The sequence below is a fragment of the Eptesicus fuscus genome, chromosome 7 (genome assembly GCF_027574615.1).
Source record: "Eptesicus fuscus isolate TK198812 chromosome 7, DD_ASM_mEF_20220401, whole genome shotgun sequence".
Lineage (NCBI taxonomy): Eukaryota > Metazoa > Chordata > Mammalia > Chiroptera > Vespertilionidae > Eptesicus > Eptesicus fuscus.
In genome coordinates, this window is record NC_072479.1 from 101170412 (window position 1) to 101240144 (window position 69733).

Genomic DNA, 69733 nt, shown 5'->3' on the forward strand with positions numbered 1-69733 from the left:
CCCAAGGTTTCCTATTAGTGAACATCAGTTTCTCAGCCCTGATGCAGGACTCGTTTGCAAGCTGCCAGCTGGATCCAAGGTGGCCTGAGGCCAGAGGGCCGGGCTGTGCAGGCTGGAATGGTGTCTAGGGTGAGGGCAAGCCTGATTTATTGAGGGATCTGCTTGGTGCCATGTTGTTTCAGTGGCCCAGGCTCAGTGGAGGTGTGAGCAGGAGGAAGGGTGGCGAGGAAGGGGTGAGCGGCACAGGGCCAGCTCGAGTACCTGGGGGTGCTCTGGATGGCGGTGGTGCTGGGCATTGGGTGGACCTGCCAGGTCAACTCAGAGAGGTGGCATAGAGGAGGGGTCAAGGCGGACTTGGAGCCACACTGTCGGGTTGGAATCCTGGCTCCTGCACCTCCTGGCCCTGACCTCGCTGAGCCTCAGTGGCTGCAGCACTCAGCTCTCTGCCTGAGCGGGGCCCCATTGGAGGTTACAAGGGCTCCCCCAGGCAGATCCTGGTCTCCAGCTGAGGAGGCGTGACCCATCCACCTCTGACCCCCTGGATGTGTTGACTGGCAAGTACGTCTACAGCACCTGCATCCTCCCGGCTTCCCGAGGGGGAGAGTCCCCAGGCTGGCCCGGGCCGGTCATAGAGATGAGGGAACACTCCGGTCCCTGGTCTGGGCAGGATTTTTTTGCTTCCCTGAGCCCGTTTCCTCATCTGTAGCATGAGCTGCCACCTCTCCCTGCAGGCACTGAGGCCTGGGTGTCAGCTGGTGAGCCAGTACCAGGGGTTGGGGCTGGAATGCCCTTTGGGCCGCACAGCTGGTGGGGAGCAGGGTCTTTGTTGGGGTGACCCAGGCATCGGTCCAGCCTCCTGGCCTCCTCACTCTGGCATGGGCTCAGCATCTGAAGCAGTCTGGGGAGCAGGCAGCCCTGGGGGCTGGGGGGATAGGGACTTGCTCCGAGAGGGGCTTTTCCCAGAGCTCCTGGTGCCTGCTGGGTGAGGACACATCTGACCTCCGGTTGGAGTGACAGCCTGCCTCACCTGGTCTGTTACCTTCAGACCTCAGGACTTCTGTGGCCTGGTCCCACCTCCCTCTCTGACCAGCCAGTCACCTGCTTGGTCCCAAGCCAGCTCTCGACCACTTCGGAAGCAGCTACCAAAGATCAGCAAGGATGACTGCAGACTCAGCTCAGCCCATCGCCTCGGGCTGTCCTTTGTCCTCTCCCAGGGACCAGGGACATGCCTTGTCCACCAAGCACCCTGTACCCTGAGCTAAGTGAGGCAATGGCCAGACCCCCTGTACCTGAGGCTGCTCACGGAGACACACTCGCTCAGTAAGGCCTATGGATTCCTGCAGACTGGGTCCCAGGGGCATTAGAGATACTGGCACTGTGGGAACCTTGGCAGAGATTACGCTAGACCCGGGCTGGGCCCCACACACCGGCTATCTGACCTCAAGCAAATCCTTTCTCTGAGCCTCAGTTTTCTGCATCTGTAAATAGTGGGAGCAAGAATGTTGGCTACTCACATTTTACTGCAAACACTAAATCAAAGGGCTTGTATGAAGGGCTGGCCTGCACACAGTAGGAGCTCAACAAATGTGGCCCCCTCGGCTTTAGGACACTGCTTCAGAGAAGGCTTCATTTCCAGGCCTGGTGGGAACTGCAGGAAACTGCGGGGATCCAGGTTCCAGCCCGGCCGCCTGGTTGGGTCACCCTGACAAACCTGCACTTCGCCGCAAGGCCAGTTACCTCACAGATGGTTGTGAGAACCTGTGAATATTCTGCTCCAAGCACTTCCCATCATTGGCATGAGCCAGGTCAGGCAGACTGTGTTCACGTCTGTGTTCACGTCTGTGTTCCCACCTTGAACAGTGCCCAGTGCACCGCAAGTACTCAGTATCCTATATAATAAAAGCCTAATATACTAAGTCTCCAGTTGCCCAGTTGCCCATTCAACCAATCAAAGTGTAATATGCTAATGATATGCTAAGACCACTCAACTGCACACTATGACGTGCACTGACCACCAGGGGGCAGATGCTCCGACCGGTAGGTTAGCTTGCTGCTGGGGTTCGGCCAATTGGGACTGAACGAGATGGGCTGGACACGCCCTGGAGCCCTCCTGTGGTCCCTCCCTAGCCCCTATCTTGCACCAGTTGGGTCTCTTGGCCTGGCCTGTGCCCTCTTGCAATCCAGGACCCCTCGGGATGTCGGAGAGCCGGTTTCAGCCTGAAGATGGAACGACCAGTCGCTATGACATGCACTGACCATCAGGGGGCAGACACTCAATGCAGGAGCTGCCCCCTGGTGGTCAGTGTGCTCCCACAGGGGGAGTGCCACTCAGCCAGAAGCCGGGTTCAGGGCTGGCAAGCGCAGCAGTGGTGGCAGGAGCCTCTCCCGCCTTGGTGGCAGCGCTAAGGATGTCCAACTGACACCGGCAGCAGGCCTAAGCCATCAGTTGGACATCCCCAGAGGGCTCTCAGACTGCGAGAGGACACAGGCTGAGCTGAGAGACACCCCCCCCCCACCAAAGTGCACGAATTTCATGCACTGGGCCTTCAGTTTCTACTATGAACAAATGTGAGGTATAAAGCAAAGGACCCTTCCAGAAGTTGAAATCAACAACGATGGATTTCTTCTTGCTGCCCTCCCACCTCCCCCACAGACGCAGTTCCTGGAACAGCTGGTAACAGAACTAACTCCTGTGTGGGCGACCTCTGTGGAGTTCTCCCTCCTGCCCCCGCCAGCCCAGCCAGCTCAGGGCCCTCTGTGTTTTCTGACTCACTTCAGTGTCGGGGGCTGACACGAACTGGCTGGCTCTTACAGATTTGGGGGTGCAGGATAAATCTTGGCTGAAAATGGGGCGAGGCAGATCGTCTGGCTGCCTCCCTGTCTGGCCTGTAAGCCACCTTCACCTGTCAAGCCCTTTGTTCACTGTCTGTGTGGCCAGGGAGGGAGCGGACAATGACCCCTTCGCTTGCCCCAGCGGCCTGTTCTCATGGCTATTTGGCTACAGGGCAAGGGGTGGATGGGTGGGGCACCACCGGGGTGGAGGATGTCGATTTCCAGGTGGGGATGGTTTGGTTCAGCCAAGGGCTTGGGAGTGAGCCAGGGCTCCATGCCAGGCTGTCCTGGAGACACAGTCATCTCGGCAGCCTCGGTCTCGGCATGTCCCCCCTCCCCCCAGCGCTGCCAGTACAAAGCAGCCTGCCCTAGGGGATAACGGGCCCAGAAGGGCCAGCCAGTCCCCAGGACGTCCTTGGCAGGCCCCTCACCTATCTGCGCCCAAAGTCCCTAACCTTACCCTAGCCAGCTGCTCAGTGGTTAGAACATTGGCCTGAGGACTGAAGGACTGCGGGCTTGATTCAGATCAAGGGCACGTACTTCGGTTGCAGGCTTGATCACTAGCCCTGGTTGGAGTGTGTGCAGGAGGCAACCAATCCATGTGTCTCTCAGGTCAATGTTTCTCTTTCTCTGTCTCTCCCCGTCCCTTCCACTCTCTCTACAAAAATCCCCGGGTGAGGATTAACAAAAGCGTTCCTAACCTCTTCTGAGTGTGGATCATGCCGATAATGAAAGCTATGGGCCCTTTATCAGAAACACACGTGCACTCCACACAACATCTTGCATCGTGTCAGGGAGGTCGCACCTCCCGAAGGGCCCATTAATTGAACCCTTTGGACCCGAGGTTGAGAAATCTTGCTCAGCTCTCTCCAGGGTGATCGGGCCCTGGGGGTGAGGTGGGGCAAGGCCCAGAGAAGCAGGTCCCAAGAGGAGTACCCCTGTTTGAAGTCCTCCCTCCTGTCCTCCTCCACTGCCGGGGACTCTTCCCTGCCCAGCCCCACTGCTGGGCCTGGTCAAGGGAGGCCGTGTCCAGGCACAGGCCCCGCAGGTGCCTGTGGGAAGGGAAGCTCACCCGAGGCCCTTGTGCCCGAGTGGGGAGCTGATAACATGGACAGAAAGGGAGAAATCGGCCCCATCCTGCACCTCTCCTCCTCACTCCCCTCACTCACAGCAGCAGCATCTCCCTGCGTCCTCTGCCCCTCTCCCCCACTCCTGAGGTCACACTTCCCCTCCTCAACTTGCCCACCTGGTGGAGCTTTCGGCTTCCCCCACAGGGGCCTGGAGGCAGCCGGGGCTGGTATCTCGTACCTACAGAAACCCGTTTTCTTCAGGGTCTGGGAGCGCCTGGGTGCCAGGAGTTTAATTCAGATCTGAGGAAGCTGGGATTTGGGGAAGCTCCCCTCCTCTGAAAAGTAGCCAGAATCCCACTGTGGTGGGATGGCAAGTGGGGCAGAGCCAGAGTGGGCCTGACTGATGACCCAGGCAAACTGCCTTCATGCTGTCATCAGACGGCTCCTTGGAGGGCTGGCCAGGCAGTGCCTCCCCTTGGTCCCCAACAAGGGCATGTGCTCCGGCGGGGGCGGGGGGCGGGGAGTGGGTCCCTCCTTCCCAGGGAGTTCTGAGCCTTGTCTAGTATATTAGTTTCCTGCAACAAATTACCACAGACTTAGTGGCTTAAAACCACACACATTTATTCTCACGTTCGGATGGTAGAATTCTGAGAGTCTGACGGGGCTAAAGTCAAGGCGTCGGCAGGGCTAGTTCCTTCCGAGGAGAATCCATCCCTTCCTTTTCCGGCTTCTGGAGGCCGCCTGCACTCCTTGGCGTGACCCCTTCCTTGCATGAACAGCTTCTTGCTCCGTCACCGTACCCCCTACTTCCTCTCTGATCTGCTTCCCTCTCAGACGGTCCCTGTGACCACCTCAGGCCCACCTGGACAATCAGGGTAACCGCCTTGTCTGAAGATCCTAACTCGTGACATCGGCCAAGTCTTTTTGCCACGAGAGGCCACCGGTTCCTGGGCTGAGAACATGGACACCTTGGGGCCACTGTTCAGCCCCCTACAGCTAGGCTGCCATGCCCTCCCGGCGCTTCGTGACTGGGAGACCAAGGGTTGGGCTTTTCTGCTCTGGGTTTAGCAGGGCCCTTCCTAACCTGTATTTCTAGGGTGTAGGCTTTACCAACCCTCTCCTTCCACCCAGAGAAACTCACAGCAATGCGTCCTTGACAGTCAGGTGCCAAGTCTAAATCTAATGCTGGTGAGAGGCGCAGGGCCCTCCAAGAGCTCCGTGGGCCCGAGGGCACCTGCCTGAAGCCACGCCCTGCTGGCTGCAACAAGCCCATGACCGGGAAGAGACAGGGAGGGCCTGGGGCCTGCTGAGGGTGCCAGGGACCACGGAGTGGGTGACCCTGCCAGGACTGCGCCGGCCGGCCAGAGCTGAGGTGGCTGCAGTGCCGTGGGGGCCAGAGGAAGAAGCTGGGGCTGTGGTCCCAGCTCAGAGAGGACGGAGACCATGGCTGGGAGAGGCTCTGAGGTTGGTGAGAGCATCTCTGGCCCAGAGCATCCGGGGTGAGGACGATGGCCTTGCAGACAAGTGCAGCTCCCAGTCCCGGCGTCAGGCTTTCCTTGTAACGAGAGCAGGTGGGCAGGTGGGCAGGGGCGGGGCGGAAGGCAGGGAGCCCCTCCTGCTACCTCTTCTCCATGCTCTGCATCTGCAAGCTGAGGGAGGTGAAGCTGGCCAGGAGGTCGGTCACCTCATCCACCTGCGGGACAAAAGGGAGGCTCTGTCATGGGGGTTCCAAGACCAGCCTAGGTGCCAGGCCCCCAGGTCTTCTTCCCAATACCACAGGCCTGGAGGGCAGGCACTGTCTCTCCTCCCGAGGCGTGTGGTGGCTTCACTCTGACAGTGGACAGCTGTCCAAGGGTCAATCCTTGACAGCAGGTGGTCTCAGACCCAGAGAGAAGGGCCACCAGCAGCTTCAAAGGAAGTGGGCAGAGGCTTGAGGTCACAGTGGGCTGCAACCCACAGCCACGGCCTCTTTCTGCGATGAGGGTCTGGCTGCTCAGAGCAGGATGGACTGGCCCTGTGGTTCCTGCCAGACCGGGGCCTGGACCTGCGGCCACGGCTCACCTGCTCTCTGGTGCTCGTCATCTGGAGGCGGGTGCACAGGTCATCCAGCCGTTCCCGCTGCTCGTGCCGCCCCAGGCGCTCCAGGTACTCCCTCAGCATCTGGATGATCTGAAACGAGAGGGCGGGCTGGGCTGCGGGGTCCCAGCTAGGAGGCACAGAGAGGCCTAACGCTGCTGCCAAGAGGCACAGTGGAGCAGGTACCAACCGGGGTCAGAGTGAAGTGACCCGGGAGCCATGGTGCTGGAGGCGGGGTGTCTGTCCAGTGCTTGCTGGGTGCCACGGCTGAGCATGAGAGGGGCACTCACCTGCTTCACCTCCAGCCGCACGGCTTCCAGGCACTGGGAGTGGCCTTCCTGCAGGATGCTCAGTTTTGACTTGGCCAGGTGCAGGGGCGTGCGGCCAGCTCGGTCCAGGGCATCTACACGGGCCCCTGTGGGAGCAGGCCGAGGTGAGCACACCGGGGTGAGGGTGCGAGAGAGGAGGGAGGCGGGGAAGGTGCCACATACCTCCTCGCAGCAGGGTGGTGATGACAGGCACGTGGTTGGTGCAGGCCGCTGAGGAAGAACAGGGACTTGAGAGTGCAGGACCACCAGGGCTTGGCCCTGTGTGCCTGCTGGAGGGAGCAGGACTGTCTCCGAGTGTGCCTGTGCCAGGTCATGCCTCCTGGAAGGCATCACCAAAGCAGCAACTCGGTGGGACTCAGCAATCAAGTCCGGCTCCCTCCCTGTGCCAGTGGGGACACTGAGCTTGGAGCTGGTACCGGCCTCACTGTTAGCCATGGAGTGAAGCAGCCACAGGGCAGGAACCAGCTGCAGGTCTCACCTCCCCTAGCAGAGCTGCTGCTGAGCCAATTCAGGTGCCTCAATCAGCTACGCTCAGGGCACGGCCAGCTAGTGACTGCCCGGGAAGTCCATGGCACCCACACCGGGAGCTGAGGCTCTCCCGAGATGACAGGAGGTCCTGCTGGGAGCCTGAGGACCCCAGGCTCTTCATCAGAGGAGCCTGTCTGGGCCACAGAGAAGGTGTCCTGGCAGCTCTGCAGGCACTTACCCAGGTGCAGTGGCGTGTTCCCCAGCCCGTCTCGCTGGTTGGGATCGGCCCCATGGTCCAGGAGCAGCTGCACTGGAAATGGGAAAACCCAAGAGGAGCTGTCAGAGGCTCCCACGGACTGGACCCTAACCCCCACCCCTAACCTAGCTGCAGAGGCTCACTCAAAGTGTGGATACGGGAACTAAACATGGTCCCTTGTTTCATTCATTTGCTCACTCAGAGAGTTCATGTGCAGGACAGCGAGGGCCAGGAACTGAGCATTCCGGGAGGGCCTCCTGCCCTATGCAGTGTTAAAGGACTAAGATTTGGGGCGGGGGGGAGGTTCTTATTTATTGGGGTGACATTGGTTAATAAAATTATATAGGTTTCATGAGTACAGTTTTCTAATACAGAATCTGTATGTTGTATTGTGTGTGCTCTACCACAAGGCAAGTCTTCCATCACCATTTATCACCCCTTTACCCTCTCCTACCCGCCCCCCCTTTCCTTCTTGTAATCACCACACTGCTGTCTGTGTCTATGTGTGGCCTCTTTATATCCTTAGTTGTAGGACTTCTGTTCATCTAGATTTCGGGTGGTTCTGAACGACGGTGGTTCTGTGGTTGACTTGTGTTTTTGACGTGGTTGTGCGCGAATGTGAGACCACATTTACCTACGTTGTCATCTTGACCGGAAGCCATGCTTTCAATTTTTATTTCCCTAGTGATTAATGATGTTTAATATATTTTTTTATGTTTTTTGATGATTTATGTATCTTTGTGATGTGCCTGCTCAAATCTTAATCCGGGTGGTGATTACAACAGTGTAGACATATAGAGCGTTTGGTTTATACCTTATACCCCACCCAAAAAAGACTCCTAAATAAAAGGGCTGTCCCGCGGCTGGCCTGGGCACTGAGTAAACGAGGCCTGATGTCTTGAAGGACTGGCCCCAACCGCGGAGGCAATCATAGTCTTTCCCAGCTGAACCCCTTCCCTAGTCTCGCAGTGCCAGATCCACAGGCTCGGAGAGGAGCGGGCACCGCCCCGGCTGTGCAGACAGGTCTTCCCCAGCACCTCCGGAGAGAGGCAACTAGTATTTCCAGCCCGCTCACTGCCCCCCCTCTAGGACTCACCAATCTGGTCATTGCCATTGCAGGAGGCGAAGTGTAGAGCTGTGCGGCCCTTGTCATCCGCTGAACAGGGATCTGCACCATCTTCCAGCAGCTGCTGCACTGGGACCACCAAGACGGGGGCGGGGGGGGGGGGGGGGGCGAGTGACAGTGTTAGCTAAGCTGCAGTCCCAGGGGATGGAGGGATGCTCAGGGGCCCTTCCAGGCAAGGCACTGATCATGCATGGGAGAGCTAGTCCCACGGGGACTACCCTCAAGGGACTTGTTCTCCTGAGGGTACACGGATGGCCAGATTCTGGGTGCTCCAACTACTTGTCTAGGGAGAGGACATCGTAGAAGGATTCTGGCCCTCAGAGTCAGGAATTCTAGAGTCACAGAAATCCCCAGTCCCATGCCACTACCTGAATTTAGATGCACACCTACTCCAGCTGGACACGGCTGCCCAGCTGTTGTTCGAGGCTTACTTTGCTCCCAGGAGGCAGCCCTTTAGAGTGGACAGAGCAGAGGTTCTGGAGCCACACAGACTAATCCCAGGCTAAGCTAAGCTAAAAGGAAAGGAAGACACTGCCAATAGCCTGGGCAGTGGAAAGAGCTGGGCTGGGAGCGAGAAGGCTGTTTTGGGCTCTAATTCACCACCAAATGGGAGTAATCTCTGCCCTGCCAACTCCAGAGCTGCTGTGATGAGAATAATGGATGTGACATTCCTTCTTCGAAAAGTATGGAGCCATTTTAAAATGGGAGGCATTAGGTATTAGATGTACATGTCCAACTAAAATGGAGAAATTGCTGCCAGACATCATTTTAGGGCAGCATTTTCGTCTGCCTCAGCAAACCTCTCAAGGACTTGAGTCCTTCCCGACAACGCCCAGATATCTCCCCCTCCATGAATCCTTCTTGTCTCCTCAGCTGACTTAGCCAGTCCTTGTCCTGCTTCTCATGCCCTGTTCATCCTGCTGCTCTGACATTCACCTGCTCTTTCAGAGTAATTGCTGCTGTACACTGAGCCCCAGCCTGGGGCCAGGTATCTGACTGCCAAGCCCCTCGGCCCCCCAGCAAGGTCTCACGTCCATTTTACAGACCAGAGGACGCGTGTTCAGGAGGCCATGCTGGGATATAAAACCAGGCTTTTCTGCCTCCAGAACTAACACCTCTCCAACTGAATACATAACTTCGTTTTTTGGGGGAGTTTTGTCTTAGAAATGGTATTGCTTTAATATTCTTCTTCTCCAACTATGTTGTAGGGGTTTGGTTTTGTTTATCTTAATATTACTTACGTTGTTCAATGAATGTTGCTGGCTGAGTGAATAAGTGAATGAAGGAAAGGGTTAAGGAGAGTGGAGGAGACATAAGAGCTTCAGGCTATCTTAGTGTTCATCAGTGCAATCACCAAAAGATAGCCAGTATCATAGAGACAGAAACCTAAGGTATCCAGTCCTATTTCGTGATTTGTGCAGTTACAGTCTTTGGAATGCATTTTAGCAACATCTACTAGAAGCCATCAAAATAGGCATACTCGCCCAGCCGGCATAGCTCAGTGGTTGAGTGTCGACCTATGAACCAGGAGGTCATGGGTTCGTTTCCCGGTCAGGGCACATACCTGGGTTGTGGGCTCGATCCCCAATGAGGCATGCAGGAGGCAGCCAATTGATGATTCTCTCTTATCATTGGTGTTTCTCTCTCTCTCCCTCTTCCTCTCTGAAATCAATAAAAAAAAAAAAAATAGGCATACTCTTTGATGTAATAATCCTATACCTGGGAAATTATCTTAGAAATGAAATACCGCCCTAACCGGTTTGGCTCAGTGGATAGAGCGTCAGCCTGTGGACTGAAGGGTCCCGGGTTTGATTCTGGTCAAGGGCATGTACCTTGGTTGCAGGCACATCCCCAGTGGGGGGTGTGCAGGAGGCAGCTGATCGATGTTTCTCTCTCTTCAATGTTTCTAACTCTCTATCCCTCTCCCTTCCTCTCTGTAAAAAATCAATAAAAAAAAGAAAAGAAATGAAATACCAACGTGCAAATGTGTGACTAAATCACTCTTTTTTGGTCCTCTTTTTTTTGTTAATCCTCAACCAAGGACATTTTTAAAAAAATACATTTTTACTGATTTTAGAGAGGAAAGGTGAGGGAGAGAGATTGAAACATCAATAATGAGAGAGAATCATTGATCAGCTGCCTCCTGCATGCCCCCTACTGGGGACTGAGCCTGCAGCTGGGGCATGTGCCCTGACCAGGAATCGAACTATGACCTCCTGGTTCTTAGGTCCACACTCAACCACTGAGCTATGCCTGGCCAGGCCGAGGGTATTTTTCCATTGATTTTTAGAGAGAGTGAAAGGGAGGGAGAGAGAGAGAGAAACATCAATATGAGAGAGACACATCGATCAGTTCCTCCTGCACATGCCCCAACCTGGGCCAGGGATTGAGGTTGCGACCGAGGCACATGCCCTTGACCGAAATTGAATGCAGGACCCTTCAGTCCGCAGGCTGACGCTCTATCCCCGAGCCAAACTGGTTAAGGTGTTTTTGCCCCTTTAAAGGCATAGTGTGCATCCATTAAATATTGTGATTATGACTGGGAATGGAATTATAAAATGATTTTTGCTCTTTATAAGCTTCAGAAATATCACTCATACATTCATTTTATAAATAGGAATAAACGATGCTTCCATTTTGAAAAACAAACGGTTACAAGGACCATGAAAGATGTTTATGATATACAAAAATTAGGCGGAAAAAAAAAAAAATTAGGCGGGCTACAAAATTGTGTGTACAGCACAGTGTGCAAGCCCATGACGAAAACTCCTCTGTGCAGGAAGAACCGGAAGGAGAGTCACCAGAACATTAATAGAGATTAGTTCCTCTCCTAACATTATGGATGCTTTGCTTGTATATTTCTCTAATTTCCAAAACATTTTAGATGCATATATTATTTCAATATTTCAAATGATTATGAACGCACAGAAAAGCACTTATGATTTAACAATAGCAAAGGATAAATTTTGTGCCCACTGTAATTGCTAAACTATACACACACAAAACAAACCCCACAATAATAAATATGCAGAGAAAGAAAGAAAAATGCTAATCCTACAGCCAGTTTCACCATCAGAGGCCTGCAAGAGCCTGGCAAATCTGAGCCATTTAGATGTGAAGAAGGGTGTGTTAGAGGCTCTGAATTACATCTTTTCTATCAAAATAGTAAAACCACCACACGGACACCTGATTCAAGGTGAACTAGACTTGGTGCGCTCTCCCTCCCCGGAGGACACCCTCCCCCAGGCGTTTCCTTTACCTTCTCTCTCCTAAGCTCCAGGGGCCCCTTCTGCTGCCTCCAGAACCTGTTTCCTGAGCCCATTTCTTCCACTGCTCACTTTTTCTACCTCTGTGACTTTCTAAATAAACTTTCTCTTATAGTTAGAAAAAAACAAAAGGAGATGAACTAGACTTTCTGTGGGAGGGAAGCATAATTAAAATATTCTCTGGTCATACACTGGAGATATTAAAAAGAAAACTCTTGTCATTTTTCCTTGAAAAGCTATCCAGGTTATTGCCTAAATATTCCAAAATATTAAAGTTTGTGGAAAAGAGACCAAAGTGAAGAGTTGAAAAGCGCTCCAGTTTCCAGGCCCGCTCCCTCTGCTCTGCCAGGGACGAGGGCGCCATTCCCAGGCCCGCTCCCTCTGCTCTGCCAGGGACGAGGGCGCCATTCCCAGGCCCGCTCCCTCTGCTCTGCCAGGGACGAGGGCGCCATTCCCAGGCCTGCTCCCTCTGCTCTGCCAGGGACGAGGGTGCCATTCCCAGGCCCGCTCCCTCTGCTCTGCCAGGGACGAGGGTGCCATTCCCAGGCCCGCTCCCTCTGCTCTGCCAGGGACGAGGGTGCCATTCCCAGGCCCGCTCCCTCTGCTCTGCCAGGGACGAGGGCGCCATTCCCGGGCCCGCTCCCTCTGCTCTGCCAGGGACGAGGGCGCCATTCCCAGGCCCGCTCCCTCTGCTCTGCCAGGGACGAGGGCGCCATTCCCAGGCCCGCAGTGCAGCGCCCCAGCTCCCGAGGTAAACGGCCTCCTCTCCACACCTGCTGGACGTGGGCTTTCCTGTCCCTTGGCCTTGATCTACGCTCACATTTTATCTGTTGACCACAGGATCCCACCACCACAACAGAACGATGTCCACATGAGGCAGACAAGGATCCGCTCCCAATATGCCACGCCCTAGTCCCCAGACTTTATGGATGTTACTTCACACACCAAAAAGGGACTCTGCAGGTGCGATTAAGGTTAGGGGCCCTGAGCTAGGAATTATCCTGGATTACTCAGGCCCAATGTTATCCTGAGTCCTTGAAATCAGAGACCCTTTCCCTGCGGTGAGATCCATAGAGACGGCAGTGGCAGTGCGAGGACTCAGTCCGCTGCTGCTGAACCCTGAAGCTGGGAAAGGCAGGGAACAGACTCTCGCCCAGAGCCTCCAGGAGGAAACAGTCCTGCAGACACCTGGATTTCAGCCCTGAGACCTGTGTTGGACTCTCACCCACCGAACTGTATGATAACACATTTGTGTTGATTCAGACCACTGTGTTTGCGGCAATTTGTTACAGCAGCCGTAGGAACGAAGGGGCCACTTGCCCCTGATTCACAGAAAGGATTAAATCCGTGGATAAAATTAACTTTTTCCCTCTAATTTGCCGTTGAACCTTTGATATTGCTACTGCCCTGTCAGCGGGTGAACGCTAGAGAGCAATGACAAGAAAACCAGAGTGGTGTCCTGCTAGGAGCCCCTCCCTTGCCTTCCAGATGTTCTGCCAAAAAACAAGTTTGCGAACCACTGACCCAACTACCACAAAGCCTCAGTGAGCAGCTGAAGGTGGCTGCTCTGTGCAGATGGTGGCTCTCCTGGCAGCGAAAACTGACTGTCCCCCAAAGTTCCTAACCTGCTGGGTGTCAGCGATACAAAAGCAGATGTGTCCCCACCATCAAGGAGCCCACAGGGCGATAAACACTAAGACATCAGGAAGTTCATGGTGACGGGGAAGCATGGGAGAGTGAGCACCTAAGCCAGACAAGTCTTCTGCAAAATGACTGCAGTTAAACAGTAACTACGGGAAGCAGGGCCCACAGGGTGAGCTGTCGGACGGGATGAATTCAAGCACTGTCTTCCCAGGTATCGGTTACCTGGATTTTTCTTCCCTAACCAGCCCACGGAGCTGGATCCGCTTTGCACACTCACCTGTTTCCACGTCGTTGGCATTGGCGGAGTCCCTCAGCCTCTTCAGAGCTGTGGAGAGAGTAACAGAGTACCAGTAAAAAAACAAAAATCAGCAGCTGCCACAATGAAGCAGAAAGTGCACAGCTTCCTAGCTACCCACCATGCAGCTACAGTAGCACCTAAAGAGAAAGAGAGGTGCCAGGATACAAGAGGCTGCCCCGGGCACCAGGAGGAACGGGGCACAACTAGTGCAGAAGCCACATTCTGTAGCACCTGGAGCAGCTGGGTGCCTTGAGCAGTTAGCTACCCCAGCTCAGGTCTATCCTTGGCAAAACAAGGCTGAGCTCCGTCCTGACAGCCGTGAGTTATTGCAAAGACAAAATGAGATGTTTACATGGAAGCTCTCTGTGAACAGATGACACAGATAATCTTATATCCTCCTTTAAAATAAGCCATTCCCAAATGCCTTACTTAAATTTGGTAATTTCTCCTACAATGACACTACCTCTATATTAGAGGCTAGTTGAAAGCAATGCCTTTGTCACCAGAAAAATGGTCAAATACGGTAGACACATCAGAGCAGAAGTTTGAGTCTGGCAGACCCGGGGTCTCATACCAGTTTCTAGCTATGTGACTTGGAGGAAGGCACTTTCTCGGAGCCAGTTTCCTCTTCCGTAAAATGGGATCAGTATCTGGATCTCAATGAGAATTTACTGTGAGGATTAGAAATGATCACAACAGTGTTTGGTGCACAACAAAAGCAGATTGACATCTATACGTGCATTACCTTACTTAACTCTCCCAAAAATCTCTGTAAAGCAAGTATTGTACTCATTTTACAGATGAGAAAACTAAGGCTGAAAGGTTCTATAGTTTGCTTAAGGCAGAATGAAGTAGAGGAGTCCAATCGAGGTCTGTGCACTAAAACAAGTTGGTAGGACTTGGCTACAGGCGCTGGCCTCCCCTCTCCGACAGTAAAAGTATTCCGCAGTGCCCCATGTTATTATCTACTAATAACCCCCTGGAGTGGTGGAAAGTTTCTATTCAGGAGTTACCAGTGTGAAAAGCCTGGGGGGACGGGTTCTGAGCGGAAGGCTTTATTTTTTTCTTTACATTCATAGTCCATAGCAGTTACTGGTGTACGTGATAATTATTACTACTGAAAGGAGACCCAGGCGTGTCACTCTGGGCTCTTGGATCGGACGCCGGGGCGAGGGGGGGAGGGCGGGGAGGCCTCCAGATTGGCAGGGGCAGGGGTGAGTGAGGTCGGGGCCTGTTCCCGGCGGAGGGCCCGGCCCGCCCCCCGCGCGCTCCTCACCGTGCACCTCCTTGCCCAGGGGCCCGAGGCGGCGGTGGGGCCTGGCGGCGCGCCGCAGCCGGCCGGCGGGGATCTTACAGAGCAGCTCATCGCGGGGCTCCGAGTCCTGCTGCCACAGGACGTGGAGGTAGCGCAGCGGAGACTGGGCCCCGCCGGACGCCCGGCTCGGGAGGCCCGCGCTGCCGCCCAGCGCAGACCCGAAGTCCGCGAAGGAGAAGAGGCCCTCGGGGCCCGTCAGCGGCTCCGGCGCCACCGCGCACTCGCCATCCGAGCTGGAGCGGCCCGAGCGCGGCTCTTCGTCCGCGTCCCCGGCGGCGGCTGCCATGGCAACAGCTCCGCGCGGGCCCGGCTGCTGGATCCTCTTTCCGGACCGACCAACCGACCCACTTCCCTTCTCCCTAAGCCTCGCTGTCAGCGGGCGAGCGGGTGGGCCCGACCTGCAACCACGGCAACCGAGCGGGTACGGGCTCGCGTCGCGAGCTGGAGAGCTCCGAACCAATGAAAACCCTTCCAGCCTAAGCCCCTCCCTCCAACCGGGCAATAGAATTGGTTTCCGGCAGTGTGACTGACGGACATAAAAGCCAATCATATTTTTGAAGTACCCAAGTTCTAGCCCTACGTCGCTACACGGAAGCCAATAAAATAGATTTAAAACACTATTTTTTTCCATTTCCTCCGTCGCAGCACGGGAAAGGTAAAGGGCAGATGCTTTAACCAATCACATTAAGATGGTCTGCAGCCAATCGCAAAGGAAAGTCAAGAAGCCAAACTTTAGGGAGAGGTAAATATGTATATCTTTTAAATCGATGAACGTGGGGGAAAAAAAAAAGAATTTCCCACAATAGCGCAGTGTAAGTAGGAAAACGAAGATATGTTAAAATGTTGGCCTATCACCACGAACCAAGGAGTGATAGTTTCTAAATGCGATAGATTCCTTTATTCTGAATTCTCTCGGTAACCCCAGCGGTGATCACTGATTTACAAAGAATTTTAATTCAACTTAGTTACACCGGAACGACGCTTCAGTTCGAGAACCAGTCACTGAGCCAGGTAACTGTGTGAGGTTCTGGACGCAGGATCCATTCCCGCTGACGTACATTCCTATGGGAGAAGTTAGAGCTGGAAATAGGAAAATATTCCGCAAACAGGTGATGAGTTTAGCAACAGTGCAACTCGGTGCATTGTTTTGTAAGAATTTTCACAACCCTACACCTGAGGAAAGAGTGAAGATAAGGGATATATAAAATGGAGTCACTTTAACCAAGCTGCTAAAATTATTAACATTATGAAGGTAGAGGCGTGAGGAAAGACTATTCTTGTTCTAACTAGCCTGGTAACTTACTCTTTTTTTAAAAAAATATATTTTATTGATTTTCTACAGAGAGGAAGAGAGAGGGACAGAGAGCTAGAAACATCGATGAGAGAGAAACATCGATCAGCTGCCTCTTGCACACTCCCCACTGGGGATGTGCCCGCAACCAAGGCACATGCCCTTGACCGGAATCGAACCTGGGACCCTCGAGTCCGCAGGCCGACGCTCTATCCACTGAGCCAAACCGGCCTCGGCGTAACTTACTCTTTTAACTTTCCAGTCCTGTGTAAATGCCTGGACATACATCTGGACATACACCAGACCTCCATATAACCCTCTGATTACCCCTTCCCCAGGACTCACGTATCCAGACTTTCTGACATCTGGACCAATCCTAGGGCTAAGAAGGCAGGGCGGCTAATTCTCAAGAATGTACTTTTCACTATAAGAACTTTTCTTTTTTCTCTGGAACACATCTGGGTTTTTGCCTAGCTCTGTTTCCAGTTTGTATATTCTAAGATCCTTGAATAAATCTTTATCTTCATTTCTAGCCAAAGCCAGACTCTTCTCAAGTTCATTCAACATACCCACACACCTTTCTGTGAGGTGGACAAAGAGGGCCATCGCTATTTTATAGGTGAGGAGCTGAAACCAGAGAGATAAAGGAATTGTTCATCGACGTCCAGCTTTCTTGGGACTAGGGCTGTGTCCAGGCAAATGTTCTTTCCTCTGATTCAACCCAGTTAAATTTACTGTGCTCTCAGAGCACCGTTGTGAGGTTCACCGCTGTACTATATAAAGGAAGATGTTATTTGAACTCCTCTGCCCCATAACTGATAAGGACATGTGCCAACTCCACTTGTAGCTAGAAGAAAACGAAGGAAAGAAATAAACATTGACCATGTACCACTTACCAAGTGCTTTATTATATTATACCACTTAGTTCTCCCTCCCAAGGGCATTAGAGGGTAGATATTATTATACCCATTTGCAAATCAGTAAATTGAGGTCCTGAGATTTATGAATTGTCCAAGGGTACAAGGCTAGAATGTTGAAGAACTGGGATTTGAACCTTGAAAAGTCCTCTCCATCATACTACCTTAAAAAAACAACAAAAAACTAGTAGCTCTGCTCACGAATCCATGCACCAGTAGCTCTCTGCGGGGCCTGGCTGCTCCATGCCCGCTGCCCAGAGGCTCTCCGCGGCCCAGAGGCCCATCTGCACCCCAGTCTGGCCAGAGGCCCTTGGCTGGGGTGGAACGCTTGCCTTGTTGCCATGGCGACAAAGCAAGCATTCTGCCAGGCCGTTCACACTGCCCACTCTCAGAGGCCGCCCTTCCCCCCCTCCCCCCGGGACTGGGGGACTCTGGCAGGGCTGAGAGGACTGGGTGCCACCATCTTGTGGCTATGGGTGCTGCCATCTTTGTGACGGAGCGATGGTTAATTTGCATATTACCCTTTTATTAGATAGTATGAAGAGCCTGCTGGAAACTTGCTTAAACCAAAGAGTATAAGTGACATCTGGGTATTTAAACCTCATGCTTGCTGAATGTACCCTGAAATAACTATTATTTATCCCTCCTTTTTTTCCATGTAATAACCTCCAAAGTAGTCTTTATCCCTTCAGTCTCTCCTTGCAGAACCACGGTGCACAAGCTGCCTAAAGCACCATTCTCTTCACGTCTCTAGGATCTGCCTGCCCATTGAGTTCAGGTAGCATCCGAACCCTTTGTCCTAGCAGTCAAGACCGTTGTCTTCCTCCTACACCACGAGGGTCTGGTCTCCAGGAAACCTAGTCTATGATTATGTTTGCGTTGTCACAATCTTAATTTGAGCAGGACCCCTGAACATCTAGAGGTGGTTGCTACTGCTGATTTTTAAATCAACTTTGTTAAAGTATAATTTACATGGCCCAATCGGCTGTGTGTTTCAAGAACTACTTGTTATTTTGGATCAGAAGAATAGGATGTGGGTTGAATGTGGACTCAGCCTCAGCCTCAGGGTTTTAGACTGGAACTTGGCTCTATGAAGTTGTATTCCCCCATAATTCCTGGCTCAGCAACTGGCACCAGCACATTGTAACTACTTGACTGACTGACTGACTGACTGACTGACTGAATGAATGAATGAATGAGTAAAGATAGTCCAGCCCAGTGGTGAAGGCCATCAACTTTGGAGCTGTAAATATGTGGGGCTATGGCTTTGAGCAAGTCATTTTACTTGCGAAGCCTCAGTTTCCTCATCTGTAAAACAGAGGTAACAGTGGTACCTAAATCATGTGATTATCACGGGACCAAATGATATGGTGTGAGGAAAGCCCCTAGTATTGAGCTTGGCACAAATTTAGTGCTCAAAAAAGGGATACCTATTGGTGTTGTTATAAATAAGGGTAGGATGCATGCAAATTCTACACAGCAGTGGGCACATCACACTGGCTTGAACTTGACCTAAGGCTAAAGCTTTCATACACAAGTCATTTATATTTGGTCAATCAAATAAAACATGAAGCACTAGATGAGAGACAAAGAAACTACCTCTGTTTGCCTTGTGGAAAAAGCTTCCGCCTGGAAACCCAGGGCCCGGGGTTTTAAGTCCTGTCCAGCCCCAACTTACCTCATGATTTGGGAGTGTTTCCTTTTTTGGGCCTCAATCTTCCCATAAGAAGGTTTTGTTCTAGGTCAGATAATGACACTGGGTCAAGCCAGATTCATCACGTTGGCTTTCTTTCTTTCTTTTTCTTAAATATATATTTGTTTAAATATATCTGTATTGATTTCAGAGAGGGAGAGGGAAAGAGAGATAGAAACGTCAATGATGAGAGAGAATCACTGATTGTTTGCCTCCTGCACGTCCCCTACTGGGGATCAAGCCCGCAACCCAGGCATGTGCCCTTGACCAGAATCGAACCCGGGACCCTTCAGTCTACAGGCTGACGCTCTATCCACTGAGCCAAACCAGCTAGGGCAGGTTGGCTTTCTTTTCATTCTTTCCATCATCCTGTTGGCCTTTACAGTATTTTAGAGTAATTTGAACTGGTTGCCAAAATATAAAAATTGAGAGCTTTCACATAAAATTTTTGATTTCCAGATTCTCTTTCAAATGGGAAAGTATGGCCATATAGGACCAGCTGTCCCACATGACAACAGTGGTTGGAGCTGCACAGCAACTTTCCCTTCAGATGGGGAAGGGTGTTCTGGTTTGCCACAGTCCCCACTGCTCTCTGTCACCTCCCCATTGAGGCCTAAAGGCAGTTGTCACTTGTTGTCATACTTGTGCTATTGTTTTTCCTATGTAGAGTTAAAAGGAAATTAATATATTTCTTGTCTTTATGAAACATGGAATAATGAAAATGTGTGTAGGGAAATTATCTAGTATCTGAAAATATGATGTGGTGATTATGTGACTTTTTAATATGCTGGAGAATTTCTTTAAAAAATTTTTTTTTATTTATTTCAGTGAGGAAGGGAGAGAGATAGAAACATCGATGAGAAACATCAATTGTTCGTCTCCTCTACACTCCCTATTGAGGCTCCAGTCCACAATCCAGGCATGTGCCCTGATGGGGAATCGAACCAGCGACTTCTTGGTTTATGGGTCAACGCTCAACCACTGGGCCACACCAGCCGGGCTAGGCTGATGATTTTTGACAAATGTATACATTCATGTAACAACCACCCCAATCAAGAACATGACAACTGGCCGAAACCGGTTTGGCTCAGTGGATAGAGCGTTGGTCTGTGGACTGAAGGGTCCCAGGTTTGATTCCGGTCAAGGGCATGTACATTGGTTGCGGGCACATCCCCAGTAGGGGTTGTGCAGGAGGCAGCTGATCGATGTTTCTCTCTCATCGATGTTTCTAGCTCTCTATCCCTCTCCCTTCCTCTGTAAAAAATCAATAAAATATATTTTTTAAAAAAAGAACATGACAACTGTATTTTTAACAATTTCAGAACTGTTATTTTAGGCTACAGAGAGAGGGCCCTGTATTTTCAGAAAAGTAATTGAATATTTATTTATGGGCAAGAACAATATTCTTCCATGTCAATATTCTTTCATGGTTGTATCCCATGAAAGAAGGGATACAATCTCCCTGGCCAGGTTACTCGGTCGGTTGGGGTGTTGTCTTGTGCACCGTAAGGTTGAGGGTTCGATTCCCAGTCGGGAACATGTTTCTCTCTTGCCCGCCTTCCTTTCTCTCTCAAATCAGTAAGCATATCCTTGGTTGAGGATTAAACAAAGAAAAGAAGTAAGGGATACAACTAACGTGGTCAGGAAAAAGCTTGCTACTTCACTGTTTTTCTCCTATCGAGTGGACTTCTATACCAGAAGATCCTTAAGGATGCTTCTAGTTCTGATTTATAAAGACTGAGCTACTGCTCTCCCAGCGCGCACACGTTATTGCAGTAAAGGAGGGTGGAGAGGGGCCTGTGAGATAGGCCATGCTCAGGAGAGTGAGACAAATAGGACAGTAAGGGAACTACAAACACGAGGTTCTTGGGAGGTGAAGCTTGAAATGAACCCAGCTGAAGAGCCCAGGCCGACTGTAAAATATAACTAATGGCTTCTCTGAGTCAGAGAAGTTCCTGCCTCAAACCCCAGGCAAGAGATGAAGAGAATCAGGGCAGTTTTTCAGCCGCTAAATTCTCTCAACAACTCCCCCAGGTAAAATTCCAAGAGCTTTTGGTCTGTCTGTTGGAAGTTTCTTTCCCTTTAAAGTACTGTGTTTTCATTAGCAAGGGAGCCTTGCAAAATTGCCCTGTTTTCAGAAATGTCCTAGTTTGTAATGGAGTTCCAGCTGTTTTCAGATCAAAGTTGCATTTCTGAGCAGACTCCACGTGCTGCCACGCAATGGCCTGTTTCAACTCAAAGCAATTCTGCAAATACGGGTTGAAAATTGGAAGCAGGAGAGTGAGGTAGCTATTACAAGGGAGATGATGGAGGTTGGGATAAGAATGATAGCGACACGGTGGTGAGAATTGAGCCTGGGAAGATTTTGAATATAGAGCCTACAAAATGCATCAAATGTGTGGTGTAAGAGAGTCAGGTCAAGGGTGGCTCTGCAGGCTGTGGCCTGAGCAACTAAGAGAATGAAGTTGCCCTTAACTAAGATGCGGGAAACTGTGGGAGGAACAAGGTTGGGGCCGAAAATCAGAAGCTCAGTTAGGACATGTTGAGTTTGAGGTGCCAGTTAGACTTCCAGATACTCACTTGGGCCATGAGCCCACTTCAGGGGTAGGTCCAGGATGGAGATATGTGGGGAGTCAACAGCACATGGGTGATATTTAAACCTAGTGGATTGGATAAGCCACCCGAGGCGGGAAGGTAGATCGATCAAGAAGAGACCAACCCCAGGATGAAGGGGCAGTCTACTATTTAGTGACTAGAAAGAGGAGGACGAATCACCAAAGGAAAGGGAGAAAGTGTAGCCCATGAGGAAGGTCTTCTCAGAGCCTTTACTATTCTCCAAATTAGTAAAGGGGAGAGGTAGAAAGTCATAAATTTTAAAAATGTGTGTTAGATGGCTATAAACAAGGGATTCAGGTTTCTGGTGACCGAAGCTTACATGAAGAATAAAGAATAGAAAATTTCAAAACCAAAACTTGGTAGGAAAGAGAATATTTAGAACAAGGAATTACAACACAAATCATGGGAAAAAGCATGCAATTACAATTTGTAATTTTATTTTATCTTTTTTTGTTTGTTTGTTTTACGGTGGGGTATGGCCACTACTTCCTGTGAAGGAGGTCTCAGCTCTGGTGTGGGCTGGGGGTGCAGCCATGGACCTCTGAGCCATGGCAATTTGCAATTTAAAAAAACCTGAAAAATAGCATAAACATCACAAAATCTAGAAAAGAAATGTATTTGTTAATTTTCTTAAACAGTTCCATCGTAATTTCTTCTATTTTAATTTGATACACTTTGATCGCCTTTAATATATATATATACACATATATATACACATATATACATATACATATAATTGATTTTTATTTTTATTTATTTTTTAAAATATGTTTTTATTGATTTCAGAAAGAGAGAGAGAGAGAGAGAGAGAAGAGAGAGAGAGAGAGAAACATCAATGATGAGAGAGAATCATTGATTGGCTGCCTCCTGCACCCCCCCTACTGGAGATTGAGCCACAACCTGGGTATGTGCCCTTGACCAGAATCGACCCTGGGATGTTTCAGTCCGCAGGCTGACGCTCTATCTACTGAGTCAAACCAGTTAGGGCTATATGATTGATTTTTAGAGAGAGGGGAAGGGAGAGGGAAAGAGAAACATGAAAGCAGAACATCAATTGGCTGCCTCCTGCATGCCCACTACTGGGGATCAAGCCTCTAATCTTTTGGTGCATGGGAAGATGCCCAACCAACTAAGCCACATGGGCCAGGGATGATGGACTCTTTTTATGACAACAATTTTGTGTCATCATTTTCCATAATGAGAATGTTAAGATGACTTAGTCTTTCCTCTAGTATAGTGATTTTCAACTGGTGTACCACAAGAATTTTTAAAACATGCAATACCTGCCCAGCTGGTGTGGCTCAGTGGTTGAGCAGTGACCTATGAACCAGGAGGTCGAGGCTCAATTCCCGGTCAGGGCACATGCCAGGTTGTGGGCTCGATCCCCAGTGGGAGGTGTGCAGGAGGCAGCTGATTGATGTTTCTCTCTCATCATTGATGTTTCTATCTCTCTCTCCCTCTCTGAAATCAATAAAAATTATATATATATGAAATATAAAACATGCAATACCTGACTATTTAATCAGTGGCTAGTCACTGACCTTTTTTCTTAGATTGTCAAATTAAAAAATGACAACAGCTAACACAATAGTGTGAATGAATAAAAATTATACCTATTTTTTGTCAGATCAGCAAAAAATATATTGTTTGGTGTGCTACAGAATTTTATTAGTTTGTGTGCCATGAGATGAAAACGGTTGAAAATTGCTGCTCTAGTATGTTAGGCCTATTTTTTTTTTTTTTACTGATAATTTAGAAAAACTGACTTCACAATTTCTTTTTAGTAATGTCATGAACATTTTGAGAATTGTCAGAGTTGGGGCAACCCTATCAAATTTTTGTCTTACATGAACTGTAAGGTTCCAGGTAATTTCAAGCTTTCCAGTGCCCTGATTAACCTTAAACATTCCTTTCATTGAGGACACTCAATGATCACAGTGTATGGTAGGTATATCTTACACATGAAGACCAGCAATAACTTAACTGTACCCATAAATGTATTCTACTAAACTGAAATGTTCCCAATTGGATATCCTCTAGCTGGATCTCAAATGCCACTAAGCACAAAGGAAAGTATTACAAGGAGGAATCCAGTAGAGAGAGCAGTTTTAAGTGATTGCAGTAAAAATATTACTTTTGCAGATTTTACAAAAACATTGGATAATGGGAGCAAATTGCTGGGAACCCTCCTTGAGCCATGGCAGAGTCCCGGGGAACTGAGGGAACCCTAAAGCTTGAGCTTTTGTTCCATGATGGTGCCATCTTTTGGTGATAGTGCAAAGAGGGAACGCAAAACAAAACCCTGGCGCAGGGAGTTGGGACATGGTGCTACAATCCTATCTAATAATAGAGTAACATGTAAATTACCATCACTCCGCTACGCCCACGATTGGGCGGCGGGAGGCTGGGGGGCGGGACTTGGGGTGGCCTATCCGGCCATTGAGAGGCACGGATCTGCTGCCACTGAGGGGGGCTACCCTGCTGTTGAGAGGCACAGGGGGCGGGACTCCCGCCCCCTGTGCCTCTCAACGGCCAGATCCGTGGCCGCTGAGGGGGCTTGCCACGGACACCCAGCTGCACCTCTCAACAGCAGGGTAGCCAGGTGTCCACGGCAGCCTTTCAACAGCAGGGTAGCCCCCCTCAGCAGCCACGGACCATCAAAAGTGGGGGAGCTGGGTGCCTGTCTGCTCCGGCACCAGCAGACAGGCACCCAGCTCCACCACGAAAAGCGAAAGCATGTAGGGGACCCTACACGTGCATGATTCAATCATACACTGGGCCTCTAGTCCTACATAATAAAAGGCTAATATGCAAATCAACCCAACAGCAGAATGATCGGTAGCTATGACATGCACTGACCACCAGGGGGCAGACGCTCAATGGAGGAGCTGCCCTCTGGTGGTCAGTGCTCTCCCACAGGGGGAGCGCTGCTCAGCCAGAAGCCGGGCTCAAGGCTGGCAAGTGCAGTGGCAGGAGATTCTCTGCTGCAGCTCTAAGGATGTCTGACTGCGGCTTGTCAGTCGACATCCCCTGAGGGCTCCTGGACTGTGAGTAGGCCTCTGGTTCTAAATAGGATGCGCTGAGTCGCTGATATCAGAGCAAACAATTGAAGGGGATGGAGCCAGCCTTGCGGGTATCTGGGAGGACCTCACTCTAGAATCTAGACCAGGTAACTGAATACAAAAGTCCCAAGGTTGAGCCTGGACCTATGAACCAGGAGGTCATGGTTCGATTCCATGTCAGGGCACATGCCGGGGTTGTGGGCTCCATCCCCAGTGTGAAGTGCGCAACGACAATGATTCTCGCTCAGTGCAAGGACTGGAATCCAGATTTCCACTGAGTACTGTGGATGGGCAGACGGCTGAGCGAAGTCTCTTGACCCACATGCCGGTTTCTGTTGCTTTATAACCCCGTCCCTAGCTCGAGGGCTTCCCCGGGACGCAAACCCACAGTCCCGCGGGATTCCGACACCGCCCACAGCCTGAGCACGTGCGTGGGACCCAGGACTCCCTCCAGGACCTCACACCAGAGCTGGCCTCATCTTTGCCTGCTCCAACCTTAACGTCCAAAATCGAGAGGCGCCTTTTCTCAATGCCCTCTCACTATGTAGCACCAACTTTCCTCTTTTACCCCCAGTAAGTTTAGTCTTTTGAGGCCGGAACGTTGGAAGATAGTTGTCACCGCAGGCAAACCCCGTTTATACCTAAATCCAACATCAAGCCCTCTCGTATCCGAATTTCCCTTCACGCGAGAAATCGGCCCGACTAAAGCCGCCAGCCATCTTTTGTGTGGCAACACTTTGGGTTTCTTTGCCCATGGTACATTATGCAGAAATATTTTATGTCCTTATTTCCAAATGTACGCAAGGACTTCAGAGTCACTTTCCTCGTAAGGCCTCCATTTGAAGAAGAAAGGAAATTTAAGGTGTTTGTCGTATTCGCCCTTCCTAACATGGCAGCCTGAGATTGTCTACGGTCCCGGCAAGGCTTCCGGTTTCCGGGCAGGCCCGGGCGGGGCTGGACTTCCGGTCTCGCAACGCAGGCGCAGGACACTCTTTCCGCTCTCTCCCACAGTGTCCGCGAGCCTCGCAGTCATGTCTTACCCCGCCGATGATTACGAGTCTGAGGTAACGTGGCCCTGAGCGGGTGCTGGGCTCCGCCACGGGGGCTGGGCTCTCTGGGAGCGGGGCCCCGCGGTGAGACGGTGCCCGGCGGACTCGGGGAGCCCCCGCGGGCCGCGACCAGCTCCCGCCTGCCGCCTGGCCTGCGCGCCCTCACGCTGCGGCCACCCCTCCCGGCTCCTCCTCAGCCCTGTCTGCCCGCCCGCTTCCCGAGTCCGGTCCCCTCGTCCTCTCTCTTCTAAGATCGGGGACGGAAGCTGGCCGTGGGTGCTGTGTTTCTGCAATCGAGCACTTCTTATATTTTGGGCTCAGTCTCGTCAAATCCTGCTGATTCCTAGCTTTGCTCTACCTTACAACGCCGCAACGTTGTGCTGTCATTGTGTGTGTAGTCTCTCCTTGCAGGCATGCGAATTTCTGAAAGGCAGGGACTGTTTCATCCAACTTTGTCCCCTTGGTACCCTGCTTGACACACCAGCCCTAGAACGAGCATTTTGGGTTCACGCCTTGGTGACCGCTCCTGTGTTTCTCGTTAACAGGCCGCCTATGACCCCTATTCTTACCCCGGCGACTATGATATGCACACAGGTGAGACTCGGCGTTTGTCCGGTTAGCTGGGTGCTTACAAGGATGGGCCCCTTTATTAGTGTGTGGGGACAGCGCTGACGGGGAACCTGTTTAAAACTGCTTCTTGATGTCTGATGTCTAGGTTGGAGTCAGTTCCTAGCTCTCAGCAGGAGGGTGGTGTAGAGCCTGCTAAACCACGCCTTTCTCATGGTCCACCTGAAACCCTAGAAGGGAAGGACTACTGTCCTGGCTGTGATTTTGTTGTTGTTCAAACTGTTCGCTGAAGGAGAAGATCTTGTAAACAAAATTACAGTGATTCAAACCAAGCCCAAATGAAATCTTTTGTGAAGGTTTTTGAAGTTTCTTGAAATGTCATAGTGACTTGGTTTGGCCATGTAAGTGCCATGCATTGTTCTGGGTACTCTGTGTGAAGGGTTTCATTTAGCCCTCACACCCGTTCTGTGAAGCGTGTATATTAATGCTGTCTCCATTTTACAGAGGAGAAAACTGAGCACAGAGAAGTTTAGTTCCTCTAACCAAATCATATAGGTAGAAAAATGGCAGTAATTTATTCTTTCAAGTAATATTAAATACCTACTTCTTACTCTCCCTTTCCACAGTCTTCCCCCCTCCTGCAACACACACAACTCTTCTAGTCCTGAGGGTACATCTGCGTACAAGACAGACAAGGTTCTTTCCCATGTAGACTGGCTTCTAGTGAGAGGAACAGATAATAAGTAACTTTGGTGGTAAATGTTGTGAAGAAATAGGGTGATCGCATTGGGAGTATTACATCTGAGTATTTAAAGGGGGAATTATATCCTATTTTATAAGATTGAGCTTAGTTTGGATGATGGTCTTGCCCTCTTGTTATATATGTGGGTTTGAAAGCACTTTGTAAAATACTTATTTATTATATCCAACCTCTAGGAGATCCAAAGCAGGATCTGGCTTATGAACGTCAGTATGAACAGCAGACCTATCAGGTGATCCCCGAAGTGATCAAAAACTTCATCCAGTATTTCCACAAAACCGTGTCAGATTTGATCGACCAGAAGGTGTATGAGCTACAGGCAAGTCGTGTCTCCAGTGACGTCATTGACCAGAAAGTGTATGAGATCCAGGACATCTATGAGAACAGGTATGGGCTGCTGGCTGATGGCACCGTACTGGACAGTACAGGGAGATAGAGGAGTTTAGCCAAGCATGTGGTCGGTATTATTTCTCTAGGAGAATGTGTAGTGAGAAAAACGGCTGGCACCCTGGGAAAGATGTTTTGAGGGGAGAGCAAAGAAAAAATAGCAGAGGAGACAGACAGTAAGTGAGCAAAGAAGCGGGAGAAAAGTAGGTAGTAAGTCAGAAGTGTCATAGGAACTAAAGAGAGAAGAGACTTTGAAGCAGGAAATGGTAAACAGATGCTAAGTGCTCTAAGGAGATTGAGATGAGAAAGGAGCCACTTGAATTTGACAACTTAGAAGGTACTTGGGTAACCTTAACAAAGTCAGTTTCAGAGGAGTGGTGGAGGCAGGAGCCAGATAACAGTGGGATGGGAGAAATGGGGGTTGAGAAAGGCGAATTTGTAAGTGCAGAGGACTTGCAGGGTTATGGAGACACTGTTTTGTTGTGTGTTTTGAAGGGGAATTTGAGCGTGTTTGAAGGGGGATTTGAGCGTGTTAATTGGAGAAAAGGGAGAGGTGGGGCTTGCGGAGAGTCAGGGACGTTGAAGTAGCTGCTGAAGGGATCAGGAGAAAGAAAATGAACATCACCCTCTCGTGGGGCTGTGAAGCATGTTGGACAGCAGTGTGTGGTTTGGATGCTCTAGGTCAGCTGTGGCACCAGACTTCAACAAACGGATTTTTTTATTTTATTTTATAACAAACTGTTTTTTTCTGTGTTTGGAGAGAGGGAGGAGGCACAGTACTCTAGCAAGTGGAAATAGTATTGCAAAGGGAGCGAGGAGGAGAATCTGAAAAGTCGTTCTCAAATCAGGGATTAGCAAGCACCTAGAGTTCGTGATGCAGAGGCAGGAGCTGATCCTGAAGCGCTTGGTGGTGCCTTACTGATAGAAGAGGATATTTTACTGGATTAAGAAAGATTGTCTGAGGTAGAGTTGGGTTGAGGAAAGTTGTAGACTTGGATGGCTCTGGCCCTGACTTTATTTCTGTGAAATCTTCCCCCTTCTGAGCCAAAGGTCCTTGTCTGTAAAATGTGAGAGTTGCCTCTCGGGTCCTTTTTGTTTTCGAATTCTAGAATTATTCTGCTTGGTTTTCAGCTGGACGAAGCTGACAGAAAGATTCTTCAAGAATACACCTTGGCCTGAGGCTGAAGCCATTGCTCCACAGGTTGGCAACGGTAGGTGTGAGCTCTGTCTTGTGTGCTGGACGGGATCCCGGGACTGGGGGTCCTTAGAAGCTCAGGATGATCTGTATCTGTTTTGCTCACCATTTTACTTTCCGAGGGCTTGGTACGTAGTAGTCCCTTGGTAAGTAACTTGTTGAATGAAGGTTGAATAAATGAAGAGGACAGAGATCTCTCACACATGAAACTAAGATCTTCTATCTTTTTTGTTTCGTTAATCCTCACACAAGGATATTTCTTTCCATTGATTTTTTTTTTTTGAGAGAGAGAGAGAGAGAAAGACTGATGTAAGAGAGACACATCAATTGGTTACCACCTGTACCGCTCTGACCAGGGCCAGGATCAAACCTGTAACCCAGGTGCATGGCCTTGACTGGGAACTGAACCTGCGACCCTTCCTTTGGAGCTCAGGCCGACATTCTAATTACTAAGCCACGCTGGCCAGGGCGGGATCTTTGATCTTGACTTGTTTCCATTTCCCTCTGCAATTTGGGGGGGTCCTTACAGTGACTCTGGGATGGGCTCTCCAGCCTCCCATCTTTCACTTTCTGATGGTATCTTTTATATGTACCATCACAAAGTGATGAAGTTAGACCCTCCTTTCACATTTATATATGATGTGAAGTAGGAGGGTCTAACCTCATTCTTTTGCATGCGGCTATTCAGCTGTTCTAGCACTAATTTTGAAAAGACCACACTTTTCCCCTTGTCACAGTTGTCAGAATTGGTTTTATGTAAATGTAAGGGTTCATTTCTGGACTTTGAATTTGATTCCATTGATCTATATGCCTAGCTTTAGGCTTGTACTTGTACTACACTCTCTTTTTTTTTTTCTTTTCTTTTTTAATGTTTTCATTGATTTTTAGAGAGAGAGAAGAAGGGAGAGGGATAGAGAGATGGAAACATCAATGAGAGAGAAACATCATCGATTGTCTGCCTCCCTCAACCTGGGTATGTGGCCTGACCAGGACTCGAACCCTGACTTCTTGGTTCCTGGATTGACACTGAGCCACATGGGCTGGGCATGTACTACACTTTCTTGATTACTGTAGCTTTGCAGTAAGTTTTGAAATTGAGAGGTGTTTTTTTTTAAAGATTATCTTGCTTTTTCTTAATTTCTTGGATTTCCATATGAATTTAAGTATCAGCTCATAAATTTCTGCAAAAGTGTCAGCTGAGATTTTTATAGGGATTGTGTAGAGCTTGAAGACCAATTTGAGGGAGCATTGCCATTTTATTTTATTTCTACTTTTTATTTTTTCTCCTTTTGGAGTATTGCCATTTAAAATATATTTTTATTGCCCTAGCCAGTTTGGCTCAGTGGATAGAGCATCAGCCTGAAGACTGAATGAAGAGTCCCAGGTTTGATTCCGGTCAAGGGCACATGCCCGGGTTGCAGGCTCAATCCCCAGTAGGGGGTGTGCAGGAATCAGCCAATTAATGATTCTCATCATTGGTGTTTCTATCTCTCTCTCCCTCTCCCGTTCTCTCTGAAATCAATAAAAAAATATATATTAAAAAAAGAAACATCAATGATGAGAGAGAATCATAATCATTGATCGGCTGCCTCTTGCACACCCCTTACCAGGGATGAAGCCCACAACCCATGTGTGTGCCCTGACTGGGAATCGAACCATGATATCCTGGTTCATCACACGTCGATGGTCAACCACTGAGCCACGCCAGCTAGGCTGAAGTATTGCCATTTTATTATTTATTTATTTATTTAAATGATATTTTATTGATTTTTTACAGAGAGGAAGGGAGAGGGATAGAGAGTTAGAAACATCGATGAGAGAGAAACATCGATCAGCTGCCTCCTGCACCCCCCCCACCAGGGATGTGCCTGCAACCAAGGTACATGCCCTTGACCGGAATTGAACCTGGGACACTTCAGTCCGCAGGCCGACGCTCTATCCACTGAGCCAAACTGGTTTCGGCAAGTATTGCCATTTTAATATTAAGTCCTTTAGTCCATGGGCATTGGATGTCTTTCCATTTATTGAGGTCTTTAATTTCTTCTAGCAACGTTTTATAGTTTTCAATGTATACATCTTGCACTTTTTTCCTTTTTTTTTTTTTTTAACTTACTATTAGTATCATCATCGATACACAGGTTTAGAACTCACTCTGAAAAAATGTTATTTTCTATGTTGTTCAGACCTTATACTCTATATCAGGGGTCCTCAAACTTTTTAAACAGGGCCCAGTTCACTGTCCCTCAGACCGTTGGAGGGCCGGACTATAGTTTAAAAAAAACTATGAACAAATTCCTGTGCACACTGCACATATCTTATTTTGAAGTAAAAAAACCAAAATGGCAAAAACACCCGCATGTGGCCCGCAGGCCGTAGTTTGAGGACGCTTGCTCTATATGATATAGAGCCTATATTATAGTGCCTATTTGCCTATAAAGAATGTAATATTATATTAAGAACATTAGGAGTCTCGTAATGTACTTTTAAACAGGTAAAGCTTCACTGTATGCCAGGGTATAAAAGGAGATTTGGTATAAAAATTCCCCTTCCACTTCTGTCCCCAAGTCTTCAGTTTATCTCTCTGGGGCCAGCTAGTGTTATCATTTTTTTGTTTATCTTTCTCGTGGTACTCTGTGCATATATATGCAAATAGGAATACAGTTGACTTTTTTTTTTAATATATATATTTCTTATTGATTTCAGAGTGGAAGGAAGAGGGAGTGAGAGATAGAAACATCCATGATGAGAGAGAATCATGGATCAGCTGCCTCCTGCAAGTCCCCCACTGGGGATCGAGCCCACAACCCAGGCATGTGCCCTTGACTGGAATTGAACCTGGGATCTTTCAGTTTGCAGGCCGATGCTCTATCCACTGAGCCAAACTGGCTAGGGCTGGTTTTCTTGTTTGTTTTTTTAATTTATTTACTGTCTAAAGTTTTACATATGTCTTCTTTTCCCCCAATTGATCTCCTCCCAAGCCATTCCCACCCCAGGCAAGCCCCCACCGCCCCATTGTCTGTGTCCATTGGTTATGCTAATATGCATGCATACAAGTCCTTTGGCTGCTCTCTAACGCCCCCCTCCCCTGCCATTTGTCTCTGTATCTATTCTTGTTCATCAAATTAGGTTGATCATTATATCCCACACTAGTGGCCTGGTGCACGAAATTCGTGCAGGGGGTGGGGGTTGGTTGTCCCTTAGCCCGGCCTGCACCCTCTCCAATCTGGGACCCCGCAGGGGATGTCCAACTACCGGTTTAGGATCGTGCCTAAACTGGCAGTCGGACATCCCTCTTGTAATCCGGGACCGCTGGCTCCTAACTGCTTGCCTGGCTGCCTGATCGCCCCTAACCATTCTGCCTGCTGTCCTGCTCACCCCCAACTGCCCCCCCCCCCCAATTGCCCACCTGATCGCCCCCAACTACCTTTCACTGCTGGCCTCCTCGCCCCCAACTCCCCCACTCCCACTCCCTCGCTGGCCTGATCACCCCCAACTGCCCTCCCCTCCTTACCTGATCTCCCCTAACCGCCTCTGCCTCGGCCCCGCCACTATGACTTTGTCTGGAAGGTCGCCCGGTCTAATTAGTATATTACCCTTTTATTAGTATAGATATGAGTGAGATCATGTGATACTTGTCTGGATTATTTCGCTTAGCATAATGCTCTCTAGTTCCATCCATGCTGTTGTGAATGGTAAAAGTTCCTTCTTTTTTATAGTGGCATAGTATTCCATTGTGTAGATGTACCACTACAGTTGACTTTTGGAACAACGTAGGGGTTAGGGGTGCCGACCCCCCACACAGTCAAATCTGCATATAACTTTTGATTCCTCAGAAACTTGTTTCCTTTGTGATTCCCCAGTGACTTTATATGAAATGGCACACATCAGTGCATATAGTTGGTCCTTTTCATCTACAGACTACCGATCACAATAAAAAAATAGTACAGATATTTACTGGAAAAATTCCATGTGTAAGTGGACTTGCACAGTTCAAACTGTGTTGTTAAGGCTTAACTGTAGCTCTTTTGTTCCTTTTTCATATAAACTAAATGTCCCTTTTCGTTTTTAAAAAATGTATTTTTGGAGAGTATTCTGCATCTTCAGCATTCCTAAGACCACCTCCAAGTTTGATGATTTGCTGGGAGGACTCCGTACTCAGTGTGTAGTTGTTCCCATGGCTGTCAGGGTTTATAGCAAAAGGATTCAGAGCAAAGTCAGCAACGGGAAAAGGTGCATGCGCTGAAGGCCAGAGGGAACCAGGCGCAAGTTCCATCAGTCCACTCCTGTCAGTCACACAGGGGCACTTAACTCCTCAAGCAAGGAATTGGAAGGCGAGTGGAGTGTGTGCCAGAGAAGCTTATTACAGCTTTGGTGTCCAGGGATTTTATCTGGGCTGGTCATGTAGGCACACACTCTGCCTAACATGTCCCAAAATTCCAGACTCCCAGAAGGAAAAGTCAGTGTTCAGAATAAACCATATTGTTGGAACCATTTAGGCACAGCAGAGAGAGCCCCTTATCAGGGTGGTGGGAACCCTTCTGAAATCTAGGTTCCCAGATGGTAGCCAAATTCCAACTAAGTCAGTGATACCCATGTATTTGCAATTTTGATAGGTAGCATCATACTGCTCTTCATGGAGTTATTTACTTATGTGCTGGTTTATTTAAGCTCCTGTACGGCAAATGTCTCTAAACGGTGAACAGAAATGGGCCGAATTAAATTGATGAGGTTGAAAGAGTAAAATGAGAAATTAATTTTTTAAAAATTAAATTTATTGGAGTAACATTGGTTAATAACATTATGTAAATTTGAGCTTTACAATACAACATCTGCATAGTCTATTTTGTGCTCACTACTCGACGTCTAGTCTCTTTCCCTTGAGAAACAAATTTTCTTGTTGCATGTATTTTTAGGTGTAAGTGTTAGAGTTTAGCTGTTTAGTCTCTGAAATCACGTTTATCCCTTTACTGCCCCCAAGGGGCTAAAACTGCCAGAATTTCCTAGTTGTTTTGTGCATTACTAAAGTACCCCTTTGCCATCTCTTTCAGATGCTGTCTTCCTGATATTGTACAAAGAATTGTACTACAGGCACATATATGCTAAAGTCAGTGTAAGTATCTAAATGTTTTGTTTTTTAAAATATATTTATTGATTTTTTTTTTAGAGACAGTGGAAGGAAGAGGGACAGAGAGATAGAAACATCCATGATGAGAGAGGAACATCATTGATCGGCTGCTTCCTGCACGCCCCCCACAGGGTATTAAGTACGCAACCTGGGCATGTGCCCTGACCGGGAATTGAACTATTGGCTCCTTGTTTCCTGGCTTGATGCTCAACTGCTGAGCTACACCAGCCGGGCTTCTGGCAGTTTTTTTAACTTTCTGCCATTTTGTCCCTGGAACACAGTCACTGGTTTATATTGGTTCAGTGCCCAAGATTGGTTGGCATGTTTTAAGAGATGGCAGTGGGAGAATTGAGTCTAGAAAGCTGGCTATTATTCCAGACAAACTATAACACTGCATGGCCTGTCCGTCCTTGTTAATTTTTCCATCCCCAGTTCTCCTTGGCTGGCACTCATCACCATGCACTGGTTTGCAGGCTGCCATTCTAATAGTGTGTTCCAAGCACCTTGTGCTGCCTCTGCTTGGAATGTCCTTTTCCCCCTCAGTGCATTGCCACGGAGCCTCCTCCTCTCTGAAACATAAATAAACTGTCACTGTTTGCCAGGCACAATGCTGGGCTCTTGGAATACGTCCACAGGTGTCCAATCTCACAGTGATTCTGCAAAATAGGCAAACTGAGGTGCAAAGAGGTTGCTTTGTCTCAAATTTCTAGTTAAGTGACAAACTCGAACCCAGATCTGTCTTATTGTGACACCAGGGTTCTTTTCACCACATTACCTCAACTTTGGGCACTTGCTTAATTCTTTTCTTCCAAATTTCTAAATTTTAGAGTGCCTGAAGCCTCTTAAAAAACAATCTGCACTGCCCTGGCTGGTTGCTCAGTGGTTAGAGTGTTGGCGTGTGCAATGAAGGGTCACAGGTTTGATTGCCAGTCAAGGGCACATTACCTGGGTTGCAGGTTCGATCCTTGGTCCCAGTTGGGGTGTATGTAGGAGGCAGCCAATCGATGTGTCTCTCACATCGATGTTTCTCTTTCTCTCTTCCCATCTCCCTCCCTTCCACTCTGTCTAAAGATCAATGGAAAAAATATCGTTGCGTGAGTATTAACAACAACAACAACAAAAATAAAAAACATCTGCAGTATTTATATACACCAGTGACTTAAAAATCTCTTAGGCTCCAGTCTCTCCAGATCCATATTTTATTCTACTGTTCAACAGCTCCACTTGGCTGTCTGATAGTCAGCTTAAATTTAATGTGCTTCAAATTGAACTCTTTATTTTCTCTCTAAACCTGTTTAACCCATGTTCATTATCTCAATAAATGATACCACCAGTCACCCAGTTACTTGGACTGAACACCTTGGTATCATTCTTTTTTTTTATTTTTAATTTTATTGATTTCAGAGAGGTAGGGAGAAGGAGAGAGAAAGAAACAAATATCACTGATGAGAGAGAATCATTGATCAGCTGCCTCTGCATGTCCCCTACCAGGGATCAAGCCCACAACCCGGGCACATCCCCCAACCGGGAATTGAACCCTGACCTTCTTTTTCATAGGTCAATGCTCAATACTGAGCCACACCGGCTGGGCATTGGTATCAATCTTGACTTTTCTCTCATTTGACATCAATCTTGAAGCAAATCTTGTTCAGCTGTACCTTCAACATATTTCTTGAAACCAACTACTTCTTTTACCACTGCTGCTATTCTAGTTCAAGATACTATCATCTCACTAGAGGCCCAATGCACGAAAATTCGTGCAAGAGTAGGCCTGCCTTTTTCCGGCTGCCGGCACCGGCTTCCCTCTGGCACCCAGGACCCGGGCTACTTCCCTCCTTGGGCTGCCGGTAGGCACCCGGGACCCAGATTGCTTCCCTTGGGCCGCCTGCAGGCACCCAGGACCCAGGCTGGCTTCCCTCCGGCCCTGGCTTTGTCAGGAAGGACGTGTGGAAGACGTCCGGTCTAATTAGCATATTACCCTTTTATTATTATAGGTACCTGAACTACTGAGTAGTTGCTCAGCTGGTTTTGGTTTCCACTCTTTGCCCATTTAAGTTTTTTTGTTGTTAATCCTAATCTAAGTTTTTGCACTGGTTTTTAGAGAGCGCGGAAGGGAGAGGAGAGATGGAGAGAAACATTGATGTAAGAGAGACACTTCAATTGGTTGCCTCACACCCCACTCCGACTAGGGAATCGATCCTGCAACTGGGGTAGATGCCCTTGACCGAATCATCTGGGACCCTTCAGGTTGCGGGCCAACGCTCCATTCACTGAGCAAAACTGGCTAGGGCCCAGATAGTATTTTAGACTTTAAAGTCATAATCTCTCGAATTTATTCAACTGTGTTGTAGACAATAAGTGGTCATGGCTGTGTTCCAATAGAACTTTACTAAAACAGGTGATGGTGGGTTTGCTGACCTCCTGGCCTAGATTTTTTTTTCTAGATTCTTGTTTGGACCTTAAAGACCTCTTCATTCCTGGCCCGGTGTAGTCCAGTGTAGCATTGTCTCTTCTTACCTTAAAGCCCCACAGTTTACCTTTTTGCCTTTGTTAGTACTGTTTTGCTGCAACACCTTTCTTCCTCTGCTTTGCTGGATGGGCATGCCTGTTTCCTAATGTTTGTTAAGGTTGTTGCCATAAAACCTGATCATTGTGGCCTTGGCTAGGGTGGCTCAGTTGGTTGGGCCTCGTCCTGTGCACTGAACGATTATTGGTTCAATTCCCAGTCTGGCACATGCCTGGGTTTCAGGCTTGATCCCCAGTAAGGGGGCATGTAGGAGGCAGCCTATGGATGCTTTGCTCTCTCGCATCATTGTTTCTCTCTCTTCTCTCCCCCTCTTCCTTCCTCTCTTTAAAAAAAAAAAAGGTAATAAAAACAAAAACCTGACCATTGTGGTCTGGTACTCTGTCTCTTGGAACTGTCATAGCACTTTTTGTCTTCCCTCTTGCTGGAGTGCTCTTTGCATATTAAGAAGGAGAGAGCAGACATCAGTTACACCATTAGTAACACATTGAAATTAATGATCTATGTCCTGATGTCTCTGCTTTCTTTACAGGGGGGACCTTCCTTGGAACAGAGGTTTGAATCCTATTATAACTACTGCAATCTCTTCAACTACATTCTTAGTGAGTCTGGGGTTTGGGCAAGTGAGGGAGGGTATGAGGAGGCCTAGTATTGACCTCCAACTCTTTTTAACAGGATTTAATGTGCAGGTGGAGAGGGGATAATGCCGTATGATATACAGTTTTTAAAGATTTTTTAGCCCTGGCTAGTGTGGCTCAGCTGGTTGGGCCCGTCCTGTGCACTGAAAGGTTGCCGGTTCAATTCCTGGTCAGGTCATATGCCTGATGCCCGGGTTTCAGGCTCAGTCCCCAGTAGGGGTCCTGCAGGAGGAAGATAATGGATATTTGGTTCCCACATTGATATTTCTCTTCCTCTCAAAAGCAATGAAAAAAAAAAAATCTTAAAAAAAAAAAAAAAAAAAGCCGAAACCTGTTTGGCTCAGTGGATAGAGCGTTGGGTCCCAGGGTTCGATTCCAGTCAAGGGCATGTACCTTGGTTGTGGGCACATCCCCAGTAGGGGGTGTGCAGGAGGCAGCGGATCGATGTTTCTAACTGTCTATCCCTCTCTCTTCCTCTCTGTAAAAAATCAATAAAATATATTTTAAAAATAAAAAAGATGCTAGACAGGTTTTCAAGGAAGAGTGTGGAAACTCACAATTTTTTTTTTAACCCAAGGATATGTTTTTATTGATTTTATTTTATTTTAATTATTTTTAAAATATATTTTTATTGATTTCAAAGAGGAAGGGAGAGGGAGAGAGAGAGAAACATCAATGATGAAAGAGAATCATTGATTGGCTGCCTCCTGCACGCCCCCTACTGGGGATCAAGCCCGCAACCTGGGCATGTGCCCTTGACCAGAATCGAACCTGGGACCCTTCAGTCCACAGGTCAACACTCTATCCACTGACCCAAACCGGCTAGGGCTGTTTTTATTGATTTTAGAGAGAGGACATGAGGGAGAGCGAGAGAGAGAGACATCGACATGAGAGCAAAACGTTGATCTGCTGCCTCCTTCACACCCTTCTACTGGGCATTGAGCCCACAATCTGGGCATGTGCCCTGACTGGGAATCAAACTGGCAGTCTTTCTGTGCACAGGACGAGGCCCAACCAACTAAGCCACACTGGCTAGGGCATGATTTAGTCTTTTTAAGAGAAATTGTAAAATGTGCTCTGCAGCCTTACCAATGGGCAGAGTCCTTGCTTCTAGTCTGACTTTTCTGTGATCTTCTATGCAGATGCTGATGGTCCTGCTCCCCTTGAACTACCCAACCAGTGGCTCTGGGATATCATTGATGAGTTCATCTATCAGGTATCTGGTCAGCCCTTAGCCTCGTTTTAAATGACTGATTTGAGCAAGGAGTAGCTGTTACTGCCATTGCTTGTGTTATTAAAAAGGTGCATGGTATAAAAATAAGCCCATCATAGCCTGAACTGAAATATCCCATGGCAGTGGACTCCTCTGTTGTGTGTTTTTTATTTCGTTAAATTCTCACCTGATGATATGTTTTTATTTTTTAAAATACTTTTATTGATTTCAGAGAGAAAGGCAGAAGGGAGAGAAAAACATCAATGATGAGAGAGTATCAATTATTGATTGCCTCCTGCACGCCCCCTACTGGGGATCGAGCCCGCAACCCAGGCATATGCCCTTGACTGGAATTGAACCTGGGACCCTTCAGTCCGCAGGCCGACGCTCTATCCAGTGAGTCAAACCAGCTAGGACAGGATATGTTTTTATTGATTTTAGAGAGAGGGAAGGGGGGAAGAGAGGTCGTACAGGGCCCGACTGGAGGTTAAACCCGCAAACTAGGTACTGTGTGCCCTGACCAGGAATCAAACTCGTAGCCTTTTGGTGTATAGGATGATGCTCCAACCAACTGAGCCACCCAGCCAGGACATGTCAGGGTTTACTGAAGAGTCAGTGAGGCCTATGAGCTCCAGGTAGGAACTTGGAAGTCGGGAGAGTTGAATTTTTACCAACTTCTTACCTGACCTTGAGAGGTGATGTGGCAGGAAGAAAGCGGGTCTTACAGGCTTTGGTGCCAGGTAGAGATGGCTCTAGTTTGGGGTGCCACCTCGTAGCTCTGTCACAGTGACATGCTGTTAAGCTTTCCAAGCCTCACTTTCCTACAAAGCAAAACTCTTCTCTATCCTGATTGTGATAGTGGTTACTTAAGTACATTCTAGATCAGAATAAAATAGAACATTTTTATTAAAATGGAAATCTTACCACCTCAGAGTACTATTGTTCATGTTCCACTGAGAACTGTGCCTGACGTAAAGTACTGCGGCTGTGGGACCTGGGGGTAGAAGTTCAAGTTTTACTGTTCACTAGCCCTGGACATTGGGCAAGTTACTAATCACACTGTCCCTTGGTTTCTCTAAATCAGGGATCTTTGGGAAGGTAACTGTGTGTGTGTGTGGGGTTGGGGGGGAGGTTATGTATATGTGCTTTAGTGCAGTGCCTGACACAAAATAATATGAGTCTGGTTGTGGTCAGTATCATTATACTTCACCTTTTAGCCTAATTCTGTTTAAAATATAAAATAAATTACAAAACAAAATAATTGAATTTGGAAAAACATCTGTTTCCATCTGTCTTTTGGGGGATAGTATAGCTCACACTGGGTATATCAGGGGAATCTTGTTGTTTTAATAAAGATGTCATTTGAGCCCCATGGATCAAAGAGACTTAATGAATGGTGCATAAGGTGTTGCTGAGTTGTGATTGGTGAGCTGAGAAAATCTTCCTAGGGCTCTGGCAGAAAGAGGCTTCCTGCTCAAGATGAGGCTTCAGTGGTTTTGTGAGTTCAGGCCACAAACCACACCAGCTTTGTTTGCCCTCTCTGGCTCCTTGGCTTGTGTCCACCTCTAATTTGGCATAATTTTAGAAGGTTGGCAGTCCTGTTCACTCACAGCAAGTCACGGAGGATCATCGGTGCTAAGGTTCTTCATCCCTTGAAGACAATCAAAATTCTCTTGGTTTAGCTGGTGTTCTCCTCTTAATGGGCTTAAGGTGCTCTCATTTCTAACACAGACAGTGAAGGCCTGGCTGGTGATTCTCCTAGCTAGATACATGCCACACGGGGTGAGTGGCTCTTCCCTGCCACTCTCTTTTGTTTATTTTTATTGCTACAAGTAATATGCAAATATGTTAATACTGTATTTTTTAAAATCTTTTTTTCTTCAAACCAGATAAAATGAAAGTGTCTTTGCAATTATTGTCTGGAAAGATAGACACCACATTAATGTTTCTCAGGCATTTACATAGATGTGTACATACAAAAATACTTCATTAAAAAAATGATGTCCTACTATATATTGTGTATTTTGCTATGACTTGGAACACGTAACATGTCTGTATAGAGACCTGCCTAGTTTCTTGTGCCATCTACGGGATATGGATATACCACTCCTGGTGATGAACATTTGGGTTTTTTATTTTCACTAGTATAAACTGAATCAATGAATATTATTGGTAGTTGAAGTATATTTGCTTTTTAAATATATATACACTGAGTGACCAGATTATTATCTCTGAATGCATAATAATCTGGCCACTCAGTGTGTGTGTGTGTGTGTGTGTGTGTGTGTGTGTGTGTGTGTGTATTAGAGGCCCAGTGCATGAATTCATGTATGGCTGGGGTCCGGTCAGCCTGGTCAGGGGGAGGGGACATGGGCGGTTGGCCGGCCTGCCTGCTGGTTGAACTCCTGGTCGAGGGGACAATTTGCATATTAGCCTTTTATTATGTAGGATATACACTGAGTGGCCAGATTATTATGCATTCAGAGATCATAATCATCTGGCCACTCAGTGTGTGTGTGTGTGTGTGTGTGTGTATGTATGTATGTATATATATTCATCCCAACCAGCGTGGCTTAGTGGTTGAGCGTTGATCTATGAACAAGGAGGTCACGGTTCGATTCCTTGTCAGGGCACATGCCCAGGTTGCAGGCTCGATCCCCAGTGAGGGATGTGCAAGGAGCAGTAAATCAGTAATTCTCTCTCATCATTGATGTTTCTTTTTAAAAAATATGTATTTTTATTTATTTCAGAGAGAGAGAGAGGGAGAGGGGGAGAGAGAGAGAAACATCAATGATGAGAGAGAATCATTGATCAGCTGCCTCCTGCATGCCTCCTACTGGGGATTGCGCCCGCAACCCGGGCATGTGCCCTTGACTGGAATCGAACCTGGGACCCTTCAGTCCGCAGGCCAGCGCTCTGTCCCCTGAGCCAAACCAGCTAGGGCTCATCATTTATGTTTCTATCTCTCTCTTCCTCTCCCTTCTCTCTGAAATCAATACAAATATATTTAAATATACACACACACACACACACAGGCACACGCACACACACACACACACACACACTAGAGGCCCGGTGCATGAAAATTCATGCACTGGAGGGGGGCGGTCCCTCAGCCCGGCCTGCCCCATCTCACAGTCTGGGAGCCCTCAGGGGCAGGAGGTGACCCGGCGATCAGGGGAAGGCGATGCCCCCTTCACACCTCTGCTGCCACTGCCAGCAGTGCAAGCCTCAGCCAGCCCTGGTTGCCTGCACCTTGGGCCGTCCCTAGGCATCTGGGCAGCCGACATCCCAGGCTTACCTGCGCCTCGGGCATCGGCTGGGCAGCCAACATCCAAGGCTTGCCTGTGCCTTGGGCCAGCCCTGGGGCCTGGGGGGCTGAGGGGACTGGGTGCTGCCATCTTTGAGGGAGTGGCAGCAATTAGCATATTCCCTCCTTATTGGCTGTAGGTGCCACCATCTTTGTGAGAGTATGACAGTCAATTAGCATATCCCCTCTTTATTAGATCGGAGACATATATATATATATATATATATATATATATATATATATTTTTTTTTTAATCCTCATCTGAGGACATTTCATTGATGTGTAGAGAAAAAGGGGGGAAGGGAGATGACAGACATCCATATGAGAGAGAAATATCGAGGTTGCCTCTCTGTGTATTCTCTGTGTATGGGAGATGACACTCCTACCAACAGCCACACCGACCAGGACACTTTTGAAATTTTTTAAAATCAACTTTACAGAGGTATAATTGACATACAATAAATGTACCAATTTTACGTGTATAATCAATGAAATATGACAAGCATATACACAACCACAATCAGGATATATAACATTTCAATCACTTTGAATTTTAGTAAATAGTAATACATTGCCTTCTCAAAAGGCCTGTATCAAATTATATGACTACCAGCAGCTTTGGGGAGCACACTTTCTATACTGGATGTTATTGGTCTGTATAATTTTTGTCAATTTGATGGAAAAGGAAAAAAAATCTCATTTTAATTTACATTTATCTGACAACTAAAGAGATTGAGCATTTTCCCTGTTAATAGACCAATCCTGTTTTTCTTTGAAGTGGTCTTCAGTATCCTTTGCCTATTTTTCTATTAGATTATCTTGTTTTTATTAATTTACTAGAGGCCCGTTGCACAAAGATTCGTGCAAGAATAGGCTTTCCTTCCCCTGGCTTCACTCCCGGCTGCCCGGGAGCCGCCAAGTCCTCGCTCCCGGCCGGAGCACCACTCCTGTAGCTCCCTCCGCCTCCCCCCAACCCCTCATAGCAGGCATCCCCCTGCCGGCCGTTTCTGTGCCTGCGTATGCAGATTAACCCTCCATCTTTGTTGGGTTAATTTGCATACTCACTCCTGATTGGCTGTGGAGGTACGGTCAATTTACATGTTTATCTATTATTAGGTAAGATGACTGTGTTTTCTCCACTCTTAGATGAAGATAATGCTTTAGAGTTGAAGAACAATCTTAGGTCATCTAGGACTTAGAGCCTTTCTAGGTCACTGGTTTCCAAACCGGAGTGTGCACCAGAATCAACCAGGGTGCTTTTTGAAAATTATGATTGAGCAGATGGTCTCTTGTGCTATTCTCTGGGTGATTCTTGGAGCCAGTCCTGTGCTGATCGGATAGAACCACTGCTCCAAGTACCTGTGGCATGACCCCTGTGTGGGCCTTATACTTGGCTTTGGTACAGAGATGACTTAGATTGGATGACACACACGTACAGATACCTACCCCCTCTCCACCACATCATCATTCATATGCAAAACCACATATGAATAGAAATCTGTTACAAACCACCTGATTCTGGTGGTCAGATTAACTGCATTGTGGAGCTCAGGTATATTAAATAACTTTAGGCTGTGTTTGACTCCAAAATGAATAGTTGTGCCTTTGTTTTGTTTTTTTCACAAACTACCTCTAATCTTAGAGATTTTTACTTAACTGTAGAACAACTAACATTTAGTAATGAACAAAATTCACAGCTAATCAAAGATGGCTTTGAAAAAGCAAATAGTGTGCAGAGAGGTTTAGCATGAGTAGTAGTAGTATTCTCACCCTCACCTTTCCCCAGTCCACAGTCCTGGGCATCGCCTCATCTTCTGCATTGTGCACTTGGGCTGTCACCTTAGATTGTATGCCACTGCTGCATCTTTCCCTTCTTTCCCAACAGTTTCAGTCGTTTAGCCAGTACCGCTGTAAGACCGCCAAGAAGTCAGAGGAGGAGATTGACTTCCTTCGTTCCAATCCCAAAATCTGGAATGTTCACAGTGTCCTCAATGTCCTTCACTCCCTGGTAGACAAGTCCAACATCAACCGGCAGTTGGAGGTGTACACAAGCGGAGGTGAGTGCCGCTTGCCATCTGTTCCACATGAATAGAGGCCGCAGGAAGTGTGGGGGAGTCACCGCCTCCTAGGGATGGGCTGTTGTTCTCTTTGGTTGTGAATAGTAACTGAGTGCCAAAGTTGGGGGCTACTGGGCTCGGCAGTTGGCTGGCAGACTGAAACAGCACTGAGATGTGCATTTATAAGCCTTTCTACTGTTTCTCCAGGGCCTTTGTTAAGATTTCACACTTTTCTAACTTTTTGGTGTCAGGACCACTTTACACTCTTAATAGATTGAGAAGATCGTAGTTAATCTACGTAAGTTTTTTGGTTGGTTGGTTTGTTGTTGTTTTTTCATTGAGAAGAGAGGCATTTTTACAAATCTCTTTAGTGTCTTGCTTCTGGAAGAGAATGGATTCTCATTTCTATTCCTGGTTTCAGTCTGTTGCAATATGCTGTTTTGGTTGAAGTAAGTAGAGGGGAATCTGGCCTCACAAAGATAATTATTTGGGAAAGGGAGAAGTTTTTTTGTTTGTTTTTAAAAAATATATTTTATTGATTTTTTCACAGAGGAAGGGAGAGGGATAGAGAGTTAGAAACGTCAATGAGAGAGAAACATCGATCAGCTGCCTCCTGCACACCCCTATTGGGGATGTGCCCACAACCAAGGTACATGCCCTTGACAGGAATCGAACCTGGGACCCTTCAGTCCGCAGGCCGACACACTATCCACTGAGCCAAACCGGTTAGGGCAAGGGAGAAGTTTTTAACAGCCTTTTCAGGTGGTATGGATGTTCTTTGATACCACAGTGTAACTTGACAAGCAGTAATGTCTTACAGCTTAGCTGCAGTGAGGAATTTGAAACTGTATCAGTGAACTTTTACTTTGGTACATTAAAATTCTCTCGTTGCCCTAGCCCAGTGGTCGGCAAACTCATTAGTCAACAGAGCCAAATATCAACAGTACAACGATTGAAATTTCTTTTGAGAGCTGAAAACCGACTTCTGCGCATGGGCCACGAAGTTTCAGTCGCACTGTACGTGTGCGCCCGCACGTGGTATATTGTGGAAGAGCCACACTCAAGGGGCCAAAGAGCCACGGTTTGCCGACCACTGCCCTAGCCAGTTTGGCTCTGGATAGAGTGTCAGCCTGTGGACCGAAGGGTCCCAAGGGTCCCAGTTCAATTCTGGTCAAGGGCATGAACCTTGGTTGCAGGCTCCTCCCTGGTCCAGCTTGTGCAGGAGGCAACCAATTGATGTGTTTCTCTCACATCAGTCTTTCTTCTTCCCTCTCCCTTACACTCTGTCTAAAAAAAAAAAAAAATCAATGGAAAAATATCCTCAGATGAGGATAAAAAAAAATGTCACTGGTTTTTCCAGCTTGAATGGGTCTTTTGCACATGCATGATTTTGTAAAATATTGGTTCATTGAGTTGTAAAACTCCAAATGTTGACACTCTGTTAGACTTTTTTTTTTTTTTTGGTTATACAATTTTTAAAAAATCACTGTTATTTTTGCTGTCAACCTCATCAGATAAGCCTTTATTTGGAAGTTGTTGAGCTCATAGTGGCAGATAGAAGTTTTTTGTTTGTTTGTTTGTTTTTAAGATACAAGTTTTATAAAAGTCTAATTTTTGCTTAAAAACTCAGATTTTTCTTTGGCAGCAAACACTGTCAGTTGCTTTCATTGAAGTGTAACAGGCTGGCTTCATTCATTTTTGAGAAAATGGCTGCTAAATGCCTAAATCTAAATGTCCATAGTTTTTGTGTCTGTCATTTTTTTTCAAGTAAAAATGGTGTTTTGTGGAAAAGCCGCTATATATATATTTATTTATTTATTTATTTACTGCAAGTGTGTGGTGGCAAAGAATACAATGACTAGGTACAGTTTGGTGCCACTGCCTGATTTATGCCAAGTTGTCAGTAGTTTTTCCTGGCATTGTTTTTGCATCATTGGTGTAAATTTCAACTCAGTGGTAAAGGCAAATAGCATCTTAGTGTTATTAAGAAAACAGCTTTGACCTTGTGAGCTTCCTTAAAAGGGGGTCTTGTTGAGAGGGAACCTCATATTCTCAGGTGTGTTGGGACCAAAAAGTAAAAAATAACAGAACTGCTACCCTCCACCCAACTGTAGGTAAATTTAAGATTAGCCTAAGGCCAGGCATGCTATTTCCTGGTATTCCTTCGAAGGCAGAGTTATTCCCTGTGGCAGGCAGCTGTAGAGGCTGGCAGTGAGTGAAGAGTTTACTGAGTGACATTCAAGGCTCAAGCCTGCCTGCCTTACCTCTCTCTGCTGCAGCATTAGTGTCTGTCTCTCTCAGGTGACCCCGAGAGTGTGGCCGGGGAGTATGGACGGCACTCCCTCTACAAGATGCTTGGCTACTTCAGCCTGGTGGGGCTTCTGCGTCTGCACTCCCTGCTGGGGGACTACTACCAGGCCATCAAGGTGCTGGAGAATATCGAACTGAACAAGAAGGTAATGAATTGTTTCCTCGGCCTGTCTGCACCTGTTAGGGCAAATACCAGGGAGGTGAAAGAGGACCCACTTCCCTAGGCCAGTTGAAAATGAGAACCGGGAAGCCACTGCAGTGAAGACCGGAACCTGGACAAGGTGGTTCTCTTGGTGTTTACCTAAAACATTCAGTCGTCTTTTGATTCTGTTTCCAAAACAGAATGATAATGGCAGGTATTTGCTATTCAAGTTTCACTAGCCTTAATTAACAGAAGACTTAGTTCTAAGGTGGTATAAATAGTAATGTGATTAATTGTTATTGTTTTGCCTGGCCACATAAAAATGGATGCCTTTTGGTTTAACTTATGTGCCTGTCTTCTATCTGTTCCTTTATGGGGCTTATTTACAGAAGCAAGGAGTAGAAAGCAAGGAAGAATACACAACTGAGGTATAGAGTGTTTAGAGCTGAAAGATTTTGGGGTCACTCGGTCCAGTCCCTTTGTTACAGCTAAGAAAATGGAGGCCTCAGGTCACATAACTACTTGGTGAATGGTATATATAATGCTCAGAACCTCTGACTCCAGCTGACACTAGGCCCCATTAACTTTCAGATCCTATCTGGGATGAGTTGGTTTTGGGCCTCATGGGTGCTTCTTCCATTTCTTTCCACAGAGCATGTACTCCCGTGTGCCCGAGTGCCAGGTCACCACATACTATTATGTTGGTTTTGCATATTTGATGATGCGTCGCTACCAGGATGCCATCCGGGTCTTTGCCAACATCCTCCTTTACATCCAGAGGACCAAGAGCATGTTCCAGAGGACGACATACAAGTATGAGATGGTAAGGGGGCTTCTGACTGTTTTTGGTAAATGCCATCCATACTTTTGCTATTTTAGTATGCTTTTTCAGCACAGTGATTTCTTTATGGCTGGCCTACTCTAGGAGTTTTTTGTTTTGTCTATTAACTCAGATCATGAACACTTTGATAAGGACAGTGCCTCTTAACCCCAGTTGATTCCCATCAGTGCCTACACTTATTTACTCAGCAGCAATTTGTATAGCACTTTGTATAGCCCAGTTCTCTGGGCTGTGGGTATTTAAAAATGAGTTAGATGATGAGGGTATTGTGCTCAAGCAGTTTGCCATGGGGGTAGATGGATCCAAGGACATGTATAGAATTGGAAGGAGCTTTTAGGCAGAGCAAAGCTATGGAGACTTGGAAGTGTATGGTGATGTAGCAGCACAGTAAACCATTTTGGCTAGCGAGCAGAAATTAGTCATACTGGGTGTTAAGATTTTGGTGTAACCTTCATTACCCAGCTGAAGTATTTAGTCTTTGTTCCATAGGCATTAAGGTACCATCAAAGGCTTCTGGGTGAATTGATCATAACTGGTGTGGGAGGCTTGACCTGCTAGTAATGAGTGTGGCAGACTGGAGAGACAGAGTTACCAGGAAAGAATCCAGGAGACAACTAAGGAGGACCCGAAAGTAGGCGGGATTGAATAGAGCTAGAAGAAGGCTTGGGGGAGACATTGGGAAAGTTAACTGAGTGGTGCAAGACAAAGGGGGAAGTCAAGGATCTGTGAAGTGTGCTGGGGAGAATGGTGGGGACTCAGAAAGTCCATTTCTTTTGACCTTACTCCAATCTCACCCTCCACCCCCAGATCAATAAGCAGAATGAGCAGATGCATGCACTGCTGGCCATCGCCCTCACCATGTACCCTATGCGTATCGATGAGAGCATTCACCTCCAGCTGCGGGAGAAATACGGAGATAAGATGCTACGCATGCAGAAGGGTGACCCACAGGTCTACGAGGAGCTTTTCAGCTATTCCTGCCCCAAATTCCTGTCTCCTGTAGTTCCCAACTATGACAACGTGCACCCCAACTACCACAAGGAACCCTTCTTGCAGCAGCTGAAGGTGTTTTCTGATGAAGTGCAGCAGCAGGCCCAGCTCTCAACCATTCGGAGCTTCCTCAAGCTCTACACCACTATGCCTGTGGCCAAGCTGGCCGGCTTCCTGGACCTCACAGAGCAGGAGTTCCGCATCCAGCTTCTGGTCTTCAAGCACAAAATGAAGAACCTGGTGTGGACCAGCGGCATCTCCGCCCTGGACGGCGAATTTCAGTCAGCCTCTGAGGTTGACTTCTACATCGATAAGGTATGGTCGCCCCTTGGGCTAGGTTCTCTGGGGCACTTTCTGTTCATGCATGAGCAATAAATACTGATTAAGCTCCCACTGTCTTCCAGTCACTGTTCTGGGCATTTGGGATACATTGGTGAACAAAATCAACGAAGATTTCTGCACTTTTGCTAACGTTCTAATTTTAAAGAATAGACATTAAACATTGTAATTAAGCAAAAAATTAGGTTAGAAGTTGCCAAGTGCTATGGAGTCAGGGTAGTGGTGGTGGAAAGCCTGGCTGGGTAGCTCAGTTGGTTAGAGCATTGTCCCAATACGCCAAGGTTGTGGGTTCAATCCCTGGTCAGAGCACATACAAGAATCAACCAATGAATGCATAAATAAGTGGAACAACTCATTGATGTCTCTCTCTTGCTGTCTTTCCTGTGTCTAAAATCAATGAATAAATGGGGGAGCAGGGGAGAGAAGTAAATTCTTAAAAAAAAAAAAAAGAAAAAAGGCACAGTTGCAGTATTAAATAAGGTGCTCAGGATAAGCTTTGTAGAGAAAGTGAAATTGAAGTTAAGACTTGAAGGAGGTGAGGAAATGAGCCAAGCAAATATTTGATTGAAGAGCATTTTAGGCTAAGGGAGCCTGAACTTCTTATAATGGAACTAGGTGCTCAGTGCATGAATTCGTGCACCTCGAAAGGAACTGTGGGCAGGGCTGCAGTGGCCCGTCCTCCGCATCCCCACCCAGCCCCTCCCACCATGGCTCCTCGTCCCCTGTCTGCTGGTAGCCCCACTCCTGCCGCCACTGCTCCCATGCGCCAACAGTGCTGGCCCTGCTTGCACCCACTGGCAGTGTGGAGTGATTGGCCGATCACCCCTCAGAAGCAGGAGGAGGTGGAGAAGCCCTGAGGGGCGAATAGGGCTGGCAGTCACTGCTCGCACCCACTGATGGCACTGAATGATTGGGGCTGGCGCCGGCAGCGGGTACAAGTGCAGGGTGGGATTTCGTGAGCAAAGAATTTTCAGTAACCACCAGAAGCTCTCCCCAATGACAGGGCCCAGCGCCCCGCCTTGCTCTGGCGCCCCTGCTCACCTGCTCCACCATCCTGTCGTGGCCGATACCTGCCATGTTCCATGCACACCCCCTAGTGGTCAGCGCACGTCATAGCAACCAGTTCTGTTCAGTCTATTTGCAAATTAGGGTTTTATATAGACAGATTATAATGTATGTGTTCCTTTTTTTGTTGTTGTTAATCCTCACTAGAGGATATTTTTCCATTGGTTTTTATTTTTATTTTTTTTTTATTTTTAAAATATATTTTATTGATTTTTTACAGAGAGGAGGGAGAGGTGTAGAGAGTTAGAAACATCGATGAGAGAGAAACATCAATCAGCTGCCTCCTGCACACCTCCTACTGGGGATGTGCCTGAAACCAAGGTACATGCTCTTGACCGCAATCAAACCTGGGACCTTTTAGTCCGCAGGCTGATACTCCATCTACTGAGACAAACAGGTTAGGGCTTTTCCATTGGTTTTTAGAGAGAGTGGAAGGGAGGAGGATAGACAGAAACAACCATGTGAGAGACACATTGATTGGTTGTCTCTCGTACGCACCCCAACCAGGGATTGCAGGGCCAGGGATTGAGCGTACAACCAAGGTATGTGCCCTTGCCAGAATTGAACCTGGGATCCTTCAGTCCACTGGCCAACGTTCTATCCACTGAGCCAGATTGGCTAGCGCCAATATGTGCTCTTTTTGTGTCTAGTCTCTTCTGTTCAACGTTACATTTGAGAGAATCACATCCAGTGTTGTGTGTAGCAATAGTTCATTCATGTTCATCGCTCTAGTCAATATCTACCTTAATTTTTGACTGCCTTTTTTTTTTTTTTTTTCATTCTTGCTGCTAATGGATATTTGGGTGGTTTTGTCTATTGCAAAAAGTGCACATAGGGCTTTATGGGGTAGCTGTCAATGGTCCATTTACGTTTTTGGTTTTGGGTTTTTAAGCCTTATGCTTTTGTATGCACAATCAATATAGCGTTGGTTTCCTCTCTGGAGGAGAGGAGGGTTGAGGAACAGTATTGGTTTTCCCTGTTGGGATTTTAAGTTCAAGTTGGACATTTTAATGTCCTAGTGAGGCTTTTTAAAGAAGCAATTTGTTTTGTTTTCTTAAGTGAGTCTTTTCCCCCCAGACTTAAAATATGCTAGATTTCTAGAATTGTTTTTTCTATAAAATATCACTTCCCCCTTTGCTTCCCCCATATACACTCACAAGTTAAGAAAATGCTCTTTTTTTCTTTATTTTTCTTTTTTTGTTTTCTCTCTCTCTCTCTCTCTCTCTCTCTCTCTCTCTCTCTCTCTCTCTCTCTCTCTCTCTTTTGGTCTATTTATGTATGCACACCTCACTCTGTTCTCCATGTCTCTTAAACCCTTCTTCCAACTTTTTGTTTCTTTTACTCTGGATAATTTTGTTTTGACTGATCATTCTATCCCTAATAAATCTCTTCAGCTCTATTTCTTGCTTTCTGTAATTCTTTCTTGCTCATAGTGCAATGTGTCCTTATGTGCTTGAGTATTTTTTACTATAGAGGGTTCATTTGACCTTGAAAAACTATTTGTTGACATTCTTTGAAGGCTAGGGTGAATATTCATTTCTCTAGAGGTTATTTGTTTTTTCCTCTTAAAAGTTGCCTAGAGATGTTACTGGTCTGGGACCAACATAGACTGAGCTTACAAGACTGTGGTTCCCTGGATCAACCAGGCGGCAAGCTTAGGCTGCAGATTATCAGAAGAATCACCTTGTGTTTCTAATGTCTCAGGGATGGGTCTTTTTTCTTTCTTTATTCACCTCTCCACTCTTGGAGAGCATTGCTTGGTGTCAGGAGTGGGATGGCAGGTCTCTTCTGGTTTATTTTTAGCTTGAGGATAGAGTCCTTTAGGATCCCAGCATTATAAGGAGGGTCTTCTGTTAGACTGGCCCTGGCCTTGGTTTACTCCTCTGTCCAAATTTTCTAGGATTAGCAAATGCCCTCAGCACGGATGGGGCTTCTATGCCTTGCTTAAGGAATAGTTCTTCATTCTCTTCTCAACTCTTTGATGCTTTAAGGAGATTTAATTTATTCTGCATTTTTAGTTGTTTTAAGAAAATGTGTTGATCTAAACATCATTAATTTTTTGACAGTGTTCTAGATGACTTAATATATTCACAGTGTTGTGTAACCATCTTCACTAATTCCACAATATTTCCATTACCTCCAAAAAGAAACTCCCTGCAGTCATTTTCAATTCACCTAATCTCTGGTAAACCAGTAATCTGCTGTCTGTCTCTAGATTTGTTTTTTTTTTTTTTAATGAATCTTTATTGTTCAGATTACAATTGTTTCTCCTTTTTCCCCACATATCTCCCCACCCCCCAGTTCCTACCCCCCCTCTGCCCTTTCCCCCCCCCCCCCCCCGCTGTCCTTATCCATAGGTGTATGATTTTTGTCCAGTCTCTTCCCATACTCCCCACACAGACACCCCTTTCCCCCTGAGAATTATCAATCCACTCCCATTCTATGCCTGATTCTATTAAGTTCACCAGTTTATTCTGTTCCTCAGATTTTTAATTCATTTGACTTTTAGATTCACTTGTTGATAGATATGTATTTGTTGTTCATAATTTTTATCTTTCTTCTTCTTTTTCCTCTTTTTAAAGAATACCTTTCAGCATTTCATATAATGCTGGTTTGGTGGTGATGAACTCCTTTAGCTTTTTCTTATCTGTGAAGCTCTTTATCTGCCCTTCAATTCTGAATGATAACTTTGCTGGGTAGAGTAGTCTTGGTTGTAGGTTCCTGCTATTCATCACTTTGAATATTTCTTGCCACTCCCGTCTGGCCTGCATGGTTTCTGTTGAGAAATTAGCTGATAATCGTATGGGAGCTCCCTTGTAGGTAACTAACTGTTTTTCTCTTGCTGCTTGTAAGATTCTCTCTTTGTCTTTTGCTCTTGGCATTTTAATTATGATGTGTCTTGGTGTGGTCCTCTTTGGATTCCTTTTGTTTGGGGTTCTGTGCGCTTCCTGGACTTGTAAGTCTATTTCTTTCATCAGGTGGGGGAAGTTTTCGTTCATTATTTCTTCAAATAGGTTTTCAGCATCTTGCTCTCTCTCTTCTTCTGGTACCCCCATAATTCTGATGTTGGTTCGCTTGAAGTTGTCCCAGAGGCTTCTTACACTATCTTCAACTTTCTGAATTCTCTTCTCTTCATGCTTCTCTGGAGGAGTGTCCTTGGCCTCTTTGTATTCCAAATCTTTGAGTTGATTCTTGCAATCCTCTAGTCTGCTTTTGGGTCTCTGTATAATATTTTTTATCTCAGTCAGTGTATGTTTAATTTCTAGTTGGTCCTCATGGAATTTATCGGCCTTTTCCATGAAATTCTTGAAAAACCTTATAACCGTGGTTTTGAACTCTATGTCCAGTCGCTTGTTCTCCTCCATTTCTTTGGTTTGTGATCTGTTTCCTTGCCTTCTCATATTCTCTGCTTCCCTAAGTTGGTAGGGTAGTTTTGTGTACAAGGTGTCCTATTGGTTCAATGGGTCAGCCTCCCAGTTACCTGAGGTGGACACTCTTGGTGTACCCTTGTGTACTGTGTGTCCCCCAGCAGGAGCTACAGCAAGGGCTAGTTTTCTCCTCCTTTGCTTGGGCGGTTTTGGAGCAGTCTGACTGGAGCTGCAGTTAATTTGGTTGAGCTGCCCCAGAACAGGCCATTTATATGCAAAAGCCGCTGAGTGGAGCCTGGGAGGGTTTGTAGAATGTGCGGGGCGGGGTCTCAGGGCTGGGCGGGGTCTCAGGGCGTCACTAGGCTGGGGCGTGGCCAACGGCGATGGCTGCGGTCAGCTGTCTCTGCCTTTCCACTTTTCCAAGTCCCTGCGCCCTGCGCTTCAGCGCAGTAAACAATGATTGCTGGGCGCACCACCGCAAAAAAGTCACTCTCACTTTCCGACCCGATGGCCGAGAGTCCAGCTTCTCCCCGTAGGTGCCTGGGTCCCCCGAGTGTCCCCAGAAACTGGATTTCAGAGTGATCGGGAGCTTGTCTCCCTGCGGGTTGAAGAAAAGCCGCGCACCCAGCCGTCCGCCTCCGGCCCGATTCGCGTGCCTCCGTACCTCAGCTTTTCAGCGATTGTGTTCCTTTCTCTTCTTAGTTGTAAATCTTCCACTCAGCCAGCTTTCCCGTGGTTCTGGGTGGTAGACGTTTTTGTCTTTTAGTTGTATTTTTGAAATTGTTGTGTGAGGCAGCAGATTAGTTGTTTAACTATGCCGCCATCTTGGTTCCTCCTGTCTCTAGATTTGTCTATTCGTAATAGTTCATATAAATGGAATCATAAAACATGTGATTTTGTGTTTGGCTTCTTTCATTGAGCATATTTTTAAGTTTCGTCCAGGTTGTATCATGTATCAATACTTTTTTCCTTTTTATGGCTGAATCACATTTTGTTAATTAATTATTTGATGAGTAATTGAGTTTTAACTTTATCTATTGTGGATAACACTGTTGTGAATATTTGCATACACATTTTTGTGTGAACATATTCTCTTGTGTATATACCTGGTTGCCAGGTCAGTTTGGGTAGAGAGTGCTTTTTAAAAAAAAATTTTTTTAAAATATTTTTATTGATTTCAGAGTAGAAGGGAGAGGGAGAGAGAGATAGAAACATGAGTGAGGAGAGAGAATCATCGATCAGCTGCCTTCTGTACGATCCAGCCTGTGACATCCTGGTTCATAGGTCAATGCTCAGCCACTGAGCCACACTGGCTGGACTCGGTACTTTGTTTTTGAAAGCTCATCTCGTTAAACATAATCCTCTCATTTAGAGTTTATGGCTTTTGGAAGACTTGGTGTTTGTCAGAATTCAGCTGTCCTTGACGTGAACACTCACCAGAAGAAGAAACACATCAGTAGTGGAAAGTTTTTCAGTGTGTTTTCTTCTTTTTTGTTGTTGTTGTTATTGTTTCAATGTGTTTTAAATCATGCTTTTAAAAATCAAAATTGTTGGTCCCTTGAGGTGTCACATCAACTACCTAAAGTTCTTTTTTCAGTTTATTCCCAGTGGCTTACATATACACATTCTTTGGCAATATCAGGAACCTGCTGCATACCTGTGTAATATCTTAGTGACTTGATGAATTAGTCCCTAATATCTGGATAGTCTTCAATAAAACACTTCTCCCAAGAATTAGCAGCTTGATTATAATTAATAAGACTTTGCTATGAAATTGTATTTAGGTTAAATTAACTATAATATGAGTCAGTCCCGAATGGAAAAGGTTTTAACTGCATGTTTTGTTTTTATTGTTTCTCTTCCTGGTTCAGGTGTGTCTTTGGCAAAATACTGCTTTTGGGGTGGGAGGGTGGGGGTACTTTTTCTCATCCCTGACTTGAAAAAATCCTGTCAAAGTTTCAGAAAGTTCTTGGGTCTTAAGGTGGATTATGTAGGAACTTACAGGTAAAGTGGTGTTCGACAAAATATTTTGAGCTTAAGAACAAATTGTAAAATCTGGGCTAATTTGCAACCCGTGTATGAGAATGAAATGCTGTTTTAAATGTTTTTAATTGCCAAAAAATTCGTGTTCATTGGAAAAGACTACAAAATAAAAGTAATGAGTTAGCAAGAAGAAAATAAAAATCAGTCATCTACAAAGAGCTGCTATTAACTGGAAAAGCACTTTCTGGGTTTATCTAGCAATTAGCATTGTGATTATCTGCAAGTATGTAAGTGGCTCCACCGCACTGCTTTTATCTGACTTTGCTTTTCCCACAGGACATGATCCACATTGCAGACACCAAAGTTGCCAGGCGCTATGGGGATTTTTTCATCCGGCAGATTCATAAATTTGAGGAGGTGAGAGGTCTGAGAGGTGTCTGGGCTGGGGACAGAAGTTAGGAACTAGGTGGGAGTTTTAATCTTTTTCTTTTTCTTTTTTATTTTCAAGAAAGCCCCAAACTAACCCTTTAAGTTTCTGAGCTAGACTGAGTAGCTGCTTAGGGTTTGGGAGTGGGTTGGGCCTGTAGGAGTTGCTGTGTCAGCCTTCTCTGGAGCATCTCTTTCCAAGATCTCCCTCTGCGGATGGCCAGCAGGCCTTGTCTCCCTCCCTAGTATTTCCTAATATGGGTGGATTCACTGCCTGCTCTCACCCATCCCTCCCCATTTGGCAGTTATTCTGCAGCTTAGACAGGTCTGGCCAGTTCCGCAGGCAAAGGACAGGGAGCAGCTCTGTTTTGACAGACTTGGTGCATTCCATGTCTTGCCCTAGGAGAGGTCTTGTGGGTCAGGCCAAACACTACTAGGGTATTGGGTCTCTCTTTGTCCTGGTGCTTTGAGTCCTCCAGCAGAGGTCACTGCACTGCTGTGGTCCATGCCACCAGCTCCTGCAGGGTAGCAATACAGCCCTGGCAAGCCTAGCCACTGAATCCCTTTCCTGTGTATAAAATGGGCAGAACAGTGTGGGGAAGGTGTGTGTTTGTTGAGGGTGAAGAGCAAGGAGTAGAACAGTGTGAAAGAACTGTGAGAGGTCCTGTGAATGTCCGGTGGAGGACCTATCTGGGCCTTTACACGGAGTAGCTGCCCCCACTCACATCAGAGACCCCGCTCCCTGACTTCAGAGGGCCGGCCTGGAAGTCTTTGACCTGGTGATCACGCACACCGTAGGACAAGGCTTACCTTCTTTTTTTTTTCTCTTCTAGCTCAATCGAACTCTGAAGAAGATGGGCCAGAGACCCTGAGTACATGCACACTCGCATTAGTCATGAAGTTATTTTGATGTCGTCATCAGTGGGGAGTGTTCTTGCCACTGTGGATGGAGCTTTTACCTAGCTCAGTCATCAGCCTGTCAACCGAGTTGCAGTTAATTTGAGTCAAGGACTGAAATGTTTTCAGTAGGTCTCAGTAAAGGATCTTCCTTTGGAGCCAGATTTGTCATCTCATTATTGTTGGGGAGCATTTGTGGATGAGGGCAACAATAGGTAATTTCCCATGTGTCTTGATGCATCAGTTATTGGTGTATTTGTTTTTTAAGTCTATTCTTTTTTTTAAAAAAAAATATGTTTTTATTGATGTCAGAGAGGAAGGGAGAGGAAGAGAGAGATAGAAACGTCAATGATGAGAGATCCACTGGGGATTGAACCTGCAACCCAGGCATGTGCCCTGACCGGGGGGAATCGAACTGTTACCTCCTGGTTCATAGGTCAGCGCTCAAACACTGAGCCATGCTGGCTGGGCAGTTATTAGTGTTTAAATTGAATTATTTAATCCCTGTATTTATAAAGTACCACACAGTTCATAGGACATTTTCACTTTCAGTATCTTATTTGCACCTCACAAGAATCCTCTGAGCATGCAAGTTGGCACAAGTGCCACTGAAAACCTCCTACTGCCAGGAACTGTGCTAAGAAGAATCCATGTACATTGCTTAACCTTACAGCTCACGGTTAGCAGTAGTTGCCCCATTTTATTGATGAGGAAACAGACTCAGGGAGTTAAGTGACTTGATCAAGCTCGAATAGTTATACAAAAAGCAAGAGTTGGCTCCAAATGACTACATTTTTCTACTGTCTTCTGCTGGCCAGGTCTTCTGATTCAAAGGTCTTCACAGGTGTAAGTGAAGGCTCTCAAGATAAGATTGTCCTAGACCAGTGGTCAGCAAACTGCGGCTCGCGAGCCACATGTGGCTCTTTGGCCCCTTGAGAGTGGCTCTTCTACAAAATACCACGTGCGGGCGCACATGTACAGTGCGATTGAAACTTCGTGGCCCATGCGCAGAAGTCGGTTTTCAGCTCTCAAAAGAAACTTCAATCGTTGTACTGTTGTTATTTGGCTCTGGTGACTAATGAGTTTGCCGACCACTGTCCTAGACTAGCCAGGTGGCCCCTCAGTCCACTGGCAAATGCCATTATAAGACACACAGAGACACAAGGAGAAGGCCACATGCAGACAGGCAGAGATTGGAGTTATGCAGCCTGCAACCACCAAAGTGGGGAGAGGCAAGGAAGGGTTCTCCCTGAGAGCTGACCCCTTGATTTGGGACTTTGGCCTCCAGGATGTGAGAATAGTTCCTGTTTTAAGCCACCAAGTTCATGTAATTTGTTACAGCAGCTGTAGGAACCTACGTGTATCAGGCACGCTTTAGGATTTTATGCTGAGGTTGGATCCTTTTCCTCCCGGTGAGCCTGCAAGGCACTGCTAGGCACGGGGGAAATGGAAGTGCATAAAAGACAAAATCCCTAAAAACAAACTACATTTAAAAATTTTTAAATTAAAAACAAAAGCTCTGGTCAGTGTGGAAGGCAACTGATTGTTTCTCATATTGATGTTTCTCTCCTCTCACCTCTCCCCCACCCCCAAACCCCTGCCACCATACTTTCTCTAAAATCAACAAAGAAAACACATCTTCCTCGGGTGAGGATTTAAAAAAAAAAAAAAAAAAAGAACCAGAACAAAATCTCTGTCCTTGTGGGTTTAAATTTTAATGGGTGGAGACAGGTGATAAACCATATTTTGTGTGTTGGATGGGGATACATGTTCCAGAGAAAAATCAAGGACAGGAGTCACCATTTGGAATAGGATAGTCTGAAAACAACACATTGATGGGTATCTTTTGGGCAGATACCTGAAGTTGCATATACCCAGGGACACTGAGTGCAAAGGCCCACATTTTGTGTGTTGAGAGAAGGTAGTGAAAAGGTCATTTGGAGCAGAGTGAGCAAAGGAGAAGGGAGGGTGAGGTGACACTCCCCGTCATATGTAGGGCCCTGTAGATGGCTGTAAGGACTGAGGGGAAGCCATTCTTCACCAGGCAGGTTACAGAGCTTGGTCCAGGTTCCCAGAGCTGAAGCCTGCACTGTGTCTGGGACCCATCCTACAACTCGGCCCCACCTCCCAACGGAAGGAAAACACAAGCAGCCTCTCTGAATAAGTAATAAGTCCAAACAGTCATGGTGCTCTTGGTAGCTTTCCAAGCACTTCATTTCTTACCTTCCAGTAAGATCCTGACAGTGCAGAGTTGGGATCCTGCCAAGCATTTTGATTGCCAGGCCATTGCCAGCCAGGCCTCCTTACCCCCGACAGTGCCTTCCTCCCTGGTTCCCTGGCCTAAAGGACGGCCTATCCAGCACCATCTCTTCTGTCCCCATTCCAGTCCTGACATTGAGCAATGGTGGCTCACAGGCATTCAGATCCACCTGAGCAGCCCCAGGGTTAAGGCTTTGAATTCAACGCCAGAGTCTCCTAGTTCATGTCAGTCTCCTGTCCCCATTGTGGAAATTATGCTAGGTCAAGGTGTGCGGACAGCCTCTCAGCACTCCTCTCACCTTGCTGGGAAATGGGCCATTTCAGAAGCCCAAGGTCACGGACACTGTGTACGTGCCCAGTTTGGGGCCATTTCCCAGTGGCTTGGTTCAGGTCCAGTGGCAGTGCTGGCCAGCCAGCAGCCCTTGTGAGGGGACAGGCACAGCTGAACTCCGCCTGGTACTTACTGCGCTAGGAATGCAGGGCATTCAGCAGCTGCAGCCAACTCGCAGGGTTTTTATTCTTGCTGCCCGGAGAGGAGGAAGTAGGTTCATAACCCTCCCATGCGGGAAAGGAGTGAGGGTATTGTCAATCAAGGAATGGGGAGCTCTGGGTGCTCCCAGCACCCTAAACACCCCGCACCAGCAGAGTGTGGGCTTGGGCTTGGTCAGACCTGGGTTTGAATCCCGACTCCACATAGCAGTTGTGTAATCAGGGGCCAAGTTATGTAGCTTCTCAATGCCTCACTTTCCTCATCTATAAAATGGGGGTAGTGCCAGCCTCAGGGTTCTGTTGGTTAAATTATATAAAGTACTAGCACTGCACCTGGCTTTCGGGTGTGATTAGGGAATGAAGGTGATTATTATTAGCTGTCTGCCACCTGAGAAATCAGTCACAGATTATAGCGACAGAAAGGTCATGTGTGGATCTGAATGGCTACTTTGTGGTAGAGCTGGGGCAGCCTCCAGACTCACCCAGGGTTTTTGCCCATCTCGGTTCCTCTGGGGACCAAAGGCAGCCCGTGGAGAGACAATGCAGAGGCCGGTCCACAGAGAGGCTGAGGCACTGTCTAGAGTGGTCCATTGGCACAGGAGGTGGCTCACACAGCGGGCAGCGGGCATGGGGAGGGGCAGGCGATTCAAGAGCAACTTGGGATGTTACAGAGGACAGGCCTTGGCATTGGTCGAGTGGGAGTGGTGGGGAGGGAGATGCCCAGACCTCTGCATTCGAAGCTGGGGAGAGAGTGGAGCCACGCTGAGATGGGGTGGGTGGAGCAGGTTCGGAATAGGAGGCCTATGCAGGTGGGTAGAGAACTGAGGTTACACATGAGTTTGAGGTGCTTATGAGACATCCTGGTGGACATGCCCAGGGTGTAAGAATTTGGGCAGAGGCAGTGAACAGCTGGGGCTGGAACCCTGGTCTTCAGACCCCAAAGCTAAGAACAGGTTCCTCGCCACATAGACCAGCCTCTGGGGGCCTCGGCTTCCTTTCACAGCGTCTCTCTCTGGCTTCCTCACACCCTGGACTACAAGCTCAAAATGGGGTTTCTCTTTCCAGTATGGCCTTGACCTTAGGTGGCTGCTGACCACCTTCTCCTCTGCAGAATGAGGCAGCTGTTGTCCAAGAACTCCTCTGCAGTTCTAGAATTCTGGGTTACATCCAGAATCAGGCCAGGCGCCCTGGGAGCACCTGAGAAAGGCAGCATGTGGGATCAATGGTCTTTGCAGTGAAAAGGCTGTAGAATGAATACATGATGCATGAGGAAGTGAGTGAACCAGGGTTGAATGAAACCATATAAGGGTACAGCAGAGCCTGAATAATATGTTTTGTAGCGTCATTTTGTTAAAAAGTTGATGAAAAAAAATTCCCAGCGAGGTCACTCCTTTGTGGAGTCTGCACGTTTTTCCATGTCTGTGCAGGTTTTCTTCAGGGACTTGCTTCCTCCCACATCCCAAAGACGAGCACGCTAGGGGAATTGGTGGGTCTACGTGGCCCCGATCTGAGTGAGTGGAGGTGCGCGAGTGCTCCCTGCCGTGGGAGGGCATCTTGTTCAGGGTGGGTGGGTCCTTGAGCGGCTGGGAGAGGCCACCCGTTGCCTGAATTGGAATAAGGGGGTTGGAAAATAATTCTCTTAGTTGTTTTTATTAATCGTTCTTAAGTGGATGGATAGCTTACATTTGTTTAAATGTTTAATATTAGAAGTATTTGGGGGACTTGTTTAGAAGTTTGGTGGTGTTTTTGTGACCCGAAATAGGCTGTAGGAACTTAACTGTTGTTTCAATTAGCTGATGGTAAGTAAAACTGGTTTCATTATACTTCATTTCACTTAAAGTCACAGTTTCCAAGAACCTGTTGATAACGTTACGAGGATTTACTGTGTGAATAAGTGATGAAGTGTGCCTTAAATCCTTTCTAGAACATAGAGGTGTGGAATGAATAAATGATGAATGTATGCACTGTCTAGCAGTCTCTTAGCAAATGAAGACCAGCTCTGCTGTCACTGGCTCTTCCTAACAGTGGCCTTTCATCCCCGCCCAGCCTGCCCTACATGGAGAGGGGCTGGAGTATGCTGTGCTGGGGGTCAGAAGCGGCCTCCGGTGCGGGGAAAGGGCATCAGGAAGAGGCTGAGAGGGAGAAAGGGGCTGCAGTTGGAAGATCCAAAGCTGACCTGCAGTTTCCTGAAGTTTTCCGGAAAGAGGAGGGTTTGGGAAGCAGCAAATCATCCCGGTTCCTGTGGCTCCACATTCTTGTCAAACCTGCACCTGAAAATCGGAGCCTTTTCTTATAGGTACCTCCCATCTACCCTTGCTCTCAACCCCGTATCTTTCCCTGGGGCCAGTGGACACGGGAGTGTGGACTTCGCTCTCTGGTCACGGTTGGGAAGTGGCAGGGAACTCGGGTTCACCCTGACGCTGCACCCTTAGAAGCTGGGAGATTTCAGGCACGTTGCTTAACTTCTCAGCCTCTGCTTCCTCATCAGTAATCCTCCCCCAGGTGCCTGGCCCTCTAGTCTCAGCATGTAAAGCTGCAGAGTGTGATAACATGAGGTTACTCGCATCCGTCCTGGTTGTGTTGTTTGCCTGGAGAAGTGTGCCCTCTCTAACCTCTGTGCAACTTAGAGAAAAAAGCAACTCACGCTTAGAGCTTCCCCAGACAAGTCTCACTTTCTGTTTCAGACAGGAAGAGCCGCCTTGCTCACGCTCTGTGTGCACACTCATGTCCTTTTCTAGTGTCTGACGGGCTGTCAGGTGGTCTGACCTTCTGGCTAACTGCAATCTCTCCAGCCTGACAGCCCTTGCTGGTCACTCGGTCCTCAGAGGAGAGGTGTCAGGAGGCTCAGAAATCATTTCCTGTTTCCTTTCTGTCCTTCCTGCCAGATCTCTGCCCCTGAGCCTCCTGTTTAGCAGCAGGAGCTCAACTACTAGTGCCTTGAATACTAGATCAGCCCGCAGCACCCACCCGCTAGCCTGCTGGGGGAACCCCAGAACCAGCATGTTCATTGCAGTTGGAAGTGAGATGGGAGCGTAGTGGGTGGGGCCCCTGGGACTGTGGAGCTGGGGTTCCTGGGAGGGTTCTTGCTCACCAGGCTCATAGCTACATAACCGTGAGTGAATTTACAGTGAAAACTAGGTGTTCAGTGAACGGGACACAATGCCTGCCTCGACAGCTGTGTGGCTTCAAGCAGGCTGTGCCCTCACAGCCTTATCCTCGTCATAAATGGGACAATGTGATAGAGTTGTGAAGAGTCAAAGAGGCCTGGCTGGCGTGGCTCAGTGGTTGAGCATCAATCTATGAACCAGGAGGTCCCGTTTGATTCTCCGTCAGGGCACATGCCCAGGTTTCAGGCTCCATCCCTAGTGTGGGGCATGCAGGAGGCAGCCAATCAATGATTCTCATGATTGATGTTTCTATCTCTCCCTTTCCTTTCCTCTCTGAAATTATATATATATATATATATATATATATATATATATATATATATATATTCACACACACACACACACACATATATATATGTATATAAATAAATAAAAGAATCAAAGATGTAGTAACAGCACACACACACACACACAATGTCTGCCATATGGTTAATGTTCATAAAGGTGAGCTATCAGTATTGAGGACCTCACAGTCAAGTGGGGAGAGACATATGTACAAATAAATGCCTCAAAATATGGGCAACTGTTCAATGCCACCTCCTCCGTGCAGCCTTCAGGGATGTACCCTCAGGCAGAAGATGAGAGGCTCCTTCTGGAAGCCCTGTTGCACTTCGCTTATCTCTCCATCACATCCCTTATCTTGTCGTTCTGTGACTGTTTATTGCAGTTTCTGTGTGTGTCTCACACACTGGTCTGCAGGTCCCCCCAGGGTGGGCATCTGGAAACTCGAATCTGAAATCAACAAGGATATCCCCTCTGGGTTCCATGTAATTCTAACCTTAATTCAGTCCTGCAGTTTTGGCTTCTGTCTGGCTTATCAGGGAAGGCTTCAGGGAGGAGGTGATGGCTGAGCTGGGCCTTGAAGCCTGTGTAGGATTTAGAACAGCAGTGATAAGCATTTCAGAGGTAGTCAAAAGGGGCAAGGGACAGTGCGGCAGGTTGAGACCTAATCTGTAGCAGGGTGTGAGTGTCGGGGATGAGGTTTACTTCCAGCTCCCCCTCTACCACCTCAGGCAAACACATCCCCTCCTTGGGCTCCAGTCTCCCCTCTCAGGTAGCATGTGGTTCTCTCTGTCCTGGAAGCGTTGTGTTGTTTGGGGGTAAGCAAGCCCACCTGCCCAGTTCCGGGTGGATTTTCCAGAACGTGTCTGTATGTATATGTGGGCAGCAGCATGGCCTGTGGGGAAAGGCTTGAGAGAGCTGAGCTATCCTCAGACATAGCTGGGATTCCAAGGGACCAGGCCTCATCTAGGCAGGCTGGGGCTAGGATGTCCTGGCACGCTCAGGGCGCGACTCTGGCCCAGCGAGGACAGAGGAGAGCTGCAGAGCAGCTGCTACTCCTGCACTCAAGCCTCCCACAGGCCTCCTGCTGCCCCAAGCCCCCACTCCTGAGGTCCCACAATGCTCCTCTTGTCCACAGCTCTGCCAAGCTGCCCCCCAGGGAGCAGCTCAGAGCCCAGGGCATGAACAAGGCCCTGAATCCCGGGGCACAGTGGGCAGACCCACATGGAACGTGGAGAATCCCAGAACCTGGCAGTCAGGAAAGCTTAGAAAACCAAAGTCCTAGAATTAGAAGACCGCAGGTGCTGAGCTCCAGGCTGCTGGACTGGAGGGATGGCCCAGTTCACAAAGTCTCCCTCATATTTTCTTTCTTTCATTATAAAGTTCCTAGAGGCCTGGTGCACGAAATTCATGCACTGGTAGGGTCCCTAGCGGCTGCGGCTGCCGGCCGGGGCCTCCCTCCCTTCCCCCAGCTGGCCCCACCCCCTGGTCGAACTCCCAGACGAACTCCTGGTTGAGGGGACAATTTGTATACTACGCTTTTATTATATAAGATACTAGCTTCATCGGTCTTATTCTCGTCTTACAGTCAACTGCTCGTGGCCCTACTGCTATGTGGACAAATTTTCTCTTGTTCATTTGGGACTGTTTTTTAAAATTTTTATTTGGTGTGTGGGGGGGTGATGTTTTGTTTTAAAACTAGAGCCTGGCCCTGGTCAGCGTTGTCCATATACCAAAAGGTTGTGTGTTCCATTCCCAGTCAGGGCATGTATCTAGGTTGCAGATTCAATACCTGGTCAGGGGTGTAAGGAGATGTTTCTTTCTCTCTCTCTCTCATCCTCTCTCCCCCAAAATGAAAAATAATAATGAAAAATAAAACACTCGACAGCCTGATTTGCTTCTAGCAACGCTGAACCACCAACAATGTATGTTGGTATGAGAAAGTGAAAGTGACTTTTTTTTCAAGTGTCTGGTTAACAGAATGACAGAGCAAGATATTAATGATTAATTAGCAACCGAATCTGTTTCCACTTGTATGTGGCACCTAGAGTAGTCAAATGCTCAGAGACAGAAAATAGATTGGTGGTTGCCAGGGGTAGGGGTGAGGGGAGGGGAAATTGGGAGTGAGTGCCAATGGGTACAGAGTTTTGGGGGCAATGGAAATGTTCTAAGTTAAATAGTGGTGACGGTTGCACAGCTCTCTGGATATACTGAAAACCACTGAACTGTATACTTTAAAAGAGTGAATTTTATGCTATGTGAATTATTTTTAAAAGTTGTCTGTTGCCCTAACCGGTTTGGCTCAGTGGCTAGAGCGTTGGCCTTCGGACTGAAGGGTCCCAAGTTCGATTCCGGTCAAGGGCATGTACCTTGGTTGCAGGCACATGCCCAGTAGAGGGTGTGCAGGAGGCAGCTGATCGATGTTTCTCTCTCATCAATGTTTCAAACTCTCTATCCCTGTCTCTTCCTCTCTGTAAAAAATCAATAAATATATTTTAAAAAAATAATAAAAAGTTGTCTGTTATATATTCAAATCGTAGTGACTTATTAAAAGTGAGTCTGTCATACCCATCAATCTCAACCCTCCGTTAACCCCTGCCTGCATTTGGGCAGGTATCCTTTCTTCCTGATGAATTAACATGCCAGATACATGCACCTGGAAATGTTTAGCTACATAAACATACATGACATATAGAGGTGTAATATTGTTTGCAACAATGGGATCCTATTATAGTTGTTATTCTGCAGCTTGCTTTTCCACTTAAGAATGTATTTGCATGACATTCTTTTAATGGCTGCGGGTTTTTCTGCTGTCCAGCTGTGCTGAAACTGAATCACCCGGTCCCTTACTGATGAACATTTAGGCTGTTCCCAGTGCTTTGCTGTGAACAATGAACATCTTTGTATATACATCTCAGGGCCCCGAAGATAGTATTTCTGGAGGACAGAAATACTAGAAACAGGCCTGCTGCATGCAAGGGTGGGCAAATCCCTACCTTCTGTAGATGTTAACATCAAACCTTGGACAGGTGACATCCTCATCCAGGATCTTCCAGCAAGTCAGTGGCATAGAGGGTAGGTGGTGGGTGGAATAGGGCCAGCCAGGCATTGCCCCCCACCCCCAGGAACACACATGCACACGTGGACCCACCAAGTCCACCGGCCTCTGAACAGGTGCAGAATCAGGTATACAGTCCGGGGTTCTCAGGGCAATGATGAAATTCATTTCCCCCACAGCCTCTCCAGGTCCCTCCATGGTGGGTCTGCTCCCTTTTATCTTTCTGAAACTTACCTTGAGATCTGTGTGGGGGAAAAATGTAAACCGTAGGTCGTAGGTCGTGGTTATTCATTCACTCGTTCATTCCCAGCGCTCATTCTGTGTTAACTTCTCCCACCCAGTGGTTCTGTGTGTTTTCATCCAGTTTCTGCACCTCCCTCCTCGCAGCTCTCCTACAGAGCAGGTTGGCAGGGAGCATGGTGAGTGGAAAGCAGGGCACCTTGACCCAGACTAGTCAGGGGCCTCCTCTGGATGCCTGGAGATCCTTGGGCTTCCTTCTTCCTTGTCCCCTTAGCATGCTGGACAAAAAGTCGCAAGAAGTCTGTCTCACTTCGCTGCCAGGATCCTGCCCCGCTACTGGGAGACCTGCAGCTGTTTTGAAGGCCACCCTATCTGTTCCCATGGTCTCCATCACAGCACCTTGCTCTTTTTCTTCTGAGCACCTCCCACCATCTGAAGTAATCCTTGTTGATTTAATTAAAAAAAAATTTTTTTTATTGATTTCAGAGAGGAAGGGAGAGGGATAGAAACATCAATGATGAGAAGAATCATTGATTGGCTGCCTCCTGCATGCCCCACACTGGGATCGAACCCACAACCAGGGCATGTGCGCCGGCTGGGAATCCAACTGTGATCTGGTTCATAGGTCGATGCTCAACCACTGAGCCACACCGGCTGGGCATGATTTGTTTACTTGTTTACTGCCCTTCTTCCCAACTAGAATGCGAATTCCCTGAGGACAGGAGCCCTGTCCTGTTCACCCCCACCTCCCCTGGGCTCAGATGCTCAGTGTTTGTTGAGTCCATGTTTGAATGGGAATGCTGCAGGAGGTCTGGAAAGCTAAGTTTCAAACTGACAACCGTGGCTACTTCTTAGGAGGGGCTGGGATTGAGGGAGAGACAGTCAAGCAGGAACTTTAGCTTTATTTTACTTTAATAATTTTATAAGAATGTACTCACTTCTAATTAATAGTTTAAAAATAAAGAAAAGCACAGAAGGAAGGGCCCAAAGCCCTTTGTCCTAATCCTGAAATCACGGCCTCACTTTGGGCCAGTGACCTGACTTGCCCAGCTGCCTGTGGCTTCTGACCTCACCTGTAAACATAGTCTCTCCTCCCACCGGGACCCGGATTTACAGTCTGCACAGCATTTTTCCATCCATTATCTCACCTGATTACCCACAACCCTGGGACACAGGCAAAACAAAGATCATTATCCTGATTCCACAGGGGTGGGGGGAATTGGGGTTCGTAGGGGTGAGCTGTCTGGCCTGTGGTCACACAGTTGTGGTCATGCAGGTTCTTGCTTCCTATCACGATGAGCTGACTCAAAGAATGAGTTTACAAAACCCACAAATAAATGACCAGTGGGAGCCCAGAGGGCTCTGCCATGTAAGCCATATGGCAATGGGGTCAAGGTCAGACCTGGAGCTGTCTCCGGGGACCTTAAGCTGGCGAGGACAGGATTTTAATGAGAGTCCTGGTGGACTCTGAAGGCCAAGGTGGGTGCTGGTATCAGGGTCCCGAGGCCAAGTCCCCCATATAATGAGGGCACCTGGAACCCTCCTTTCCTGGAGTTGCTTTCCCAGAGAGGACAGGGCAGGTAGGGGGTGGCAGCACAGGTGGTTAAGGGCCAGGAGGGCTGGCCAGGCAGCCTGCCCATGGCAGCCCCTTCCTAGGCAGCCTGAGGGTCCACACTCTGGGCCTAGGCGGTGGCCTTCCAGCCTCAGATCCAGGGGGTGAGGCTGGCCCAGGTTGGCAAGTTGGGGTCCGCTGCCCTGGGTCATCATTGTCTCCAGGGCTGGGGCTCAGTGGACCTTTCAGGAGGGGGGATTCCCTAAGACCACCTCCCTGCTGGATAATTTATTCAAGGCTCAGGTGACAAACTGGGTATGAGGTGCTTTCTATCCATGTTACCACATTTACCAGGTACCAGGTATCAATAGTTATCATATATGCGTGATGACTGAAGGGTCAGGCACATCTTAATCCTCTCAGCCACCTTGTTAGGAAATTAGCACCTCCCCCCCCCACCAAAAAAAAATAAATTATCCCCATTTTTAAGATACAGAAATTGAGGGGTTCAGGGCGGCTCAAGATCACATGGCTGGGTGAGTGGGAAAAGCCAGGATTTGAGGCTGGATCAATATGACTCCTAAATCCCTGTTCTTTCCACGCCCCGCCCCACCCCCAGGGCTGAGGGGTGACAGAGATGACTAAGACCCTGCTCCTTCCCTGGGGTGGGGTGGTGTAGCCACAGACCTATCCTAGCTCAGCGGTGCGCTGGTCAGAGTGACATCACTGCCATGGCCGGGCAGCCAGCCAGTGGAAGGCTGATTCATCTCGTGGAGAGGCCTTGGGGAGGGGTCGCTTCCCAGGTCTTGAAGGGGGAGCAGGAGAATGGTTCCAGGCCAGACACCTCATGCCCTGCCAGACAAGGGCCTGCTTCCCATAGGTCCTTCCCCTCCGAGCCCAGCCCATCACAGTCCTAATCAGGGCAGGAGAGGACCCCAGTGGGGAGGGGGCGACCCCAGAGCCCACACCCAGGGTCAGAATTCTGCAGGGCAGGTGGTCAGGCTCAATCCATCCCCGAGGGGACACCTGGACTGGTGTGGCGGGGAGCATGGAGCCTCCGGGCAGACCGAGGCAGGGTGTTTTGGGTGGTGAGACAGGGTGGAGGTGGCCCTCTGGGGGGGCTCTGGAGTCTGCAGGGGAACTGCTTGATTGGCCTGAGGTGGGGGAGAAGCCTCCCCAAAGTTTCAGACCAGGAAGCTCGGTGGGTTGAGAGACATCGGTGAGGGGGGTTTGTAGGTGCTCAGGCCCAGGCGTGGGAGGGACTCAGGATGGGAGGAGGGGCGAGTCCCGGTGGGCTGCGCGGTGGAGGTGGTGGGCTGGGGGAAGCACGGCGGGGAAGGGCTAGTCTGCGGTGGGTGAGGAGTCCAGGCGGCCCCGGAGTGTGGGGGGTGTCTGGGGATCGCGGAGGGGAGAGGCGGTGGGGTGTCGGGCGGGGGTTGGGGGTGGGGGTGGGGGGTCCGCGTTTGGGGGCGGAGCCGGCGCTGGGTGGGGCGCCAGGCCGCCGCCCCCTCGCCGCTCCCGGCGGCGGGCGGGGACCCAGGCCGGCGGGACGCGGCGCCCGGCCGGCCCACAGCGCGGGGAGCGGCGGCGAGTAGGCGGCGGCCGGCCGGGCTGGTCCGGGCAGGTCCGGGCGGGGAGCCGGAGCCGAGCCGGGACCCCGCGCCGGAGCCGAGCGAGGACAGCAGGCCCGGCCCCGCCTCCTCCCCGCCCTGCGCCCGCCGGTCGCGCCGGAGTTCGGAGCCGCGCCGGGCAGGGCCGCGCCGCCGCCGCCGGTCCTCGGCCCTCGGTCCGCGGGGAAAGCCGGATCGCGGCGCCGGGGAAAGCCTGATGGCGGGGCCGCGGGGCGCGCTGCTGGCCTGGTGCCGCCGCCAGTGCGAGGGCTACCGCGGCGTGGACGTCCGCGACCTGAGCGGCTCCTTCCGGGACGGCCTGGCCTTCTGCGCCATCCTGCACCGGCACCGGCCCGACCTGCTGTGAGTGCCGGCGGGGGGCGGGGGCGGGAGCGGCGCGGCGGGGACCCCCGCCCCCCTCAGTGACGCGGGCCGGCGGGTGGCAGGCGCCGCCCCCAGAGACCGAGACTCCGACCCCGCCGACGGGCCCCGACGCCCGTAGGGTCCCTGAGACCCCAGCCCGGGGCACACCCCGCCCCCCCGGGCCTGGGACCCCGCCCCTCGGGACCCCCACCGGCGCTCGGTTGCCTCCGCGGCGGGCGTTGGGGGGGTGGCCCCGCCCACCGGGCACTGATTTCCGCCGAAGGAACTCCCCCACCCCCAGGTCCGGACTCTTTAAAGGGGGCACCGAGCCCTCTTTGGGGACCCTGTCTTTCCTGCACTAAACTCCTCTCAATCAGGCACACTGGCACCCCTCCCTGTGAGGCATGGAGGCCTTCTCCCTCTTGGGGGGACCCCCTAGCTCTGAGTACAGTGAACCTCACTTCCCTGAGTCCCCCTGCGGTCTTGTCCCCAGTGCCTGGCACTAGGGAGGAGACCTAGGTTACAGGGCTTGGATGGATGGATGTTAAGGCCACAGCCCCGGTGAGGACAGACCTGCCTCCGCGTGTGTGCCCCCAGGTCCTGCTGCCCTCAGCGGGCAGGAAGGCCACGTGGAGGCTCATGGTGTGTGACTGGCAGCCACCGGGTATGAAATGTTTCCTTCCTTCCTTGTCCCCAGCTGCCCAGTGAGGTGCTCATGGGAGATTTATTCAGACCTCCCCTCCCCCAGCAGTGGACTTGGGGCTTCTATCCCAGCTCCCTCTTCCTTGGGTCCTTGACCCTCTCCCATTCATTCATTCATTCATTCATTCATTCATAAAACACTGAAAGTTTACCTGGTGCCTGCCATTTCTGGTGCTTACAGCGCCCCCCACCAAGGGTGCCTGAGCCTGGCAGGGTCCAGAGTCTCTGTCTGCTCCACCCCTAGACCTGCCTCCCCCAGGACAGCACCTGAGAGGGCTTTGAGGACGGAGGGACGGGAGGAGAGGGTGCCTCAAGGATCCCTGGCGCATGCGCTTAGTTTCCTGTGTGCCACGTGGTACAGTGTCTGTGGGTGGTGGGTCGGCCCTGGAGGAGAGGGCTTTGGGGGTGTGGGTGCAGAAGTGAACGGGGTGAGGTGGAGACAGACGCAGGTGGGCCCTGCCTGCGGTGGGGTGTGTGACACCTGCACTAAGAGAGGTTGGGTGCTCAGGAGAGGGGCTTGAAGGACGACGGAGAAGGGCACCCAGAATGGAGTGGAGGGCTGGAGG

General features: G+C 48.4%; 3 protein-coding genes and 1 long non-coding RNA gene across 6 annotated transcripts in view; 3 read left to right on the forward strand and 1 right to left on the reverse strand.

Annotated features, from left to right (window-relative positions):
• Nucleotides 1–4502: 4502 nt before the first annotated feature.
• ANKRD54 (ankyrin repeat domain 54) lies at nt 4503–15125 on the reverse strand. Its single transcript, XM_008144642.3, has 8 exons — nt 14642–15125; nt 13345–13392; nt 8128–8226; nt 7014–7085; nt 6470–6517; nt 6269–6393; nt 5964–6071; nt 4503–5595 (listed from the first exon to the last, which is right to left on the reverse strand). The coding sequence occupies exons 1-8, from the start codon at nt 14964–14966 to the stop codon at nt 5521–5523; spliced, it is 900 nt and encodes a 299-aa protein (XP_008142864.1). The 5' UTR covers nt 14967–15125; the 3' UTR covers nt 4503–5520.
• A 180-nt stretch (nt 15126–15305) lies between these two features.
• On the forward strand, nt 15306–16859 carry LOC114232648 (uncharacterized). The gene is made up of 2 exons (XR_008556547.1): nt 15306–15422; nt 16505–16859. It is a non-coding gene; the product is annotated as an uncharacterized LOC114232648 (long non-coding RNA).
• Nucleotides 16860–25240: 8381 nt separating this feature from the next.
• EIF3L (eukaryotic translation initiation factor 3 subunit L) lies at nt 25241–55603 on the forward strand. 2 transcript variants are annotated; one of them, XM_054719503.1, is made up of 13 exons: nt 25241–25323; nt 25854–25902; nt 26812–27022; nt 28154–28233; nt 33266–33327; nt 36399–36468; nt 37647–37720; nt 42913–43084; nt 45386–45540; nt 46189–46359; nt 47185–47682; nt 54459–54539; nt 55382–55603. In XM_054719503.1, exons 1-13 carry the CDS (start codon nt 25291–25293, stop codon nt 55418–55420), a joined length of 1695 nt encoding a protein of 564 aa, XP_054575478.1. In that variant the 5' UTR covers nt 25241–25290; the 3' UTR covers nt 55421–55603. The 2 variants fall into 2 exon arrangements, with proteins under 2 accessions (XP_054575478.1, XP_054575479.1); XM_054719504.1 differs by lacking the exons at nt 25241–25323; nt 25854–25902; nt 28154–28233 and having other exon boundaries at nt 26944–27022.
• A 12478-nt stretch (nt 55604–68081) lies between these two features.
• The window catches only part of MICALL1 (MICAL like 1), a 25400-nt gene continuing 23748 nt past the window's right edge, over nt 68082–69733 (forward strand). Inside the window, exon 1 of one of the 2 annotated variants that reach the window (XM_054719505.1) lies at nt 68082–68465. In XM_054719505.1, the coding sequence (XP_054575480.1) occupies nt 68320–68465 (146 nt within the window). In that variant the 5' untranslated portion in view covers nt 68082–68319. Of the gene's footprint in view, nt 68466–68658; nt 69130–69733 lie in introns of those variants that run through there. The other variant, XM_054719506.1, reaches the window with a different exon arrangement.

Bases quoted from the DNA above. Each gene is read 5' to 3' on its own strand.
- ANKRD54 (XM_008144642.3), bottom strand. From the start codon at position 14,966: ATGGCAGCCGCCGCCGGGGACGCGGACGAAGAGCCGCGCTCGGGCCGC. The intron at 13,393-14,641 runs GTGAGGAGCGCG...CTCTCTCCACAG, and splicing joins CCTGGGCAAGGAGGTGCACG to CTCTGAAGAGGCTGAGGGAC. The intron at 6,518-7,013 runs GTAAGTGCCTGC...GTTCTTCCTCAG, and splicing joins GAACACGCCACTGCACCTGG to CGGCCTGCACCAACCACGTG.
- EIF3L (XM_054719503.1), top strand. From the start codon at position 25,291: ATGTCTTACCCCGCCGATGATTACGAGTCTGAG. The intron at 45,541-46,188 runs GTAATGAATTGT...TTCTTTCCACAG, and splicing joins ATATCGAACTGAACAAGAAG to AGCATGTACTCCCGTGTGCC. The intron at 46,360-47,184 runs GTAAGGGGGCTT...CTCCACCCCCAG, and splicing joins CGACATACAAGTATGAGATG to ATCAATAAGCAGAATGAGCA.